Raw genomic sequence first — 60948 nt, 5'->3', positions numbered from 1 at the left:
GATGTACAAGTACCCGGCCACGTTCACTTGTATGGTTGTCCATCTGATGAGTTAAGCCTTTTCAACCGATTTTTATAGTTCGTTCTTATGTTTACTGTTATACCAATAATACATAAATGACAACAGACAACAGACTACTAGCAAAAAAACTTATTCTAACAGGTTACCTATTCAACACCGTAATAAGATCATTGAATATTGTTTTTATTGGAATAAATATTGATTTTGTTATCAGTAGATTAAAAGCTAACTAAATTTTACTAGTGTGTTATATATATACATATTCATGGATCTACAATCTGTCGATACCTGTAACTTGGCATTGCACAAGGTCATGTTTTTCTCTGGCTGTTTACGGTGTCTTTACACTAAATCCATTGGATGTTGGATGTGTACGGATTGATAGTTTAGTCTTAGATGCATGATTTTTTTATTAGTTGTTAGTGGCTTTGAATTAGCTGTCAGATAACTGCGAGTACTCTCAGATCTGTTCATTGTGTCTTTTTGTGTCGGGATGTATAAGTACCCGGCCACGTCCACTTATAGTTTTGTCCATCTGATGAGTTAAGCCTTTTTCAACTTTTTATAGTTCGTTCTTATGTTGTACTGTTATACCACTGTCCCAGGTTAGGGGAGGGTTGGGATCCCGCTAACATGTTTAACCCCGCCACATTATTTATGTATGTGCCTGTCCCAGGTCAGGAGCCTGTATATTCAGTAGTTGTCGTTTGTTTATGTGTTACATATTTGTTTTTCGTTCATTTTTTTTTACATAAATAAGGCCGATAGTTTTCTCATTTGAATTGTTTTACATTGTCATTTCGGGCCTTTTACAACCGACTATACGGTATGGACTTTGCTCATTGTTGAATGCCGTACGGTGACTTATAGTTATTCATTTCTGTGTCATGTTGGTCTCTTGTGGAGAGTTGTCTCATTGGCAATCATACCTCATCTTCTTTTCTTTATCAACATGAAAAGTATGAAATAATTCAATTGTGTAAACCAAGTGCCTAATTTATAACAAAACGACTTACGAAAAACAAATATGACAGACATGAACCAGCTAGGACTACTGAACTTCATGCTCCTGACTTGGAACAGACAAAAGAGATAAGTGGTGTTAAACATATTTGTGAGCACTAAATTATCTTCTAATCTAAGACAGTTGTGTAACAGTACAGTATATGAACCAAATATAAAAATCAGTTGAAAAAGGCTTAGCTCTTTAAATGGATATAAATGGAAATACATATAACACATACACAGAGTGGACGTAGATGGGTTTTTATACATCCCAAATCCATAAAGATACTAAGTACAGATCTGAGAGCACTCATAGTTACGGACAGCTAGTTCAAATTGCCAATAACGACTACTTAAAATAATCGTGTATCAAAGATTAAATTATCAGTCAGTAAACTTCCGATTAATTTAGTGTAAAAGCGAGTCATAAACAGTAAGAAAAAAAAACACGACCTTGTGCAATGCCAAACTATGGAAATTAGAACATTGGTTATTCATTTTTATCCATGTTACAATTAAATGTATCTTGTAGTTTAAAAATTGCGTACGACAAAAAAGTAAAATCACAAAAGTACTGAACTCCAAGGAAAATTCATCAAAACAAAAAGTTCCTAATCAAATGGCAAAATAAAATGATAAAACACATCAAACGAATGGACAGCAACTGTCATATGCCTGGCTTGGTACAGGCATTTTCAAATGCAGAAAATGGTGGATTGAACCTGGTTTTACAGCGCTAAACTTCTCCTTGTATGACAGCCGCATCAAATTTCATTATAATTAAAAGCACTATAGAAAGAGAAAATGTCGAGATCTACTTACTGTCAGCTGACTTCATATATGATTTATTGCCCTCAGTGAAAAAAAATGCATTTTTTTCTTCATTTTTGTCTCTCATTTTCAAAACTATTTTTAGGAGTTTTGCCTATTATCTTATTTACTATATTACATTGTATATAGATAGATGGACACTTTACAGGGCAAAAATTAATTAATAATCAAACTCGATATAGTCAAATGTCCAAAACCGTCAGACTTAATGGTGATCTTGTTCTTAAATGGCAATTTTTACCAACTATTTGTTTTTTTACTAATATCTTCAAAACTTTAAAGGTTGCACTTCAGTAATTACAGAAAAAGCAATTTCCAAAAGTAAATTCTATGGCTTTAAACGACTTAGACTACTCAGTGTTGAAGGCCTCTCTTTGACTGCTGAGATGGAGAACATCAATAAAAGCGTTTTTGTTTTTGTTTTTGGTATCTTTTTTTGTTTTGCAAGTTGTGTCATGGATGAGTAACGTATCAATAAAGAACAATCAGGTATTACGGTATTCTCATAGGATTTTAACAGGGCAAAGTAACCTAAAACGGAGTTCATCAAACACATCAAAGAGGTTTAAAGGGACACTAGCTACGAGATATATAACAAATCTGAAATAGTGAAATAATTATTCGCATTTAGCAGCCAGTATGGTTTAATTTTGTCAAAATAAACTAAGAAACATTGATGATAAATTATTCACTTGCAAGTGAAAAAGTCTACCGCATTGAATCGGTATCCGTGTGAACTTCAATTTAACCCATTAGCTAGAGAATGAAACGCATGAGATGTGCGTGTAAAGTTATTTTAAGGAAAAGAATGTCAACATTGAAAGTGAAACAAAGGTAAATCATTTGATTGACTGATTCGACTCACACAAAAAAATCATTCATATACAGGTAAAAACGATGATAAACATATTATACTTTTACTATATAATATTGAATTAAACAGACATAGACAAATCCAATTGCACGAGTTCGCTTAATCTATTTTTTATCTTCATTTATTTTTACATCGTTTATATGGTCATCGGAGGACTTCGGGGTCAACTCGATAGGTCATTAGACTATACTAAAATACACACGAAACGAAGTGACATATTATCGAGCTCATGTTAATTGTGAATTTTAGACTTAATCAAATATCAGAATTCGAGTAAAATCTGTGAGCATGAGTTTGACAGCTAGTGTCCCTTTAATAACAGCGAAGAGCAAATATAAAATAGATATTTGCATACAGGGCGTTATGTTTACTGTTACGTGGGAATTATTACTGAGACATCATATCTTAGGCCCAGGTTTTCTCAATCGTAATGAAATATTTGGGTGGATTTTATTGGAGATAATCCAGTTTTGGTAAATTCTTAATGTACATAATATTTCCCTTTTAAACAATACAATTTTGTAAAGGATCTCATTCACTGCTAAAACTGTGCCACTTTTACTATGTAGTTTCGTGAGAATTTTTTTTATATTAGAATGGGAAGACCACATGCACTACTTTATTTTAATAAGGTCAAACATAGAGTTGTGAGGCATATTTTCAAAATTTAGATGTCTCGAACTTCTGAGAGTTTAAAATTATGCCTTAACCTATAATCGTTTACTTTTATAAATTGTTATTTGGATGGAGAGTTGTCTCATTTGGCACTCATACCACATCTTCCTAAAAAAATGTATATCTATTTTAAATTACTATATTGTGTCACTATGAGATGAAACATGGATATAATATCTGTGATCCAGTAGAGAGAAAAATAAAATAGATGCATCCGATATTACTCATTTTTGAATTTCATGGGATGCCCTCAGTTTTGTTTCGACCTTGATTATCCCTTGAGGATGTAGTAAAGTGAGAAAAAAATTTAGCTAAAATATCACGGAGTTGTGGTTACCCTCGGGTACTAACAGTCTACCAACAGAGGTTTTGACACAGTGGTAGCAATACCATACACAGTACCACTTTACTGAACATTCAAGTACCGAATCACTGAGTTACTGAGCTGACCTGCTATAGTATTGACACGGCGGTTAAAAATGACAATAGAGGTGTGTCCGTTCGTTCGTCCATTCGTACGTCCGTCTGTCCCGCTTCAGGTTAAAGCTTTTGGTCAAGGTGGTTTTTGATGAAGTTGAAGTCCAATCAACTTGAAACTTGGTATACATGTTCCCTTTGATATGACCTTTCTAATTTAAATGTCAAATTAGATTTTTTACCCCAATTTCACGGTCCACTGAACATAGAAAATGATAGTGCGAGTGGGGCATCCGGGTACTATGAACACACAGTCATTCTTGTTGTTTTCTGTTTTGATTTTCAAAGTTCAATTTCCAAGAGAAAACATCAATACTGAATATGTTTTGGTGTAATTGAGTCAAAGAAAGTCTTTGGGGTTTGTTTATCTTTCAATATTCCAAGTACATGCAATACAATACAAGTGTTAAAGAAGTTAAATGATTTATTTTGAAAGCATTAGTCAAATATTTTATCGTGTTCGAAACATCTAGCATGAGTTGCAACTCTTCTTGCAGTTTTGAAGCATGAATCCAGGATTATTACTGCATTCACCCATGGATGCCCAACTCCGGCAATTTCTGTTGTTATCCTCGCAGTATGAGCCCCCTGAATGTAAAAAAAAAACGTAAAATAAATGCAGACAATTTACAAATAATATAAGTACAACATAATGACCCGGAGATAACCTGTCCATATAACCTATTTAAATATAACTAAGTAATGCAATGAAAAATGTCTGTCGTACAGTTGTAACATGTTATGAGACTTTAAACTCAAATTAGAATATTTAGACTGTACAGTAAAGTTGTTTACTTTCTTAAGTGTAACAAAAAGCTATCGACATCCGATAATCAGATATTATTGGATACGTGGACCATGATATATTATAATTTTTTCACAATAAAGATGAAAATAATTATTTATGTTTTAAAGACTTGTATCGTTATTGTTTCTTTCGGTTTTTTTTTTAAACAGACATTGATAAATGGTTCCATAAAAATACATTAAAAATGTTCATTACAAAGCGGAAATGATATTGTCTTGTTGTGTGCTAGATATGTTTTTTGACAATATTGTTAACTAGACATAATTCTTTTTTACTAATTCCCCTAACAAATACACCGAAAATGAAAATTCAGTCATCACACAGCTGGACTTTTGGTCGACAACATATTTGTTGAACTTTGTGGATTATATTGTAGCTTCCATTCGATTTTATAATAGGGATTCATTCCAAACTAATACCGGTCGGCTTGCAAAGTCTTTAAATTTCTATATTAGTTTGAAGGTGTTCTGTAACTCCATAACCCACATTTCAATCATTGCACATATCCCAGTAAACTTGAAATTGAGAATACTACTTGATCTTGTAATTGCCAAAGATGGACGAAATCAAACTAGAATTTATGACATACATGATGATTTCAATTTTCTACATCTGGCATTTTCCTTCTTCACGGCAGTACAATATTCTCTATCATTGTATGACGTCTATATGTTGAGCTAATTCGTTAACCCCGTAAATGTTCACTCTATACGGACTTTACACATTACATTTCTACTTATACAAAATCTGCTCCAACATAGTAAAGAGAAAGAACGACCGAAATCGACGAAATCTACAATACATATGTTTTACCATCGCCATCACGATTTGGTTCACAAATACAATGTGTCGGTATCCCACCTCTCTAGTAATTTGTTTTCGTTATCTAATGTAATTATATACCCGTATAGTCTGATCTGTGAATGTCACCGATTAAGACACTTTAACTGAGTAAATTCGCATTATGAGTATTCCATGCATAGCAAGAGATACTTGATCTGTGAATGTCACCGATTGAGACATTTTAACTGAGTAAATTCGCATGATGGGTATTCCATGCATAGCAAGAGATACTTAACCTGTCAACGCACTCAGTCTTACTCCTTTATGAGTTCATATATAATAAACTCATCATAGATACCCGGATTAAATTTTGTATTTACGCCAGACGCGCGTTCCGTCTACAAAAGACTCATCAGTGACGCTTGAATCCAAAAATGTTAAAAAGACCAAATAAAGTACGAAGTTGAAGAGCATTGATTCTCAGTTGCTGTTTGTTACCTTAATTTGTCTCTTCCTACTCAAAATAATAGATTTGAATATCGGTAAATTACTGTCGTCTTAGTTTTATGTAATAGTAAACATACCACTTCCGCCACATTTATTACAACTTTTCTTGCAGTTAACTAGCATATAACCAGGATTCCTGGAACATTCATTCCTTGCAGCCCAACTCTGACAACTCTGGTTGTTATCTGAACAGTCTGTAATATATTAGTATACAATACAATAGTATCTTTTTGTATATAACTTACAGTATATATACAAAATCTTAAACAATCATTGTTCATCCAATCTAATGTCAACGACACAACTTCACTGGTTTCATGAAATAAGTCGGTTAAAGGAAGTGAAACTAGATATACTACAAGTACTGTGTATTAGCGCACGCCAGAACATGTATTCCTCATTCTGTTATACAAACTGTTAAACAGCATGCAACAAGGCGAGGATGAACTATAGGAAAACTACACGACCTACAACCATGATGAGCAAATGAAAAAATACGAACATTAAACTATGACAGACTTTAATGATAAAATGTGAAGCGACTTTAAAGAAAAATTTGAACAAAGTTTTATGTCTTAATCATGACATTACCAAATGTCTGAGATTATATATATTATGTCATAGTTAGTGTAACCTCTACCTCCAGTGCCACCACCATTGCCGTTTCCACCCCCGGTCCCTCCACCACCTCCGGTGCCCCCTCCATTGCCATTCCCTCCACCAGTGCCTGTACCACCACCATTGCCGTTACCACCCCCGGTCACTGTTCCGCCGCCGTTACTGTCACAGTTTATTTTGAATTTCTGGGCCGCTTCAGAATCTGAAAATGAAAAAAAAACATTGATATACAGATTATTTATGCAATGACTTTATGTATTATTAGTGTTTACACATATTTATATAGTAGATTTAGAGATACAAATGTATTCAGCTAGTGTGACGGACCATGACACATGGTTTAAATGTGATTATCTCCCGTTTACCACAATATGTTTAACTTATAAAGTAAAATTACATTATGAAAGCATTTCATGTACATGTATGAGAAATGCACCAGATACCTCATTTGAAAGCAAACAAATGAGTCGCTTATGTTAATTTTATTTATTGAGAGGCAGTTTAGAAATAACAAATGCAAGGGTGTATACTTAACTAGTCAATGCAGAAAAACAAACACACAAAAATGCGCACAGTAAAACCCAGTTTAAAAGAAGCCCGTGTCCGATGTCAAAATGCATTGTAGGTAACAAAAGAAACAAAACAAAATGACAATAATACATAAATTAACAAAGGACTATTAGCAGTTACTGACATGCCAGCTCCAGACATCAATTAAACTGGTAGAAAGATTATATTATCATCATATCAATATCAAGCACAATCCCTCCCGTTAAGGGTTTAGTATCACATTTCTCAAAATAAACCTACAATATTCCGGGATTTAGGTATGAAATGTATCCATTATATATTTATAATATCAAGTCAATGTACCTCTACTTGAGCCACATCTCTTCAAATATGTATTTTTACAAGGAAACACTTCCTCTATTAGACCATACAAGACAGGATCATATGCTCTTAGTTTATCTCTTGTGTCAATAGTCCCATGGATACCATTCGGTGGATTGCTATAGTCGTTCGCATTGAAGAAACTCTGAACTCCCTCTGCCTGTGAAAAAAAATGATATACTCATCACAGGCACTTGTCTCAGAAAAAAAAATCCTATATACCTTAATATAACTATTAAGGTATATAGGAATAACTATTAAGGTATATAGGAATTATTATAAATTAAGGAATGTATCTCCCTCATGCAAAGCTCTGATTCCTTTCACGGATTTGGCTATACTTTTTGGACCTTTTGGATTATAGCTCTTCATCTTTTATATAAACTTTGGATTTCAAATATTTTGGCCACGAGCATCACTGAAGAGACATGTATTGTCGAAATGCGCATCTGGTGCAAGAAAATTGATACCGTTAATTTTATTAAGGTATATAGGAATTTTTTTCCCTGAGACAAGTGCCTGTGATACTCATGTATTATTGTTTTACGTCAATTGAATCAATATTAGATTTGTTGCTTATATATTGTAATACTATATACTTTCAGTGATTTAAATTTAACAATACTATCACAGGCACTTGTTTCAGAAAAAAAAATCCTATATACCTTGATTAAGGTATATAGGAAATTGTTTTCTGAGACAAGTGCCTGTGAATACTATGTACTCATGTAGGAGCTGGTTTTATTTTCATTTATTCATACTGAGTTGTTTTGTCACTCTGGCGTCATAAACAAGGACAATACGAAAATACAGATATATGGAGGAGTAAAGTATGGACAAGATTATTATCTACCACCAAAGTTCATATATCAGTACCCAAGTTTAGGTCACCACACGGCCTACAAAAAGAAACGCATACCGCATAGTCAGCTATAAAAATGCACCGACGTGGCAAGTTTATCTTATTGGCCTAATAAAAGCTATAATTGTACAAATAAACTGATTTTCTGGTCGATAAACTGTCTATATTTTGAACAATATTCTGAAACTTTTGCAATGTTAGTCAACCTGTATTTATTTGTCCTTTTGACTGCTTTGTTTCGAGCGCCCCTGGTAAGTTTCTTGTAGACAAAACGCATGTCTGGCCTTTAACAGCTTTGCTTTGTTATATGAAATATAAATCGTACTGTTTTACGCAGATATTAACTTACAAAATATTCCTCCACTGTACTCATGGAATACGTTCTAGCCCAAAGACCTCTGCGTTTAGCGTTTGCATATTGACTTATTAGTCTTTGATTCCATCCCCTTATTGCATACTTTGCACCTAAATTGTGAACGCCATGCGAAAACTCGTGCAAATATATATCTTCACTCCGGTATCGATCATTTTGATAACACAATAAATTCTCCTCTCCGCCAGTGGAAACTGGTGCGTAGTCTGTCGCTCCTAATCCACGTGCTCTTTGATTCCACCATGCAGGAAGAAAACTGTGCTCAGGGATGTTAGTCGTTCCTTCGCGTTGTCCTATGACAGCAGTCCTTCCTGATCTTTTGTAGAAAGAATTGCGCACAGCATAGTTATCAGCAAACACAAATCTGGTTATATAACAAGCACGTTTCAATGCGCCATCAGGAACATTCCGTGATGCTAGAAGAGATATATACATGTACGTGTATGTATAGAAATAAGAAGATATGGTATGAGTGCCAATGAGACAACTCTCCATCAAAGTCACAATATATAAAAAGTAAACATAGGCCGTAGTACGGCTTTACATACAGAGCCTTAACAAACACTTAAAATATAAATTGTTATATGAAAAGTGAAACATTATACAGATTTATAAGTATTTAGAATGTATACACAAAATAAACCTAATTTGTTTCAAACAAAAAATATACCAGTGGTTTATGAATAACATTATTGGACATGATCAACGGATAATTTTGGTTATTTTTTTCTAAAACCATGTTGTACATTTAAACCCTTTAACACCAGCTAGCTTTATCTAGACACGATGTCTTTATATTTTGTTTTTCAACATCCTGCTTTATAAACTTTTCGCTATAGTACAGAAAAAGTGGATACAAATAATCTTATTACAATGTATAATAGTCATTCGCCAAGTCTTTTCAGTGATACAAAAAGTAGCATCTAATTTTAGGTATTGCAAAAGTTTATAAAAAACAGTATTACCCTACCTAAAATAGGAATCCCGTATGCTTCAGTGTACTTTTGATAAAAATTTGAAAGTCCGTTTGGTTGTATGTTGGATGCTCTTCGGAGAGAATCTGGAACCCTTCTGACGTTGTCACAACTATGAGTTGATGTCGCTTGCCCTGGACGTAGACTACTGTAGCTTGAGGGGGAAGCTGAAGTATTTGATGGCATATTTTAAGAGTGACTTCAAATCAGCATAGGAGTTTTGAGTACGAATAACATTGATACGTTCTGTATAGGCATTCTCACTCTATTTGAGTTTCCAAATTCTACTTCTAATGCATTTTTCCTTCCGATTCATATTTTTGCTTTCGTGTCTTTATGAAAATTTAACTTTAAACGCAAGTAAAATTATAAACTAATAATTTTAGTTTTCGATATTTCTTTGTTTTATATTTTCCGCCAAATGTGTTGGTTTTTTTTCTCTTTGTTGTAGCGATTTATTTGATATTTACAAACTCTCTTCATTCTGACAAAATACATTTATTTCCATGTTTTCGTTGGTATTTTACATGTAAAATTAAACATACAGAACAGCACATAGGCGAATGCATTTTGTTTGTCTTATCATCCCAAAGAGTGCTGATAAAACTAGCGAGGACGTTAAGCAACCAACAATCAATCAATCAATCAATCAATAAAACTAGCGACATAACTAGTTTTTCGGTGAAAGGTTATTAAAATACTGGTTACTTGTTTCTACTTTAATCAATATTCTGAGAAATATTTCTTTTCCACAATATTTTTTTCAATATATTTTGTCTCAATACTAAAAGATACAAGTAATGTAAATAAAAATGCCATTCGCATAACACAGAAAATTGTTATAGGTAATAAGGACTCGTCTTGTACATATTTTGTTCCATTTATAAATTATTTTTCAATAAGTTGATTGTTTAATCAGTCTTGTTTTTTACAGTCTTACCATGTTCGTCGCTTGTAAGATTTAACGTTAAAGTATAGTAACTGGCTTCAGTATAAATTCCTTTGTTGTCAATAAATTCTATTCGAGGACTCCTCTGACTTCGTGAGAACTGTTTGGCTTCAGCTATCAAATGAAAATAAAAATAATTGATCAGACAGAACATTGTGTTTCTGTGTGCTTTAAAAAAATGAAAGTTCCCAAACAGCAATCTCCTGATAAACTTAATACCATTTACAAACAAATAGTCATCATGCATTTAGTAGATAATTCAACATGAAGATTGAGCCTATTAGAACTGATAATGAGTTCCACTGAATACTCATATTTAGAAAGTATACGAAGTAAATATATTATAGGAAAAATATAGACTAAACAGCTAAATGAAAGTTCAGCAAAAGTTAGAGAAAATGTCAATCCTTGTTGCTTCGAAAGTTTTCCTTTTAATATTTTTTTTTCCTATTTAAATTAATTTATGATATAGTTAATTGAATATTTTTAATTTAAATCATTATGATAATTGATGTTAAGAAAAACTGAGTTGACTAATATCTGCATATTTATACAGTATTCCCCAAAGACCAAATGACATACATGTACATAGAAGTTAGAACCTATAAGTCAACGTACAAACTTCAATAACTAAAAAAAACACAATACCGCATAACAAGCTTTAACATGTTAAAGTGATATAGATACATTTTTGTACAATGGATAAGCGTTGATTCATAAAAAACAAACCATTCGCCCATTCTTGAAAAAGAAACCATGAGCCAAGAGGGCGAATGGTTTGTTTTTCACGAATCAACGCTTATCCGTTGTATCTATAACTTAAACTATAGTGTTAATATCTTGTACAAATTAACGCCTATTCTTAATTAGAAGGTATTGTAAGTGAGTTTAAATAACCACTGGGGTAAAGCTGATGACCGTAACTGCATTCACGGTCATCCCAAGATGTCGGATGAAAAATTAGGTCAGTTTCTGTATTGTCTGTTAAGGTGTTTCTATATCATTTTCTTTACAAATCATACATTGAAACGATGTAAATTTATAAAAGAATCACTCGGAAATCACTAATTACTTCTGAGAAATGTGCATGAAACGGGAAATTCGATTTGAAAAAATCGCCAAGATGACCGTAAATCACAATCTAGATGACCGTAACAGAATTAGCGATTCATAACAAGGCTGACCGTAACTGCTTTTAAGATGACCGTAATTTGTAAATGATGACCGTAACTTTTAAAGGATGACCCTCAATTCTAAGAAATATCCGTATTTATATAACTATCTTTTTGTATAAAATGATTAATCGTGTTGGTATACACATATTAATATGAGAGTTTTATCTAAGTAGAAGAAAATAAGAAGTGCTTCAAATGAAAAGATTACCATATGTATTTTTTTTGTTTACAGTAGAGGGTTTAATTTTTAAAATGAATTTGCCAAAAGACATGCAAATGAACAGGAAGGGAAAACATGCTACAAAAGCTACAAAAGCGCGATAAAATGACACCTTACAAGCATAATGAAAAAAATGCGGTACACAGCCTTCAACTGCTCGACAAAAGATTTTTTGTGTGTTTCTGGGATCTCTTTTAATGACATATAATAAATACACATTTTTAAAAATGCCAAAAAATTGCATGTACACCCATTGATATTATATCGTCTTTCATTTTGTCGTGCAAATAAAATAACAGAAATATTTTGAAAATATCATTCAAATAAACTAGTTAAGGTGAGCTCCAGCAAAGTAGATCCTTAAAATAGTATTGTACGAAAAGCGTATCACAAGGCGGAACGTTGTCAATTTGTATATATACAGAAATGTTATTCATACAGTCAGGATTCTACTTCTTCAAAATTATCTCCCCATTACGCCAGTTCATGCTCACAATCGTAGAAATGGAAGCCATTGTAGGGATGACGCTCTGCCAATTTTGCTCTTGAAAAGTGATAAATTTATCCACATAGCACCATTACGATCGATAGTTATATGTCAGTTATATTTTAAAAGACAAATGTATCTACTAGCTAATGAGCATTAGTTAATGATCTTGTCTGCATTGATTCAACTTTCAAATATTCAAAAATATTGTCTGTTCGGATGTCAGATGGAATTTTTGAAAATAATTAAGCATTTAAAAAAATTCTAATTAAATATTTCGTGGAAGGGCAGACTACACATTTTCAGTGGTTGAAGATTTATAAACCCTAGTTATCACACACAAGAAAATCATATTAATTCGAAGATATCCATTTTCATCATCCAAATTAAAAGACTGTCGTCAAGTACTTTTAGAAAAAATAGCTATTCGAACACACCTACTCTGTTTTTGTGATTCATTAGATAGGTATTTCACTTGACCCATATATTTCATCTTTTCGTACTGTCATTTTGTTACGTTATAAAATCAACCTGTAGATTTGATATATAATAATGATAGAATCTGAAGCGAGATGCTATATAAAATACTCTTGCTTTGTACGTTTTAAAGACAAAATATACACCCCAAACATGCCCTAACATAAAAAGGTGCACTCGATTTTTCTCTTTTCGATACAATCGTTACCTGTTTTGGGGATTTTTTTCTAGATTCACATAATGGAAGGGCAGACACGAAAATTTCTGAACTAAAAGATTGATATGTTCTCCGTCCGTGATAAAAAAAAATCGGAGGTTATGCATTTTCTACATCCAACTTATAGATACTATATATAAAAAAGAAGATGTGGTATTATTGCCAATGAGACAACTATCCAGAAAAGACCAAAATGACACAAACATTAACAACTATAGGTAACCGTAAGGCCTTCAACAATGAGCAAAGCCTATACCGCATAGTCAGCTATAAAAGGCCCCGATAAGAACCATGTCGTCGACTTGATATCTTATTGTTTTGCATTACTATGTAATAGATACATTGAAAACTTATGCAAATGGTGTTTTTAAAATAAGAAAATTGTCGTTTTATTTGTTTCTATTAACTTTTTAAAATTTTGTTACTATATCAAACATTACAGTTAACATTTATCGCTTTCTCGATAAACACAGAGCTTCGATTCTTTTGTTCTATTTCATAAGTGTTTCCGCCTGCATATATCAAGACAAATTAAGATTTTAATCTGCTTCCTCTGGAACCATACACATGGGCTCGATTACCAAATATTCGTATTTATTATTAATGTTTTTAATGCTCCATTTATTGGCATTATGTTTTTCTGGTCTGTGCGTACGTTCGTCTGTTTGTTTGTCCGTTTGTCCAGCTTCAAGTTAAATAAAATTGAAACTTAGTACACATTTTCCCTATGGTATGATCTTTTTAATTCTAATGCCAAATTACAGTTTTATCCCATTTTCATAGTCCACTAAACATAGAAAATGATAGTGTAGATGAGGCATCCGTGTACTAGGGACACATTCATGTTTCTTCAAATTTTCGTCGTATCGCTGTCAATTTGTGTTAAAATACGGATATTTCTTAGAATTGATGGTCATCCTATAAAAGTTACGGTCGTCCTATATAAATTACAGTTAGTCTTTACAAATTACGGTCATCCTTTACAAGTTACGGTCATCTTTTTACCAATCACGGTCATCCTTGTTTTATGTTACGGTCATCTTGAAAATATTTTGATTATGATTTACGGTCATCTTAACGATTTTTTCAAATAGAATTTCCCGTTTCATGCACATTTCTCGGAAGTAATTAGTGATTTTCGAGTGATTCTTTTATAAATTTACATCGTTTCAATGTATGATTTGTAAAGAAAATGATATAGAAACACTTTAACAGACAATACAGAAACTGACCTAATTTTTCATCCGACATCTTGGGATGACCGTGAATGCAGTTACGGTCATCAGCTTTACCCCAGTGAATAACTGTTCCGGACCGTATGAATATTTGGACCATACGCATAATTCAAATATATTATAACACAACACGTCTGTCCTAATAGATCTTCATACTATCAGGCATCTGAATATTGTCTGTTTTTACAAAATAAGATATATTCGAACTTATTTCTATTAAAATTGTGAATGTGTCAAAGGGAATACAACCCGACAAAGAACATCTATATATATAGTGCATATAATAAGTGTGTTTCCGAAATTTCTAACAAATAGCCTAATTCTAGGCACCTTGGAATTTACGAATTAACAGTTAACAGATGAAATCATATTATATTAATTTATAAAACAAAAATGGACAAATCATGAGAATGTAATCATTTTTGCTTTAAACATGTAGAATAGCCAACAATGATCCAAAAATAACCGACCAAACTCGCTTTTATTACACAAATTATCCACAAATTATCAACAATAACATAGAAAACAAGAACAAAAACTGGAAAAGTAGAGAATAGGGACAACAAAGAGAATTCAGAGATTCGAACCTAAAAATACAAGTCCGTACGTTAAGCCCAAGTCTCACTAGACCACGATCGCACCACGCTCACCGCGATCTAAAATAAATTCAGATCGTCGTGAGGTCACGGTATGAGCGGCATGAAAATGAAAATTTCTGTTGGTTTCACGATGCTACTACTTCCCCATTAGTCTTCTACAACGATCCCGCTACGATTATACCACGTTCTCACCGCGCTTATTCTGCGACCCCACTACGCTTATCAAGATCTTTCAACGCTCACCACGTTCTCACTACGACCATATCACGAGTTATCGGATTGCAACACGATCTTACCACGCTTCTACTGCGATTATAGCACGTTCTTACCACGATTATACTACGTTCATACCGCGATCTTACTACGTTCTCAGCAAAAACGCTAACATCGTGTTCCATATCAATACAGTTCCATTCCTTCTATTTCTGGTCAATACGTAAATTTAGCAGAAACAATACCAACGGTCTAATCTATTTAAAAACGAGAAGTATTTTTGAGCCGTTAGAGAAAAGGGATAAGAAGTATAAGTACATACAGACGAACTAAACCTGGAGAGATTTAATATATTTTATGTGAAAATAACAATGAGATTAATGGTCGTAGTATGAACGTAATCAGTTCGTAAGAAGAGCGTAATGAGGACGGCAAGGGCGTGCTATAATCGTACTATGGTGTCAGCGTGGTGTAAACGTGGTTTAGTCGTAGTGGAAGCGTAGTTGGGTCGCGATGAGAACGTGATGATCGTAGTGAGGTCGTAATAACGTCGCTGTGAGATTTTACCGCAGTCTCTCCGAATAGAATCACGCTCTCGCTACGATGGTACAGTGACCTTCGCGATCTTACTACGACCTTACTGCGCTCTCACTACGCTTCTATTGCGACCTGATTTCGCCACGACCGCACCACGATTGTTTTGAACATGTTCAAAGTTGGCCACGCTCATCACTACATCATAAAAATTTTCATTTTTTTTCACAGGTCGTAGTGCGATCGTGGCCTAGTGAGACTGCGGTATTACACTCATTTATCTTAACCATGAAACCTCGTAGCTACCAATTCATACTATTCGTTTGGCTTTTACGTATATATAAAGGTAGAAGCCCTGTAGTTTAAACATATTTTATTGTTCAAAACAAATGGATTAGACACAACTTTTTCAACTCTTTTTCGTCTTCTCCATATCCAGATGCCATGTGTGTCTGTTGTACCGATGTATATCATATATTCATTTAAATATATGAAATAGACATTAAAATCGTAACCGATTGTTAGCCCAGAGGTTTCGTCGATATGTTGATGTCAGTAACATGTATCAGAATTCATGGATGGGTTCGAATCCCAGTGAAGGCATATAGAAATCACAGAAATTAAAGGCAAGTTTTTAAAACAATTTCATTAGTGAACAGAAATCATTTAATTCGTCAATTCAAACTTGAAATTAGACAAAAGAATCCAATATGGCGAGCCCATTTCAGCGACAGATTTAGGAAGCGTTGATTCTAGAAAATTATGCATGCAATTTGCTAATTTGCTAAATAAATTCCAAGTGTCGTGCATATTTAGTACATTTGACTATTAGCGAAATCTTACCATTCATAAAGATGTATAATACTACGAAAGCACAGTATGTAACATAACCATCCATGCTGATTGAATGTGTAGTTACATGTAAGTCCGAATATCATTTAATTTAATAATACATGTACATGTACAGTCACTGACAATTAAGGGATGTTCGATGTTTATCTGAAATGACCAGCTATCAATTAAAGTTCACCGTCAATGAGAAATATCCGTTTTTAAATATTGAACGCGTGACGAATAGTTTAAATACATAATTTTAATTGAGAACCTTCAAGGCCGTGTTAAAAGCCATGTTAAAACAATGGCAGGATCGAATCATTGGATGTTCCAATTTATGTAATTACTTATGTTATCATGGGGGCTTATTATCTTTGTAAGGGCCACCACACTTTATTATTCTATTAGTTATTAATTAAAGTAATTATTGATAATTTCTCTTCAATTTATAATATTTTATTCAACTAAAGTACCTTCCAAACGAGTCATGTAAAATTCTAAATGAATATTTTCTATTGACGCAAGCAATCATACAATATAAGAACCTGATCAAAAATAAAAAGAATGATGTTATTTTTCGCTAGTAACAGATGTTCGTTTTTTCTCATACGCTAATTATTTTTTTGACCAAAGGGTGTTTTTGTATTGTAAAATCGGTGGTTGTAAACTTATTTTTGTTAATCCTCTTTACGTTTGGAATGCAATTTTTTTCAGATACAGTTTTTTTTTGTAATTGTCGATTTATGACCCATACCTTAAATTTTAACACATTTCACAAAATCTAGGAAAAACTTTGCACATGTGAAAAAAACAGATGATCTGTACCTCAACTCTTCTTAGCTCCAAGAAAGAGGAACATATTTGGTTTAGAAAAAAAAACAAGGAAAGAACATATGTTTTTACCAAATCAAATATGAAACCAAAATGAATCTCAGGTTGTTTATTCTTTTCTTCATTTCACAAAACCGTCGCGATATAGCCTTTTTGTGCTCATGCGCCGTAAAGCAACCAACAATCAATCAATCACAAAACAGTTAGTATTTATTTTGTCCCAGAACTTCCTTTTTATTTTTTTATTTTATGTGCAGGTTATGTGCGTTTGTTTTGTTTGCAATTGTTTTTATGTTTTTATGTTTTTGGTTTTATTATTGTTCGGAGTGGGTGTCACTTTCTATTGAAAACAAAGTTCTTTTGTTAAGATGTAGAGTTTATTTTCTACGATTTACTTTAAGTAGATTACACGTTAGTATACTTTTACTCAAAGTGAACCAGCAGCCATCTAATGAGTTGATCAGGAACTTTACTTTCAGATAACCATGCAGGAGCCATCTTATGAGTTGATGAACCGGAACTACATAGTACTCAAACCTATTAAAGAGTCGTGTGATATTTTAATTCGACGTTATCTCTAACGGAAATAAAGTATTCATAAAATAAGTACAACCACTTGTTGAACAGGAATAGCCAGTATGTACAGTCATTTTCAACTTTAACAAGAAAATTATTCACGCTTAAAAAATACCGTGTTATTTACATATCATATATCATGCTCAAAATATTTGCGCACTGCGACAAATATTCCCCAATCCGAAATATCAAATATTTAAAACACATTAATTTATATAAATTGTAATAGATGATCACTATATAATAAAGACACAAACTCACGTGTTAAATGGAAATAAATAGAAATTCGTGTATGCTGAACATTCATGAATACATTTTTGCGCCTGTCCAAAGTCAGGAGTCTCTGGCCTTTGTTAGTCTTGTTTGATTTTTAATTTTAGTTTCTTGTGTATAATTCAGAGTTTAGTAAGTCGTCCATTATGACTGAACTCTAGTATAGATATTTGTAAAGGGGCCAGCTAAAGGACGCCTCCAGGTTCGGGAGTTTTTCGCAGTCTTAACGACCTATTGGTGACCTTCTGCTGTTGTCTGTTCTATGGTCGGGTTGTTGTCTCTTTAACACATTCCCCATTTCCATTCTCAATTTGATTTATATGAATTTATTAACGGACACTAGAATGACTTAGACTTAACTAATGTAAATGACATTATATGTGTTGGTATTAGGTATCGCCACTGTGCACTACATGTTGTACTTTAAATTAATTGTTAGATGTATATTTTCAGGTTTAATTCAGATAACTAGGCATTTGATAACTTGTAATTCTTTGTTAACAAAGAAAGTTCGTGTAGGAAATTAAATAATTGGAAGAAATTCCTGTTGTCTAAAATAGAAGTATGATTGCTAGGTACAGGGTTGTGTGTACTTGCTCACAAATTAAGGTCCTACTTTAAACATATAAATTGAATCATTAGAGCAATGATCAATTATGCATTCCATCAAAATCGAAATTAACACTTATAGGACTTATTATATTGAAGTTAATATAGCATGACATTTGTTTAATCATTGAAAAACATCATTATGAAAATGAAATGATAGTGATTGCATTTACCAAACGCGAATACAACATCGAATGTCATTGTATATTCAGATCTTTCTACCTTTTCATTTAATAGAAATTGTTTTGGTTATCATACCATTCATAACACTCTTCAAATGTAGACATTACTATTGTTTCACAGCATATCAAAACATATAAAAAAAATCAAACCTTCTTTCCATGAAAGTGCTAAGGCTTATACTTACATATATACATGACGTATGTGATGTGTTTCAACAGCGACCGAAGGTATGCTCCTTGTGTCTTATTTGAATTTTCTTATGTGATTATTATTTGTTTGTCATATTAACATTAATGGTATCGATTTTAAGGCACCGGATGCAGATTTAGGCAATTAATTGCTCTTCAGTGATGTTCGAGTTAAAAAAAATGTTAAAATCATCAATCTAATACAAACGTTAAAGATCTGATAAAACCGAAAGAGATCTAAAATTTGGACAGAAGCATTGCATGAGGGAGAAATACACATTAATTCCCTTATGCAATTAATCTAAAAAGGAAAACGGATATAGGTACATAATTTGATTGTTGCTTGCTTAACGCCAAGTGTCAAATTTTTCATTTATTTTCAATAGATAAAACTTTTTATCTGTAACAATACTAAATCGATATTACTGTCTGTAAATGGCATACCATGTCAATTTCATATAAGAAATTGGTTTCCATGCAATTCTTGTAAATAATTCCTACTTAGGAATTTCTACTCATGCTTTTATACTAGTCCACAATCAGACTGACATTGTCTCTGTAATGTTAAGTAAAAGCAATTTCTCTCTAAAATGGTCTGTTGTCGAATGAGAAGAGATGACTTGAGGATTTCACATTTGGACGAGTTTGTTGTAACAAAATTTATAAAAAAAAACTTTTTGTAGTTAACGACCTAATCATCAACTTTTTAAAATAGATAGCAAAACTAATACAAAAAGTTTTACATTAGTTCTTTCCATTTAAAACCTAATAGGTTTCCTTTCAGATTATTTAAGTAAAAATGAAATCTTAAAAGCAATCAGTGTACATTAGTGCGGCACTTTGATCAAATAAAAATCCATGAAATAGGAATAAGCATATGAAACTGTCAGTATTTTATTTCAAACATAGCTTTATATGGCATAGTACTCTCAGAAATTATGTTTTTAATTTTTCTACTAACCGAAAAAGTTGTAAAAATAAAAAAAAAATAAAAAACTTACCACAGAATCATGAGTTTGTATTATGTTTCAGTGGAACTAAAGTAATGAAAATAGGGAACCCTGTATTTTCTTACTTATCCTTCTCTCTACTGGCTATCCTTTTTAAATAAGAGTCCTTACAGGAAGCATGGTTTTATTGACGTGCCTAATGTTTTCGTAACCTATAGGTTGCATTTCTGTAAATATTGACAATGCAAATTTTCATAGGAACTCCTTTACGGCTAAAACTGTACCACTTTTACTATGAAGTTTTGAAAAAAAGCTTATCCTACAATTGAAAGTTCATAGGCACTACAATTTTTTTCAAAAGTCAAAATATAGGGCTGTGCGGCATATTTTCAACGTTTATATGCCCTGAACTTCTCCGAGTTTAAACTAACACTGACTTTCTTAACTACAACTACCTCAAATAAAAGGTTACCAAAGATTTCAATGTAAACAATATGCACATGTTTATTTACTGGTAACATTCCCAAGTTATGTCTCTGTGAGACGGAACACAGAGAGCATAACTGGGAACCACTATGTAAACAAAATTAATTTTCTATGAATATTAAAGATCTCCCCAAAAGAGGGGTGGTTTGGGAAACAGCTGTATTTACAAAGTGAAACCTGTAATAGGTCAAAGAAGTGCCTTGTAATCACTGTGAAACTACCTACTATATAAAAAGTGTGAAGATGCCAAGGGGCAGTAAAACCCATCTTGTCTAAAACCTGACAATTCCATGATTTAAAAGGAAAAATATCAAGAAAACAAAAAACATTCCCCAAATCACTGCAGATAATTATACTTAGACCATTATCATAACTAAGTACAAATTCATACGCTCTTAAACAGTCACCAGTTGCTGACAAAAAAAAACCAAGTGACATGATACAATCGTAGCTGGGTTCATTGCTCTAAACAATAAACATCAAACAACAATTCATGCATAACTCATTACAATCGGCATATGTAACTAATCTTACCCAAAAATTGACCGAATGCTAAAACTTTGAAATTTGAGTTTTAAAGACAAATGATTTAGACGACTGGATATCCCTTGTATAAACAGCAAACATATTGAATAAAAGATAAAACAAAATATCACACTGAAAAATAAGTAAAAGCATTAAAAATTCCTCGAATACAATACTTAGTCTAGTGCTACTAAATGACAAAAATACTGAACTGAACGTCCCTGAGAAAATAACGAAATCAAAAGCTGAAACACATCAATCGAATGGATAGCAACTGTCATATTTCTGACTTGGTACAGGCATTTTCTTACATAGCTAATGATGGATTAAAGCTAGCTAAACTACGGAAGAACTTAGATGCTCTGGAAGATTATGTAATCCCTGTCCCGGTAATGTAAGCCATCGTGAACTCCTTGCAAGAAGAAGTCGGTGAAAAGTTGATTCTGGTGAAAAAGAAGTATGCGTAGCGCAATTAAAAAGAACCAATTAACATTGTTCTAGATACGTTCATCAAACATCCTAGTAGTCTTTCGTGAATGTTTGAATCAGGACTAACCAACATCGAAAATTGAATAGAGCTGTTGAAGGACACACCATACAATACCAGTCAAGTCGTAAGGTTAATTTATCCGATCAACAGGTAAAGAAATGCATTTTGGACAAGACCTATTACAGATAAGTGAATATATTTACAATACATGTGATAGATAAGTGTATGTTCAAACTTTTGACCACGTTGTAAGTGGAACTTTAAATATGACCGGTGGATTTTGGTTTTCATTAATAGGTTCAATTATGCTATGCTTGCAAAGTGAGTAGTTCTTCTGTTTTTTTCTGCAACAGTAACATCTGTATTTTACACAGAAATAAAAATAAATCATCAAGATTGTACCATACTACAAAATGACAAACTGCTTAGCCAAATGGGAACAAACATGGGTATGCAATTTCACCAGAAAATTGCAACTCTCTCACTATAACAAAATCACAGTCACCATTCAAACATGTTATGTATTAAAAGGACACATTTTAGAATCCATCAACACTGCAAAATATTTTGGCATCAGCTCATCTAACAACATGTCTTGGGATACCCATATCAAATACATTACTGCAAAGGTAAATAAGATCTTGGGCTTTCTTAAAAGAAATTTAAAAGAAATCATGAAGAAAAAAACGTAGTGTGACTTCCATGATTGACCATCTTCAATGGTAGTCACTCGAAACTCACAGAAACATCAATCGAGAAACAATGATGTACAGAATCTCACATAAACTCATTGCAGTAGATCCAAACCTTTAACTTTTACCAAGGCTCGTCAAAAACACCAGATTCACCAATTCACTACAATACAAAACATTCAGCAATAGAACATTTGGAGTACAGCTTTTTCTATTCACAGTTGTACTGTGGAATTCACTTCATCAAAACGTCATCAATGTTAACTCCCTGGATCAGTTTACAATACTTATCAAAAGTCAGTATATTGAATATATCTAACCTGTTTGTAAATATGTAAACGTGTTTGTTTTTGCACAAAACTATCTTTGCGTTATTGCACTCATAAATTGTTAAATTATAGTGAGTGTCAGTTTGCGATGCGCCGACGTATAGTCATCAATGTGCTGATGGATCTTCGTAAGATGTAGATGAAGATGTAGATATATAGTTTAATAAAAAAAAAAGTAATTATGTGTCTTCTTCACACATGCAAATATTATAATATATTTTTTATATATCAGTAGAGGTGAATGGAAATGATTTGGATACTTTAGGAAAGGATTTTAAGATACAGTTTTATGATGCAGACGGTAATTACACGGACACTGGCTTTGTCGGATATTCAGACAACAGTTCACGTAAGTTTGAAAGAGAATCCCATAAAAAAAAACAAGCGATATCATTATCTTACAGGTTACACAGCACTTTCGTTAACGTAAAATAAAATATTAGGGATATACATTTGGACTCACTCCCTCATGGAACTGCTTTATATATAATACCGAAGATTGAACATTTTTATGTGTAACAATCCTTATATTATGTTTAGTTCATGCATCTAAAACATGTTTTTAGTACATCTTTTGAAAATGAAATGAATACAATTTTATTGTTCGTGAGTTTATTTGTATAGGGAAAGGAAAATATAACTATTATACATGCATATATATGGTGATGACGATGCACGAATATTTTTTCCTTAGATCTCTGCAGCACTCATAAATATTTTCTTTTATAAACTGATTGTTATTAGTGTTATGTTTCAAGGAGCTATTTTAAAGCTGTTATATGCTAAACACCTCTATCTATGTACATTACTACTTCTTCATTTTACGGCCATGCAAGGGACACATGTGCGACCAATATCTTGTTCCTTTGCAATCTTTTGTATTTAAATCTGAACATAACATAGTTAATAACGCTGCGAACAATCTTGAATATGTTTTGGAAGCCAAGTACTTCTTTTTGATTGTCAACCCGCTATTATATCATGTGCTTATGTTCAAGTTAAATAAACTATAATCAAAAATCATCAAGGGACTTGAGTACGGCCTCAGTTGGTGGTGGCTATTTCTAAGCCACTCGTTTGCTGCTGTTAAAAGTTTCCGAAATAAAACTTAGAAAATGTTATCTGTAAAGTTGATTCACACTCAGATAACAAATCAAATCCCATACTTCTAATATGGCATACCAGCACATAGTTTAGCTCTATCAACTGCATGCACACCTGATGTTAGGCATTGAGTTATATACATGTACTAGTTGACTTATGGATTACGACAACCAATCATGTGATTTTATTGATGATAACTATGCATATTTGTTGTTATTTTTTTATCTATTAAAAACACCCATACCTTTTCACTACCAGAAAAGAACAGAAGAGCAAGTTTAAGACCTGGAAAAGCAACTTCAACTGATAGTTGCGATCATGTGCGAGGAGTTCCGACTGAATTGAGAAGCTCGTCAGTTATGAAGCCGCATGGACTAGCAACATTTTACCAGAAATATACAGAAGCATATGGCATTCCGATTTTATGTAAGTCTTTTGTCTCAGAAATCATTCCTATATCATATTTACTTTATTCCAATAAATAAGCATGCCCAACTTTAGTTAATAGATTATTGTAATAGCTTGGAAAAAGTTATCTTAATTATGGTAAGATTTTTTGTTTGCTCATTATATTACAAATGTATCAAATACTTCGAAAAGGGTTTGCATAAAATGTAAAAACTCTTTAAAATTTATTTGATCCTTTCTTTCAATGAGGTTGGTGCCGTTATCGTCTTATTATATGTGTTTCATTGATGTCGAATTAGATGAGTCCTTTAATTTTAATTTAATACTTGCAACTTTAAAAGCTAGCCTCTACAATGAGACTTTCAAACCAGCACTGTTCTAAGTACTTGGCGGTTTGGTATTTTATTATTTATAGATTCAGTTTCATTGGTAATACTACGAACTTGATTAGAATATTAAATGTTATCTTAATATCTTAAGCTATGGTAGCTTCTACTCCAGTTTGCTGCTGATGATCCTTTTTTCGGTGTCTCTTTTTGTATTCTGCAAACAAACACCTTTTCCTCAAACGAGAATATCAAATAAAAATATCCACAAATTAATGTTTAATGTCGGTGATTGTTTGACTTCTAGTGACACTAGTATGAATTATAAACCGCATGGGTTTTAAAAAAGACATTGTGTACAATTAAATATATTGTAGCATCCTGGAATGTAAATGACGATGCCTTGAAGAGAGCTTGTTATATAACACGGTTTCTTTTTGCTGATAATTATGCCGTGCGGAACTCCTTTTACCAGAGATCTGGACGTTCAGCTGTAATAGGAGTACATGAAGGCACGACTAGTATTCCGGAACACAGTCACATGGATCCCTCTTTCTGGGACAATAGAGCACGCGGACTTGGGGCTACTGATTCTGCACCAGTTTCTACAGGTGGTGAAGAAAATTTGTTGTGTTTGCAAAATGATCGTTATCATAGTGAAGATATATATTTACATGAATTTGCTCATGGAGTGGCAAATCTTGGTGCTAGATATGGTATAAGTGGTTGGTTTCAAAGATTAGAAAATCAGTATAAAACAGCAAAGCAACAGGGTCTTTGGGCGCATACGTATTCTATGAGTAGTAGTGCTGAATATTTCGTAAGTATTGTTCTAGCTATATATTCAATATTTTTCTTCAACCGGTACGATTACGAGCTTGACGTGAATTATTGAAGACTGAATGTTAATCCCTGCCTGTCTCTCATTTCCCTATGTCGTTAAGTTGCTGTCTCATTAGCGTATTCCCCTCAAAAGATGTCAATAATAAGAAGGATTTTCTATCCACCCAATTGTGCTTCAATCAGCAAAATATTTCTTTCGGTTATTCACATTTCGAAAAGAGAAAGCCCATTTGATTCAGAGTACATTATGATAGGTCAAGGGTTAAGCTATGTTTGAATTATATTTTTCCTTTGAGATTCAAAATACACTGATACGCCTCAATGTTGCACTTACTACGAATCAATGTTACATTATTACCAATCAATCTAGTTGAACAAATAATGGTAAATCAATCGATCTCGGTCTCTATCGTAAAAATAAATTACATTGATGCAAACTACCGGACACTAAAATGTAATTTGAAGGACATCTGCTTCGTTCAGCTTTTTAGTTATCAGTCAGAAGATATTTAAATTAATGACTATGCATACAACTAGTTTTTCTTTATACATCAGAACAACATCTTGTTTATGGACCAGTATATTTATGTAACAGATAACCAAAAAAATAAATAAGCTCTACTTTGTTATCAAATAATTATAGATGTGTCATGATATATGACATACACATTCTTCTTGTATTTGATACTCTATACATGTGCCAGGCTGAAGGCGTGCAAAGCTACTTCAATGTAAATGACTACAGTGCAACACCAAATGGAATTCATGGTCCAATAAGCACAAGAGACAAGCTACGCACATATGATCCTTCTCTATATCAGCTGATTGAAGAAGTATGGCCCTGTCATAATACTTACCTCAAAAGATGTGTTACAAGCAGAGGTAATTAATGATATCTGCTTTACAGAAGAGTTTAAATCAATTGTATCCAGGGAGGCAAATCGCTTATCCAATGCCTTTGGATAGCTGTTACACATATAATATAATTGTCCTATATATACATGTATATAATATATAAACAAATTTAGAAGAGTACAACAAAAAAGAAAAATACAATAATGAACCAATGTGAAATATTTCGGATAACTTATATTTTTCATCAGTAAAATGACATATATAATAACAAGATATAACTCTGTACTGAAAATATGTAATTAATATTTGAATGCTTGTTGTTTTAATTTTATAGGGTTGTAAATCGTTCGCATATTTTATGAAAGTATGAAGCCATTGTCTTCATACAGAATGTGCTTGGGTCAAATCGTTTACACCACAATAAACATATCAAAATAAAAAGTATTATATTCTTAAATATATTTTTTTTAGTAATGCAAATCAGTATATGCAGTTATCACTTTTATTGGATAACGTTTTTAAACTTATACACATCTCATATTTCAGCCCAAGAACAACAACAGAATATACGTACAAACTGTGACGGTTCTACTAGCGGAGGGGGCGGTGGAGAAAGTATGTTCTTATTTGTAGATTTTCAATCACTTGTAACGTAGTAGCATATATAACCGTTACATGTTGGTACTAGGCTACATAAAGCGCAGAGAGTTCGAAAATGTAAGCTACCGTACACTATAGAAACTTCTCTTTGTGATTTACATAATGTCAAAGACACTAAATAATGAAATTATGGTCGTGTATTTAAAGTTGGTCATAATATTGAATAATAGGAAGAACTATTCAACCCCTAGAAGCTTTAAACCGGGACCTTGCTCATGTCTGAAGTAATCGATGCCTCTTTGTTTCTGGTACTAGATGGTAGCATTTATCTCCAAATTTGATTTATGCTGATGTCTAACATTCCGAAATGGTTTGCCTCGGAGTATTTTCGTGATTTTACTTTTTTTGGAGATCAGGTCAATTCCCAAAATATCATTATAAAAATCTTTAGACACATGCACTAACTGCAAACGCATAAACAATTGAACTCTTACCTGTGACTATAACATTTTACAACCCTTCTCGGTTTCAGCTACATGGAGTACCAATATCTGGTTCTCTCCAATACGGTGTGTATACATACAAGATAAATATCGGAATGACTTTTGACCTCTCCGCTGTACCCTTCTTATTAACTAAAATTGGTATCAGAGCATGCAGAAGGTACAAGCAGGCATGTATAAGTGGATTTCCAGTTCTACATTTTGAAAATAAATTATAGTACTACACGTACACTGTGGCCTGAATTTCTCTAAAAAGCAAAATGTGTCTCATGGACTCCTTTTAAAAACATTTGTGATTTGCTTCATTAAGGATTATGTTTTATATGTACCACATGTTTTCGAATTTACAAGTTACATTACACGCGTCTCAGGTACATACTTATTAACTTGGTATCTTTGATGAAGATTTTGCAACCAATGTGTTCTTGTATACATATTCTTAGTTTTTAATAAACATTTACTTCTAGGTTGTAAGGACAGTCATCTAAACTGTCATAGTTGGGCAACTAATGGAGAATGTTCAAGGAACCCAGGATATATGCTTGTAAACTGCAAACACAGTTGTAATACATGCAGTGGACAAGGTGTTGTATTCGTCAAAATATTTCTTTTTGAATGATCATTTGTATAACTTGTGTTTTAAAAGGAATGCAAGCAAATGTCACAATTGCTAATAATGTATTATAATTCATATGCCTTTTTTTAAAGATATTTCCAAAATCTGATTTAAATATAGAAAAAAAGCTTTTTAAATTTTAAATCGAAAATACAGAATGAAGTTGGCTGATACTTATAAGGGTAGGGCGATCTTGCTCCACTTCTACATTCAGTGATGCCGCCAGTGATTAATGAATCTTCGATCATATGCTGTTATAAGTATTTAATTATGTATATAACATAAAGAGATGCTGCATGATTGGCTATGAGACAACTACCCCTCAGAGTCAAAATGACGTGGATTCCAGTAACTATTATAATAGGTCAATGTGCCAATTTATCAGATATAAATTTTAAAAAGTACTTTGATAAATTGAAGATCAACTTGGTACAGCAATGAGACGACTGTTACTTGATCATACACTGGTAATGTTAATCCCTATATCAATATAACAAGAGGCTTTCCAAGAGCCTGAATCGCTCACCTGTTATTTAATGCTTCAATCTTTCATCAATGATTATTTTTTTATATATTAATGAGTGGCTTAAAAATGCCATCTAAATGTTCTTTGTACCTATATACTTTGTCATATATACTTTAAAAGTAGATAAATGCATTTTACCCATATGTTCCATTTTAGCCATAGTGGCTATGTTTCTTGTCATACAAGGAAATAAAATACAAAACTTATACTAGATTCATATGAGAAGTTAGAAAACTTAAAACAAATTGTGTAAAATTGTTCTTAAAGGACAATAACTCCTTATGGGGTCAATTGGCAATTTTGACCAAGTAGACTTATTTGTAGATCTTGCTTTGCTGAACAATTTTGCTGTTTGCAGTTTATCTTTATCTATTATAATATTCAAGATTATAACCAAAAACTTCAACATTTTCCCTAAAATTACCAATGTAGGGCAGCAACCCAACAACTGGTTGTCTGATGCGTCTGAAAATTTCAAGGCAAATATATCTTAACTTGATGAATATTTTACCGCTGTCAGATTTGCTCTAAATGCTTTAATTTTTGAGATATAAGTCAAAAACTGCATTTGACCCCTATGTTCTATTTTTTACCATGGCGGCCATGTTTGTTGATGAATAAAAATTCGGTTACTAGTCATAAACTTAATTCCTAATGGAATGTTCATTTAAAGTTTAGAAGTGTTAGGCACAGTTGTTTCAGAGTAGAAGATTTTTAAATGTAAACAAACATGAAGAACAAATTGTGTAAAATTGTCAAAGGGCCATAACTCCTAAAGGGGTTGATTGACAATTTGATCGTATAAACTCTTTTGTAGATCTTATTTTGGGGAACATTATTGTTTAATCAGTATATTTCTATCTATTATAATATTGGAGATATTAACAAAAAACTGCAAAATTTCCTTAAAATTAAATTAGTGGCAGCATTCCAACAATGGGTTGTTCAATCCGTCTAAAATTGTGAGGGCTGATATATGGCAGACCAATGGAAAATTGTTATCCCATGACAGATCTTCTCTAAATGCTTTTATCTTTGAGATGTAAGCCAAAAACTGCATTTGACCCCTATGTTCTTATTTTAGCCATGGCGGCCATGTGTGTTGATGGATACAATTTATAAACTAGATACCCTAAGAAACATTCAGTTAAAGTTTGAACGTTTTTAGCCCAGTAGTTTCAGAGAAGAAGATGTTTTAAATAGTTTACGGCGACAGATGACGGTGACGACGTACGCGAAGTCATTACATAAGTTCACATGGAGCCCTTCGTGCCCCGGTGAGCTAAAAATATGAAAAAAAAAAATAACGGCCTGATTGATGAACAAAACAATAAACGAAAAATAAATATAATATACAACAAACAATATAACAACAAACACCAACCACTGAATTCTATGCTCCTGACTTGACACAGAATATATATAGGTGTTTTGTTTTCTTACTCAGCTTTATGACTTTAATTTTCAGGTAGCACCTCATGTACAGACCACCATCAGTTTTGTCATGATTGGGCTGGAAGTGGAGAATGTAGTAGAAACCCAGCTTATATGAATGAAAATTGCAAAAAAAGCTGCAACCGTTGTTAAATACAATGTACTTACTAATAAATTACAAATATATTGCATGGTAATACTATGTTGAGTGTTCTAAGTTAACCGAGTTGTTCAGATCCTTACAGGACGATGCGCATGAATATTGAAAATGTTTGTAACTAGAAACTAGTTTGTTATAATAGTATGATTTTAATTTTCTCGAATGCATTTGGCTAAACTAATATTTGGCCTACGATGATTATAATAAAGGTTGTAATACTCTTAAAATGTCCGACTTGCAATTCCACTGTTATTTGTTGAAATGTTTACCGCAAAACTACAAATTGACCCCAACCCTTCCCTTGACCTCTTACCAATATAGAAAACAAACACGCAGCAAAACTCACAGTTAAACTAAGTTTAGGACAAGTGCACATCATTCTAGAATCATCATAACTGAGTACAAACTAATGCGCTTTCGAAGAGTGACCATTTCCTGCCTACAATACAAGTGATATTACAGTAGATTGGTAAATTCCTCTAAACATAAGACTTCAAACAATTCATACTTAAAACATTACAATATATATAATTTGTAAATTATCTAACTAATTAATTGACTGGATGCTAAAAGTTTGAAAATTGAGTTTTAAAACAAACGATTTACAAGGATGTCCATTAAAAACCAGCAACAAAAAAAGATTAAACGAAATATTACAAAAAGTAAAATCACTAAAATACTGAACTCAAATTTCAAAAAGGAAAGTCCCTTATCAAATGGAAAAATCAAATACATGGATAACAACTGTTATTTTCTTGGTACCGGAATTTTCTTATGAAGAAATCATTACATACCCTCCAAATACAAAAAGTCAAATAACAAAAATACCGAACTCTGAGGAAATTTCTAAATAGATATTCTCGACACAAATGGCAAAATCAAAAGCTCAAACACATTAAAACGAACGGATCACAACTACAATATTCCTGATTTGGTGTAGGCATTTTTTTATTTAGAAAATGGTAGATTCAATCTGGATGTAAAGCTACATAAAGCACGAATTAACTCAGGTGCTTTGGAAGATTCGTCATACTTGCTCCGCTCATTTCAGAAATGGTGAAGTTTTTGCAAGAATAAGTCGGTGATAAGTGGTGATTTTCTCTTGTTAACGCTAGGTATATTGTAGGAAGTTTCATGACCCGGTTTTGGTTTGCTGATAAATTAGATGTTAACAATTTGGAACAGGTTTTTGATAGAACTTTTTGCAAACCTAAAGTAAAGACACATGTACAATATATCAAGTAGACAGAAGGAACATCTAATATTGTTATCTAGAAATCATCTAAATACTAGCTGTTAAAAATTATAGAATCTAAGTAAATATACCCATCTTAGTGCAATTGTTAATCACCGTTAACTTTCCTTCTGGTTACAATAATATTATTAACAAAAAAGATATCGTGCTACCTAACGATATAATGATAAAAAATAAATTAAAAAAAAAATACTGAACTCCAAAGATGACTTAAAAAGGAAAGTCCCTAATCAAATTGCATAATCAAAAACTAAAACGCATCAAACGAACGGATGACAACTGTCCTGTTCCTGACTTGGTACAGGCATATTTTAAGTAGTTACCCATTTGTGGTTGTAAACCACTTTCATACAGAAAAGAATTCCCCTGAAACGGAGTTCATCAAAATGTTTCATTGTTTTAGTAGCAACTTAATGGTAGATTTGTAATTTTTCTTACATATAGGTGGCATTTTTGAAGTAGCCTTTTTTCTTGCATATGTTATGTATTTATACTCGAAGTCAGTGCGTCTACCAAAAAAAAAAGATTAATTCCAGGACCACGTATCATGCTTAATGAGAGGTATACATTACAATATTTGTAAACCAGAGTATGCACTTACTATAGCGATCATACTGTGAGAGCATGTCTTCTTGATTGCAAATTATTAAACCAACCACTGAATTACCGGCTCCTGACTCGGGAAAGGCATATACAGAATGTGAAGGGGTAAATCATGAGTTCAGGCGTCCTAACCCCTGACATAGGATAATAATAAATTAAGGGCACAACAAAAGATCAACCAATGCAAATCAGTTAAAACATACTTAAAATTCACTGCAACATTCGCAAAATTAACTTTTTGTTAGCATAGCTCTGATGACGCAGCCAAACGGTTTTACTCCGTTTAGAATTATACTCTTTCGGAAGTCTTATTCCTTTACATGTTTATTCATATTTGATGAACAATGCAATGATTAAAAACTAAAACATTGTTCTAGATACTTTCATCAAACATCCTAGGATTTTGTGAATGTTCCACACATAACTTGCCAACATAAAATATTGGATTTTCAAGTCATTAAATATTATAGCTGTTGAAAGAGACAACAGTAAAGTCGTTAGGTCAATTCACCAAATCAACAGGTAAAGGCATGTTGGTCAAGACCTACTAAAGATAAGTGAATATATATATAATACATGTAATTAAAGATAAGTGCATGTTCAAACTTTTGACCACTGTATAAGTTGAACTTTAAATATGACAGTTGGATTTTGGTTTTCATTAATAGGTTCAATTCTGCTATGCTTGCAAAGTGAGTAGGTCTTCTTTTTTTAAACAACCATTACATACTTTGTATAAGGGATGACACAAACACATACCGCAGGGAAATACTAAATTAATCCAATTCGCAGAACGTGCGAGACCCTCAACTACTTGTAATATCATTTTTAATCTAAAGTTACTGATACATATGATACAATGACCAGGTTATATTATACATTTACGTACAAGCCTGACTAAACCCACCTGCCGATGTCAAGCTATAATAGCAACTAAATATCACTAAAGTACAAAAAAAAACTTGTTATCAACAAAGCTACCTAGATTACTATTCTTTTCAACAGAAAAAAAAGGTAATTGTAAAAAATGAATAGTAATCCATGGATCCCCAAAGCTCATAAGTCAGAAAAATTAAGACTACTAGTAATAATTATCTTTTACCAGTTTTACATTGACACCATAATTATATGAGATCTTCCATTGTGCTCTTTTTCATATTTAGAGTTTCATTTTGAATTTTATTTACATTTTACATAAAATAAGTGGGTTTTTTTCTTTATTTTTTTGTGTTCAAATACATTAAATATATTTTGTAAGTATACTAGTCAACCAAAGTAACGATACACAAGTTTGGACCCCAATTTATCCTAAAATATATTAATTAGGAAAAACTGTCACTGATGAGTCTTATGTAGACGAAACGCATGTCTGGCGTATTAAATTATAATCCTGGTACCTTTGATAACTAATGAAATTATTCAATGATAAACATTAATTTGCAAAGCAAATGCATCAAATTAAAATAATCTGATCTAATTGGAAAGTGAGAAAAATAACGTTTTATTGAACACTGGGATCACATTTATTTTTCGCAAAATGATATAAAAAAGAATATGTGGTATGATTGTCAACGAGACAACTGTCCACAAGAGACCAAACTGACACAGACATTAACATCTATAGGTCACCGTACGGCCTTCAACAATGAGCAAGGCCATACCGCATAGTCAGCTATAAAAGGCCCCGATATGACAATGTAAAACAATTCAAACGAGAATACTAAAGGACTTATTTATAAAAAAAAATGAAAGAAAAATGAAAGAAAAACAAATATGTAACCAACGGAAATACAGGCTCCTGACTTGGGACAGGCACATACACAAAAAATGTGGCGGGGCTAAACATGTTAGCGGGATCCCAACCCTCCCCCTAACCTCGGACAGTGGTATAACAGTACAACATAAGAACGAACTATAAAAATCTGTTGAAAAAGGCTCAACTCATCAGATGGACAAAAATACAATTGGACGTGGCCGGGTACTTGTACATTCCAACAACAAAAAGACACTAGGAACAGATCTTAGAGTACTCGCAGTTATCTGACAGCTAGTTCAAAGCCATTAACAACTAATAAAAAAAAGCATGCATCTAAGACTAAACTATCAATCCGTACACATCAAACATCCAATGGATTTAGTGTAAAGACGTCATAAACAGTCGGAGAAAAACATGACCTTGTGCAATGCTAAGTTACAGGTATCGACAGGTTGTAGATCCATAAATATGTATATGTATATAACATATTAGTAATATTTAGTTTCCTTTTAATTTTCTGATAACAAAATCAATATTTTTAAGAATTGAATGCTTCTTTTTGTAAATTTATTGGGGTATAAAAGCGTTGACCGAAGTACATTTTGTATGAAGCTCTTCATTCTAAAAATGTACGCACGGTCAACGCTTTTACAACCCTATAAAGTTACAAAAAGAAGCATTCAATACTTATAATTACATTTTTTAGCTATGATCACGAAAACACGAATTTTATATATTTTATTATTTAATTCACCTGTGCACTTTATTGTTGGAGCACGTGTTATCATGAATGAAAAGTTATTGAGCATTACAACTGCTTACGGAATAACACGTGATGTGCAGTTAGCCAATCAGAATAAAATATTATAATGAAACATACATCTAATGTAATTATATACCAATAAAAACAATATTCAATGATCTTATTACAGTGTTTAATTGGTTACCTTTAAGAATAAGTTTATTTAAAGGAGCAATAAGTTTACAAGGATCATTTCTACATTTCCGGACACGGAGTCTTATGTAGACGAAACGCGCGTCTGGCGTACTAAATTATAATCCTGGTACCTTTGATAACTATTAACAACATTTCTGTAAAAATAAAGATGTGCTATCTCATTTGAAATAAGTTTTCTACAGGTACAACCAAACTTCAAAACCAAATCTTTATATCTATGGAAAAATTTAGTAAAGTCGACACTTAAATTCGTAAATGAGAATTGAGTATTCAAATATCTACGAAGACATTCAACATTTAAAGCAGATCATGTAGGTTAAAGTCTTCAGTTTTCATTTTTTGGATGAACATACGATTTTTGAAATAAAACTTGCCATAAGAACATTTAATTTTCGCGTTTTTGCCTGAAATCCATGGTTTTGAAGTGTAAAACCAATTTGGCAATTATTTACTTTGGTACAGTGTATCTGTTCCGGACCATATGAGTATTTGGACCATACGCGCATGGTCATGACCATATGCGTATACTCATATGGCCCGACCGTACGCGTATGGTCAAACCATATGAGTATATAATACTCGTTTGGTAATTAACGAGCCGGACCATATGAGTATTTGGACTATATAGAGTTTTTTTTTCAAATATACATTACAGATGTTTCAATTATACAATAAACTTTATCTAAACAAACCAAAGACGGTAACATGAAAATGTGATAAATTTATAATTCAAAGGCTACATATAAATTTAATATTGATGCCACAGTTAGGTGTCATCGCCAATTGCATGTAAGCTAAGGGTGAAATTTATTTCCACACGATACCATAGCTTTTTTTGCATTTGCACGTTTTGGTTGTGCACGATCCTTTTCGGTTTACCTTTTGTTTGCGAGTAAATAGCTAGACATCTTAGATGCTGTGATGCAGTGATATCGAAGTCATTCCGATGTATCTAGAAGCTCTAGATATCAAATATCGTTACATGACTGCAGTACACCATATTCACCAGACAACTTAAATAAAACATCACTGGGGTAAAGCTGATGACCGTAACTGCATTCACGGTCATCCCAAGATGTCGGATGAAAAATTAGGTCAGTTTCTGTATTGTCTGTTAAAGTGTTTCTATATCATTTTCTTTTACAAATCATACATTGAAACGATGTAAATTTATAAAAGAATCACTCGGAAATCACTAATTACTTCTGAGAAATGTGCATTAAACGGGAAATTCGATTTGAAAAAATCGTTAAGATGACCGTAAATCATAATCAAAATATTTTCAAGATGACCGTAACATAAAACAAGGATGACCGTGATTGGTAAAAAGATGACCGTAACGTGTAAAGGATGACCGTAATTTGTAAAGACTAACTGTAATTTATATAGGACGACCGTAACTTTTATAGGATGACCATCAATTCTAAGAAATATCCGTATTGTATTCAAAGCTTTTTTGTTGAGTTTGTCGATCTCAATAGGGGCTCGGTTAGCGTATATAAATATGTTTCATAAATTTCTTTTTTTAAACTATAATATAATTGGCCATATTTAGGATTTATAACAATGATAGTAAATTGCATATTTCTCGTAAACAATGAAATATTTATTGATATCGACTTTAAAATTTTAACACAAATTGACAGCGATACGACGAAAATTTGAAGAAACATGAATGTGTCCCTAGTACACGGATGCCTCGTCTACACTATCATTTTCTATGTTTAGTGAGCTACCATTTGATTTTTAGGGGGGGGGGGGGGGGGGGGGGGGGGGCTAGGATGAAATTTGAAAAAAAATAGGCAGGACAGGAGTTTTGAGTAAAAAAAAAGGCAGGATGAGATACTTTGCAAAAAAAAAAGGCAGGATGACAATTTAGGTAAAAAAAAGTCAGGATAAACTAATAAAAAAAAAGGCAGGACCGAATAGAGTGAAAAATAAAAAGGCAGGACAGAGATTACAACTAAAACAACTAGCCCCCCCCCCCCCCCCCATAAAAATCAAATGGTAGCTCCCTTAGTGGACTATGAAAATGGGATAAAACTGTAATTTGGCATTAGAATTAAAAAGATCATACCATAGGGAAAATGTGTACTAAGTTTCAATTTTATTTAACTTGAAGCTGGACAAACGGACAAACAAACAGACGAACGGACGAACGTACGCACAGACCAGAAAAACATAATGCCAATAAATGGAGCATTAAAAACATTAATAATACATACGAATATTTGGTAATCGAGCCCATGTGTATGGTTCCAGAGGAAGCAGATTAAAATCTTAATTTGTCTTGATATATGCAGGCGGAAACACTTATGAAATAGAACAAAATAATCGAAGCTCTGTGTTTATCGAGAAAGCGATAAATGTTAACTGTAATGTTTGATATAGTAACAAAATTTTAAAAAGTTAATAGAAACAAATAAAACGACAATTTTCTTATTTTAAAAACACCATTTGCATAAGTTTTCAATGTATCTATTACATAGTAATGCAAAACAATAAGATATCAAGTCGACGACATGGTTCTTATCGGGGCCTTTTATAGCTGACTATGCGGTATAGGCTTTGCTCATTGTTGAAGGCCTTACGGTTACCCATAGTTGTTAATGTTTGTGTCATTTTAGTCTTTTCTGGATAGTTGTCTCATTGGCAATAATACCACATCTTCTTTTTTATATATAGTATCTATAAGTTGGATGTAGAAAATGCATAACCTCCGATTTTTTTTTATCACGGACGGAGAACATATCAATCTTTTAGTTCAGAAATTTTTGTGTCTGCCCTTCCATTATGTGAATCAAGAAAAAAATCCCCAAAACAGGTAACGATTGTATCGAAAAGAGAAAAATCGAGTGCACCTTTTTATGTTAGGGCATGTTTGGGGTATATATTTTGTCTTTACAACGTACAAAGCAAGAGTATTTTATATAGCATCTCGCTTCAGATTCTATCATTATTATATATCAAAGCTACAGGTTGATTTTATAACGTAAAAAAATGACAGTACGAAAAGATGAAATATATGGGTCAAGTGAAATACCTATCTAATGAATCACAAAAACAGAGTAGGTGTGTTCGAATAGCTATTTTTTCTAAAAGTACTTGACGACAGTCTTTTAATTTGGATGATGAAAATGGATATCTTCGAAAAAATATGATTTTCTTGTGTGTGATAACTAGGGTTTATAAATCTTCAACCACTGAAAATGTTTAGTCTGCCCCTCCACGAAATATTTAATTAGAATTTTTTTAAATGCTTAATTATTTTCAAAAATTCCATCTGACATCCGAACAGACAATATTTTTGAATATTTAAAAGTTGAATCAATGCAGACAAGATCATTAACTAATGCTCATTAGCTAGTAGATACATTTGTCTTTTAAAATATAACTGACATATAACTATCGATCGTAATGGTGCTATGTGGATAAATTTATCACTTTTCAAGAGCAAAATTGGCAGAGCGTCATCCCTACAATGGCTTCCATTTCTACGATTGTGAGCATGAACTGGCGTAATGGGGAGATAATTTTGAAGAAGTAGAATCCTGACTGTATGAATAACATTTCTGTATATATACAAATTGACAACGTTCCGCCTTGTGATACGCTTTTCGTACAATACTATTTTAAGGATCTACTTTGCTGGAGCTCACCTTAACTAGTTTATTTGAATGATATTTTCAAAATATTTCTGTTATTTTATTTGCATGACAAAATGAAAGACGATATAATATCAATGGGTGTACATGCAATTTTTTGGCATTTTTAAAAATGTGTATTTATTATATGTCATTAAAAGGAATCCCAGAAACACACAAAAAATCTTTTGTCGAGCAGTTGAGGGCTGTGCACCGCATTTTTTTCATTATGCTTGTAAGGTGTCATTTTATCGCGCTTTTGTAGCATGTTTTCCCTTCCTGTTCATTTGCATGTCTTTTGGCAAATTCATTTTAAAAATTAAACCATCTACTGTAAACAAGATACATATGGTAATCTTTGCATTTGAAGCACTTCTTATTTTCTTCTACCTATAGGATAAAACTCTCATATTAATATGTGTATACCAACACGATTAATCATTTGATACAAAAAGATAGTTATATAAATACGGATATTTCTTAGAATTGAGGGTCATCCTTTAAAAGTTACGGTCATCATTTACAAATTACGGTCATCTTAAAAGCAGTTACGGTCAGCCTTGTTATGAATCGCTGATTCTGTTACGGTCATCTCGATTGTGATTTACGGTCATCTTGGCGATTTTTTCAAATCGAATTTCCCGTTTCATGCACATTTCTCAGAAGTAATTAGTGATTTCCGAGTGATTCTTTTATAAATTTACATCGTTTCAATGTATGATTTGTAAAGAAAATGAAATAGAAACACTTTAACAGACAATACAGAAACTGACCTAATTTTTCATCCGACATCTTGGGATGACCGTGAATGCAGTTACGGTCATCAGCTTTACCCCAGTGAAACATGGTCCTTGTCGGTGACGTACTATGTAACAGTTCATTACAGACATTTTTGGAAGTTATCTTTTAAAGTCGACATATTAATATTGCCTTTTACTCGATGTATAAAATTTGTTCATTGTTTTAATTAGTGAGTAAAATTAACTATGTGAAACTGCTAATTTTTTATTTAGTTAATATTTTTATTATAATATTACAATGAAATGACTATTATGATAGCGCATTTTTAATGACGTGACAACTATAACGGTCTTACCATATGAAGAGTTTAAAAGTATTAAAAGTAAACGTGTAACATACTGTTAATTACCCCGACTATACGTGTATGGTGGGACTATATGAGTATATACCCATATGGTCCAAATCCTCGTAGCGGCCGGAACATTATGATATTTGATACCCATATGGGCCGGAACAAATTAAAATTTAAAACTGCATATTAACCATGCTGATTTGCGCTGCTGGTGTAATTCTATTGATTTCTGCATTAATGTAGACAGTTAAACATCTTTATTGTTCACTATATTCAAAAGGGGCATTAGGTACGAGATAAAGGAAATTCAAATATTAAGATTTTTGTTTTTGCTCAACCATTTTTGAAAGTGATATAGTGAAATAATGAATTGCTTTTATCGGCCAATTTGGTTCATTTTTGTCAAAGTCAAGAAACACTGCCCATGAACCTCACTGAATCCATATGCATGCGACCTTCAATTTATCTCCTTTAGGATAATCGCTACTCTGTATGAAATAAAAAAAAAATAAAAGACCGTAATAAATTGACAATGGTGCGGGAATTTCTCGCTGCATTTAAGGCCTGTTGGTGACCTTCTGCTGTTGTCTGTTCTATGGTCTCTTTGACACATTCCCCATTTCATTCTCATTTTGTAATATATAAATATAAAGGAACCGAAAGAGCAGAAACAATATAACAGTCTGTGTGTTTGTTTTCAAGGTATGAGCCATTGAATATTTGGCGGGAAATAATTCTCTCTAGACTTTTCATACATTTCACATTGGCACCCTATTTCTTAAAAATCATTATTAAAAATAACAAGGATTTTAAAGCATTTTGAATTATGGCTTCTTGAACTATGTGATATAAATATGAAAAGAAAAGTAGGGGTTAGTAAAGATTTGTTTTTTAATGGCATTACATGAACAAAACAGAGGATTCCAAGTATCTTGCAAAGATTAAAAAAGACATGAAGAGGTGGAAACACCCTTAATTGGAAATGGGTTACGCATGGATTCGGCTATCAAACGAAAAATAATTTTAAAATGAAAGTGAACATACATGTACATTTATTGTAGATGAAACATTTGGTTGACTGACTCGATTCACAAAAAAATCTAGTCCAAATGATTATGACGTCTTAGAAGGCTATTTTACATTTTTGCTTTGACGCCTCCCTGCGACGTCATAATGCTGAAGCCACCATTTTCGGTTGGATGTTGAGAGCATATTTTGCTCTCAACTTTGAGACCCAATTTTAGCCATAAAAGTTTCATTGAAGGCTAAAATTTATTGCATATATAAAAATTCTAACCTATTATGTGTTTGTTTGTGCAAAATATTTCCAATTAATCCCAACAGTAATAATAAAATAAGTTAAAATTCCATCCGAGGCGGGAACTTGTCGACGGATTTTTTAAAATGTTTATCTGATTTCTTTTTAGAAGATTATAAAATAATTTTTGCACCAAACTCGGTCAAATTTGACAGACCCGAATTTCCGGAACCCTTGATTTATATTATCCGAAAAGTCAGGTCCGTAACATTTTACCGAGTTTGGTTCAAAAATATATTTTATACTCTCAAAATGAAGCATCTTTGGGATAAATCAGCAAATTCCCTCACAAAGTCCAACTGAAAATATGAGTTCGGCGTTATGAAGTCGATGTAAGGCGTTAAAGAAAAAAATATAATAGCCTTTCAAGATATCATAATTATTTGGACTAAAAAAATCATTCTTATACAGGTAAAAACGATGATAAACTTTCTTTTTCGTCCTAGAATATGAAATTGAACAGATCTAGAAAAAATTCAAATTGCACGTGATCGTTATTAGTTTATATTTGCTATGTTTATATCTGGGGATATCACCGTTTGCTGTCTTCGGAGGTCATCTCGACTGTTACCTATATAGCGTCCAGACTGAGATACACACGAAATGAAGATACATATTATCGAGTGCATGCATTGTTAATTGTTTGTTTTAAACTTTTTGTAAACTGGACATATGTTCAATATATAAAAAGAAGATGTGGTATGATTGCCAATGAGACAACCGTCCACAAGAGACCAAATGACACAAAAATTAAATATGTTATAAAATAAATATAAGAATTCGGGTCAGCTAATGACCCTTTAATGATATATATATATTGATTCTAGTTTCAGTGAATTAATGTCCAACCTTTGTTCAATATTTGTAGTATGTTTCTTATTTCCACAGTTCATATAATACTATATGTTTCTGTGTTTGAGATTCGACATACTCTAAAGACAGAATATCATTACCTGAAAGGTAGCTGAGTATGTTGTATGTTTTTGATAAATGGCATCATATGCATCTGCGAAGCATGTTTTATTCATAATTAGTAAATAAACATTGTCGGTTTGACATATTCCCCAATTCCAATCTCAATTTTACTAATTAACACCTTTTATGTAAACTATACATTATGGGTTTTGCTCATTGATTACGATCGTACGTTGACAAGTAACTTCTTGCATCTACGTCATTTGGAAAGTTAACTCATTGGTAATCATTGAAAATATTTAAATTTGATAATGATAATTATATTTGTTCTTGAGGTTTTGATTTCCAAATTTATAAAGTTTGTACAATGCAAATATTATAATAATCGAATTATTATGGTTTCAAGAAGGACAAACTAAGATGTAAATAGTCCATAGCTAAGAAACATCGATGGTCTTATCGTATCGAAACTTTTGCACACACCATCATGATTTGATTGATTATATTTTGTGATACATATCACATCATAATAATTTTCTTTTTGATAGGCACGATTTTCCTTTTCTCGCTTGCGAAAGCGCTTATTCGATTCTTTATAACAAATTTTAACTTGCCACATCCAACACAACTTGCGTCACTAGTTAAGCAAGAACGAATCAAAATTTATTTTTTTGAACAACTTTATCCGTTTTGTTAGATGTTTTTCCCCGTCGATCTTAGTTTTTCTGTGTTTGGTCGACTTATTGTTACGATCGTTCCTTTTTTCGATTCAACACTTGGATAAAAATCAAATTAAGAAATTCTTGGTTATTATTTAATTTGTCGACATCTTTAAAAAAGGAATCATTGAATATGTTCTGATTATGACTGCAATAGTATTCACTGTATTCAATCCCATTTTTATTTATAGGCAGTCTACTCATAGCTGTGTAAGTTGATAAAAAAACTAATTACATGTCTTTTATACATATAAATATTTTAATCAAATTTAATCGTTTTATATTAGTAGAGGTGAATGGAAATGGTTTGGATACTTTAGGAAAGGATTTTAAGATACAGTTTTATGATGCCGATGGTAATTACACTGATACTGGGTTTGTCGAATATTCAGACAACAGTTCGCGTAAGTTTTATTAAAAGAAAAATAGAGACATTATATTAGGTAACACAGCACTTTTGTTATGCAGTTTCGTTAATGTAACATAAAACATTGTGGATTTATTTTCTTTTCTTACATTTGGACGCCGACATTGAACCGCTTACACTACTGTAGGTTTTTTCAAGTTATCCTCCTTAGGTTATGTTTTATTCATACATCTAATAGAACGGACGTCTGATTATATAACTACATAGTTATAAATAATGTAAATTTAAGCTACATGTATGCACATATATCCCATATCCTTTGATTTTTCCTAATATATATATAAGAAGATATTGTATGAGTGCGAATGAGACGACTCTCCATCCAAGGGATAATTTGATACAGAAAAAAATATCAAAGTGAGGTCTGCAACATGGAGCCTTTGCTGAAACCGAACAGCAAGCTATTAAGCTACAATAATATAATAATAAGTAATTATTTATATAATTTAAGAACAACAACTAGTTTTTTTAAATGAAATGAATGCTTTTAATGTTCGTCGTGTATTCAATTCCTATAGGGAAAGGTTGAATATAAAGTATTTTACATGCATATATGATGTTGAAAATGTACGTACATGTTTTTCTTAACAACATTTATACTTTGTATCAGCTAGTTGAAAAGAGTAACAGTTATGTATCAAGTAGCCATTTGAAAGCTGCAATATATCAAAGAATTAACATTTGTAGGGCCATGTAAAGGAAAAAAATGTGCGACTAGTATCTAGATTGACTTACTTTGAATTGAATGCGAACAATCATGAATTTCTTTGTAAGAAAAGAAGCTCCTGTCGATTATCAACCGGTTGTACATGTACTATCATGTTCTTTGAGATCAAATTGAATTAAGTATAAGCAAACATCACAAACGGATTAGAGTCATGCTTTGGTCTACTTTCGATATTTTAAGTCACCCCTTGGCTGTTAAAATATCCCTAAATCGAACATAGAAAATGTTATCTGAAAGTTACAAAAAAATTGATTCACACTTAAATGAAAAAATCAAAATAAAATCCCCCCAAACCAATAACAAATAAGAAAGCTAAACTAACTGCAGACTTGCTATTATACATTTAGCTATATAAATGTAGTTAACTTATTGATTATGAAAAACAATTATATCTTTGCATTCATGGCAACTGTACGCACATTTGGTTTTTTATCTACTAACACAACCCTAACTTTTCACTATCAGAGAAGCACAGAAGAGCAAGTTTAAGGCCAGGAAACGCCACTTCAACTGATAGTTGTGATCATGTTCGAGGAGTTCCGAGGGAATTGAGAAGCTCGTCAGTTATGAAGCCGCACGGAATAGCGATATTTTACCAGAAATATACAGAAGCATATGGCATACCAATTTTATGTGAGTCTTTTTGAGACTGACTCAGTTTCTATATAGTGCGCTAAGTATATTTACATTGTTCAAATATGGCATGCACAACTTTATATAATATATCATTAGCTAAAAGAAAAGTTATCTGAATTCATTGTTTAAAACGTTGATTCACTGAAAAAAGATTTGTTTTATTTGCTCCTAATTTTACAAATACTAGTACTATTAACCCTTGTCATGCGAGGGTCGTAATATTACGGCAGTACCAAGACCACCGTTATTTGGTATCAATTGCGCTCTATACATTTGACGTCATCGTAATGCCATTTAATTCGTAGTATATGCATTTTTTCTCAATATGACACTTTTGATTGTTATATTTCTCAATTTTAATATTCATTTTGAGCTCAAATACGAACTTCAAAAATTGAAATTGGACAAAATTGGGTTTCTTTGAGGGGTTGGCTTACCTTCGAGGTCTGAAAAATGGAGTTATGAGGACGGAAACCTTGACAAATACTGTTAACCTAAAGGCATATAACAACTGATCGTGTTTATTATCAAAATACGCCAAGGAAACGACTACTTCCAGTTGCAAGTCCAGTTAAAGTGCAAAATCGGAAAAAAATCGGATTTTTTTAAAAGTCTTTAGACTGATGAACCAAGATCAGTTTCACTCCGACCTAACAACTGTTGTGATAAATGTGTTAACTGGGGTCCACTCTACATGTAAACTACAGTTGGATGCATTTATAAGCATCTCTTGGACTTTGAGGTCGAGAAAAAAACGTCAAAATTGACGCTCTTTTTCACAGAGGACTAACTAACAAATTCCCGCCCACCCTTGGTGCTATTATCGTCTAATTATTTCTGTTTCGTTAATGTCGTAGAATTAGATGAGTCCTTTAGTTTAAAGTTTTTGCATTAAATATACTTAAAACTTTAAAAGTTAGCATCTACAATGAGACTCTCAAACCATCACTGTTCTCTGTACTTGGCGCTATGGTATTTTATCATTTACAGATGCAGTTGCATTGACAATGTACTACGACAAATTTTGTTATGTTGTTTCATCAAATATTGAATGATTACTTAATGTAGCTCCTGCTTTAAGTTAAGCTGATCACCGATTTCTTTTTTTGTATTTTTTTCTCGGCAAAAGAGAACACATAAAAAGTATACACACATCAAAATAATGTCGGCGATTATTTTACGTCTTGTGACATTAAGGTGAATCGTAAACAATATTGGTCTTAAAAAACGAAATTATGTATAAACAAAGAAGATGTGGTATGATTGCCAATGAGACAACACTCTACAAGAGACCAAAATGACACAGCAATTAACAGTGTATCAATATAATATATTGCAGCATCCTGGAATGTAAATGACGATGCCTTGAGGAGAGCTTGTTATATAACACGGTTTCTTTTTGCTGATAATTATGCCGTGCGAAACTCCTTTTACCAGAGATCTGGACGTTCAGCTGTAATAGGAGTACATGAAGGTACAACTAGTATACCGGAATACAGTCATATGGATCCCTCTTTCTCGGACAATAGAGCACGCGGACTTGGGGCTACTGATTCTGCACCAGTTTCTACAGGTGCTGAAGAAAATTTGTTGTGTTTGCAAAATGATCGTTATAGTGAAGATATATATTTACACGAATTTGCTCATGGAGTGGCAAATCTTGGTGCTAGATATGGTATAAGTGGTTGGTTTCAAAGATTAGAAAATCAGTATAAAATTGCAAAACAACAGGGTCTTCTGGAGCATAATTATGCTATTAGTAGTAGTGTTGAGTATTTCGTAAGTATTGTTCTAGCTTTATATTCAACCTTTTTCCTCAACCGGTACGATTAAAAGCTTGTATATTGCTGAAGACAATTACTAGCTTCTAACTACCAATCCAGTTTCTTATGTCGGTATCTTGTTGTCTCTTTTGCGTTTTCCCCTCAAAATGTTTCATTAAGAAAGATTCTCTATCCATCCAAAACCCATTCCTTCAACAGAATTTCCGGTCGTTTTTCAGATTTCAGAGAGAGAAAACTTTAGTACAGAGTATCTTATGGGTTAATTAAGCAATGTTCGAACAATATGTTTGAGAGATTAAAATACACTTATGTTACACTAAATACGTATCAATTTTCAACTGAATACGAATCACTGCTACACAATTAACAATCAATCTAGTTGAACAAATAAGGGTAAATTAATGATTGATAATCAGTCTATATATCCTAAGAATATAAATTACATTGATGCAATTTACCAGGCACTAACATGTCATTTAAAGGACATCTTAAGCTTTCTATTAATCCTTTAGTTTAAGAAGATATTTATAAACCTATGCCATACAATCAGTTTTCTTCAAACATATATATATATATAAAAGCATCATCTTGTTCATGGACGAACATATTCATGTAAGAGATAGAGAACAGCAAAATAAGCTATACTTTGTTATCAATAATTTTTAGAAGTGTCTTATGATATACGACATACACATTCTTCTTGTATTTTTTCTCTATACACATGTTATTCTAATTAACCAGGCTGCAGGCGTGCAAAGCTACTTTAATGCAACTGACTACAGTACAACACCAAATGGGACGATAAGCACAAAAGACAAGCTACGAACATATGATCCTGCACTCTATCAGCTGATTGAAGAAGTCTGGCCCTGTCATAATATTTACCTCAAAAGATGTGTTGCAAGTAGAGGTAATTAATGATGTCTGCCTTACAGAAGATTTTTAATTATTCGTTTCCAAATAGTTAAACACTTATCTAATGCCTCTGGATAGCTTTGACAGATATAATATAATCTGTCCTATTAGTATTATATATAGGAAACACAATAATGTGCTTAGAAATGCGATTCATAATAATATCAAATGCATCGTTTTGAAGCTAGAAAATGCATTTAATTATGCGATAACCCTTTAATCATGAACATGAAACATATATTTTTTTTTGTGAAATTTGGGATCAGTCGAAGATGTGTTTTTTTTTTTACTTTCTCATGTCCATACAAAAGGGTGATAGACTATTAGTAAATACTTTATTTGTATTTTTTATTTTATTTCTAATATTAAGAATTGTCTACCTCAGGAAAGGGTACCTTAGCTGTATTTGCCAAAAAAAACTTTCGAAGTTTTTGGGTTTTCAATGCACTTCAACTTCGAAGTACTCAATCCGACCTTAAACTTTTATGATTAAAGCGTCGCTATTGGGTCAGACGAGTGTCTGGCATACATCATTTTATTTTAGAATCTCTGACGAGTATTTTTGATTTTGAGATAACACCTTTCAAACAATTTCTGAATGATGCAGGTTATCCCTTAAACAGTTTAAGTCAGTTCTAACATAGAATAAATGGCAAGCTCTTACCTAGTCCTCAATTCTCTTTAACTTTGTAATTGTTTGGCTTTATAACTTTTTTGATCTGATGGGTCTTTTGTAGACGAAACGAGCGTCTTGCGTATTAAATTATAATCCTTGTACCTTTGATAACTATTTACACCACTGGTTCGATGCCACTGCTGGTGGACTTTTCGTCCCCGCGGGTATCACCCGTGAGCCCATTAGTCACCACTGCTTCTGACAGTCTGTTCTCTATAACAGTTTTAGATCAAAGTTCTATCTTTTTAAATTAATTAATTTTCTCTTAATTTAAAACAAAAATGACTGGCTTTATTATTTCAAACAAATTTTTCTGTTAGTCTGTTATATTGATTTACTTTTCATGAATTTAGTGATATACTTTATATGATTTTCAATACTTGTTTTACGCTTTACTTTGTTACCAAATGTTTCTATTTTGTTTTCTTTCTGTAGAGGGGAATGTAAAAGATGTTATCCCAACTGCATAATAAATCCTGTAACGTTCAAGAAATCCGAGGTTGACTTTAGATTTGCATATTAACCATTCTTTACGGAGATTAAGAAAACAAGGAAAGACACGGAGCACAAAGACAACAACTCAACCGAAGGGCAGAAAAAGCCCAAGACATTTGTCAACGCAGCTAGACAATTCAACACTCAATGCCATAAACAATAATGAATACTAGCGCAACGAAATAAAAGCCACACTAAACTCCGTTATATACAAAGTCACAAAATTGAAAAACAAAACAAACAGGACATAACTAATAATATTAGTTGTCTTGGTGTAATCAGCGGTGTACAGAATTTTACACCGTTGTTGAAAATTCAGTCACCCTGAGGCGCAGGAATGAAAAATTTCAAGCGTAATATTTTTCAATGTCCATGTTGCTGCACATTGTCAAATACTTTTTTACTTTAATTTTAGAAAAATTCAGAAAATTTTTGTTCTTTTTTTAGTTTTCCCCTAAAAAAAAATTAATATCTGTAATAAAAAATTTTGATTTGTTTTTTCTTTTTTTTGAAGCATTTTGATATTATTATTATTATTATTATTTTATTTTTTTTAATTTAATTTTTTTTCTTTATTTTTGCAAAATTTATTTTTTTTAAATTTTTTGGCAAAATTTTATTTATCCCGTGGGGAACAAGGGAGGGCGGGTGTAGTCAACCAATCAGATTGCAGTATTTTTTTCTGCATAAGAAATAAAAATATTTATTTTCCTTTTTATGCCCAACTTACAATCCACCTTCGATATTAGAGGGGCATTATGTTTTCTGGTCTGTGCGTGTGTTCGTTCATTCGTCCGTTTGTCCCGCTTCAGGTTGAAGTTTTTGGTCAAGGTAGGTTTTGATGAAGTTGAAGTTCAATCAACTTGAACCTTCGTATACATGTTTCTTATGATATGATATTTCTAATTTTGAGTTAGAGTTTTTACCCAAATTGCACGATGCACTGAACATTGAAAATGATAGTGCGAGTGGGGCATCCGTATACTGGGGAAACATTCTTGTTTTAATGTTTAAACTGATTACCTGATGGGTATGTTGTCTTGGAATTTACCAGTCTTAAAAAAATATAAGATATTGTATTTTTAAGATCTAAATATTGAAAACAATGTATTGTATTTAAATTATATTTGGGGATTTTTCTGTTTTTCAATAACATATATACGTAAGTCTTAGAGAACCCAATCTTGTAAACATTAAATGAATGTCCTAGAAAAGACTATGCGTACGACCTTAAAAAAGTAACATAAACATAATCGTATTACATGTATGTTTCATTTATAAAAGAATAAAAATTACGAGGCATTCCTTAATTAGATTTTATTTCTCGGGTGCAATATTTATGACTGCACGTCCAGTGCTTTACATGACAACGCCACGACAATGTATAGGAAAACAATCGAACAGATTGATAAACACTTTGTAAATAGTCAAACATGTAATTATTAATTCAATACTTGTTATTTTTTTTAAAATTGTATAGGGCTGTAAAAGCGTCGATCGTTCGCAAATGTTTAACAGTTAAAAGCGCGTACGTTGTTGCTTCATACACAATGTGCCTCGGTCAAATATTTAGCACCACAATAAAATAATAAAAAAATGGCTTTCCATTCACTTCAGTAATGCAAATCACAATATGAAGTATTTACTTGGATATTTTTGTATTTCAACTTAAACTATTTACATCTCATTTTGCAGCACAAGAACAACAGCAGAATATACATACAAACTGTCAGGGTATGTTCAAATTAGAAGATTTTCAATCACTTGTAATGAGGAACGAAACCAAATATTGTCACTAGGCTAACGAAAGCGCAGATCGCTCAAAAATGCAAGCTACTGTACACTATAGAAACTTTCCCTTTGCGATTTACATAATTTCAAAAGACCAATATGAAAATTATTTCCATATGTATTTAAATCTGTAGAAGCTTCAAACTGAATACATTTCCTTTTCTGAAGTAATCGGTACCTCGATCTTTGTTTCTGATACTAGATGGTAGCATTTTATCTCCGACTTTAAAATACGCTGATGTCTAACATTCCTAAATGACATTTACCAAAATATCATTGCAAATTTGTAAGACACGGCTTCAGCTACGTGTAGTACCACTGTCAGATTTTGCTAAGATACGGTGTGCATATATTATAACTTTTATAATATCGAGATGAACATTTTCACCTCTCTGCTGCACAAGTCTCATTAACTAAAATCGGTATGATAGCATGATGAAGGTACAATGAGGCATGCATGGATTTCAAATTTTACATTAAAACAAAATAAAAACTCGTATGTACACTGTGGCCTGAGTACCTTTAAAAGGCAAAATGGGTCAAGGAATTCTTTTTAAAAATAATGATGATTTTCTTCATTTCTTATGATATTTTAAAAGCGTTATGATTTAAACACGAATTTTACAGAACTGGGTAAAAAAAATAATGATGTGCTACATTTTTAATGTATTTAATATGTTGCACCCTTCTCAGAATTTACTTATGAATTATGAATACTACTTTTTGTTAATTCATTGGAGTGTAAAAGCGTAAACCAGAGTACATTTTCCATAAAGCGCGGAAGTACTGCATTCTAAAAATGTGCGTACGATCAACCCCATGAAATTACTAAAAGAAGCATTTAATAATATTTCTTTTTGTACACTTTTTTTGTGATAGCATTTGTCATCTTGAATTATAAACTTCATTAGGCTATGAAGGTGAATTCTAGTATGACGAACAAGCGTTGTTATCCAATCAAGATAGCGGATTCTTCTGAAATATACATGTTATGTAGTTATAAGTAACATTACACTCGTCTGGCGTACCTAATTATTAAACTGGTAACTTTGATGAGGATTTTGTTTACATTTACTTCTAGGTTGTAAAGACAGTCATCCAAACTGTCATTTTTGGGCAACTACTGGAGAATGTTCAAAGAGCCGAGAATATATGCTTTTAAACTGCAAACACAGCTGTAATAAATGTAGCGAACAAGGTGCTATATTTTTCAACATATTACTTTTCAAATGCCTTGATAATTTTTATAACTTATGTATTATAGGAGTGTAAAAAATGTCTCAATCGTTTTTAATGTACTATAATCCGTGTGGATTTTAAAGAAATGATCGAACTCAAGTTTTCATAAAGAAAGAAAACCGCATTTAATGTTAAATAAAAAATGTAACATGTATCAAATAAGGAGATGTGGTATGTTTTGCTATGAGTAATCTATCCATCAGAGTCAACATGACGTGCATGTATGCAACTATAGGTAAATGTGTAAGTTTTTCAACTGCTGACGGAGGACATATTTTAAACTTTAGCTCTCGACAAATAAGTTGAAGATCTACTTGGTAAAGCAAAGACACGACTTACACTTTACCATTCCCTTGTAACCCTCTATAACAATCTGACCATGTGATAGGTTTGCCAATGCGATCACACTTCATCATACACCAAATAACGTTGAAATTAACAACTATCGGTCACCAAATGCCCTTCAACAATTAGAAAACCCCATGCTGCATAATAAAACAAAATCACAGATAAAATATTTTATTTAAAAACTTCGCGAAAGAAATATCAAGCACTGAAGTTAAAGGGCACAGGAGAGTAAATAAAAAATATGATAATTGCACGGTCGTTGCAAGTACAAACTGAATTAGTGTAAGCTACCTTCCTCTTGCCTTAATTACCTAATGTATGTAACAGTCACTTCATTTAATTTGTTAACATGCCTGAAAGTTATATTTATATTTGAGTCAAAATTTTACGAAGATTTTTACTTTTTTGGTTTTCAAAACTTACATTAGTAAATTTCAACAAAAATCATGGAAGAGGGTTTAAACCGCACGATTTCTTGTGGTTGTATATGTTGGTTTTTTTTTTGTAGTTTTATCAAAATGAATGAAAATTAGGATATGTTATCTCGAAATTTCAATGTCTAAGCTGTTACTTTTTTTCACTCTGCTTTATTGCTTTAATTTCAGGTGGCACTTTATGTACTGACAGCAATCTGCTTTGTCATGATTGGGCTGCACGTGGAGAATGTAATAGAAACCCAGCTTATATGCATGAATCTTGCAAAAAGAGCTGCAACCGTTGTTAAGTGAAATATAAATCTAATAAACTACAAATGTATTGCACTATCTTAATTTTTCTGAGTAAACTAAATATTGATCATGTTTGTAAAAAGAAGCTGGTTTGTCATAACAGTATCATTTGATTGTTTTCAAATCCATTTGGCTGACCAAATATTTGGTCCACGGTGATTATAATGTCAGAAATGTGACTTGAACATTGAAAGTTGTATAACTTTACGTTATATGTATCTTAAACTACAAAATTACAAAAAAGGAAAGAAATGAGGATTAATCATTTGAATAGCTGAAAATTAAAGTTTATCTTCGAAAATGAAGCCACATCAAATGCAATTGAAGTGTAAAAAAACAGGGATATTTTTCCGTGCGTTTAATAACATGAAATAATCGTCATTGATTGCATGTGCAAGGAGTGCATGTGCAAATACTCCATGATGATTATTTCATGTTTTATATATTTAAGACTAAAAGTTTGGAAACTAAAGATTTAAATAAAGACGACAGTAGTATACCGCTGTTCCATAGTAATAAATCGATAAAGCGAAAACTAATCCGGGTCACAAACAAAAACCGAGGAAAACATATGAACTACAAGAGGGGGACAATAGAAACACTGAACTTCACAAAATCGCCATACTATGTAGACATTGACTAACTGAAACAACTGCCATATTCCTGACTTGGTACAAGACTTTTTAAGAAAGAAATGGTCGTTTGCATCTGGTTTTATGGCTTGCCAGACGTTATATAACAATGTTAACGCTATTTATTTAACAAGAATTCAGTAAAAAATACACGCAAGAACACACAGGACAGCGAACTGCATAAAAAAATAATATAATAGTATATTTTAACATGTAAACCATTGTATGATAATGAACGCCTCCCATGTATTTACTACAGTATACCAGGACACGACACACGAATAATAAACTATGTCACACGAATGTATCAGCGCCACAAACAAGACGTATTTTTGTGACGTTTATATGATCACTCGTCAATTTCTAAAAATAGAATAGATTTGTTTAACTGTAGACCAATACAAGACTATAAAATTGAGATTGAGTTTGTAATAGTGTTATTTTATATGTATCTAACCATGACAGGAGTATTAAACGTTTATAAGCATTAATTAATACTACATGACATTTAAAAACTCTTAATATAACATTAATTTAAGTTTTGAATATATAATGATGCATGAATACAGCATTTGTTTCCTTTTCCTGTTCTGGTAATTCATGATATTAATTGGTTGAAATGCACTGAAATTTATAATTAAGGGTAGAAAACTTCATAATTTTCTATTGTAACCAACCTTTGTCCAATTACCAGACACGAAGAAACAAAAGACCTCCTATGTATAACTCAGGATGAGGATACCTTAAAATTGGGTGGGTAGGTCGGAGTTTTTTTTCGGGCTTGTTATAAATAAAGGCAACAGTAGTATACCGCTGTTCTAAATTCATAAATCGATAGAGAAAAAAGCGAATCCGGGTTATACACTTTCTGAGGGAATTGCATCAAATATAAGAGAACTACGACACAGCAGAAACACAACATTAAAATGTAACACACACAGAAACGAACTATAATATAACAATGGCCATTTTTCTGACTTGGTACAGGACATGTTTTAAAGAAACAAATGGTGATTTGAACCTGGTTTTGTGGCATGCCAGACCTCCTGCTTTAATGGCAATGTCAATTATAAAACTAAAAAGACAACATTACATGACAGGACTACAATACAAATAATGGGATAAAATTTCTCTAAAATGTCTGATACTTAAAAGACTAGCACATAAGTTCAAGATTGTTTTAGTATTATCTTAAATGTAATAAGGCCTTTTTTGTTCTAAAACAAACGTTTCAGTTAATAATTGGATTCAAGCTGTTTATTATCACTTCTGAAATACCAAAGACATTTAACTATCTATTTATGTTATGCACAACGCAATAAAATATATCAAATAGTCTGTCCTCCGAATTGAATGGGACGATCTGTCACTACATGATAGTACGGGTTGGTAAAGCCTTTCCTCATAGTGGGACAGTCTATCACTTCCAGACATTGCAGGGGTACAGCCCGACCTCCGAGTGGGACAGTCTGTTCTAACAACTTCCTATATAAGACCAATGTATAGCCCTTCTATGTAACTTATATTTAAGTAACATGCCTTTGCTTGTAAAATGGGACGCATGTAGAGATTTCTAAGGTGACAAATACGAAGAATCGTATTGTAACGATACATATTGAACGCGAGAAAGCGTTATACATATTCAGAAGTTTTTCGGGAAAGTTAGTGGTCGGGTCGAAGGTTGTAGGGTTGTTTGTTAGGGATTCTCATGTTGTGTAAGGGCAACATTTAGGGAACACCCCTATCTATTGTATTTTCCCTGTAGTATATAAGCGGATGAAAAATATCATTCGGGTTCTGTCAATGTTCTTACATTTAAAATTATAAAACAGAATCTATTTCGGTACAGAAGCTGGAATTTACTCAATTACACTATCAGCCATCCATACTGACCTTTTTCTCTCACGACGATCATTGCCCTCCTCTATCCTCACTGATGCACGCTGTCTTTTCGTTTGGGTTTCTTTCTTGCAAAATTATCGCAACAAGCGACATATGCTTTAACGTTGGATTGAAAACCAGGCAAATAGTAAGACTGACGTATAGTCTCTCCAGTTTCATGCACACCTAAGTGACCAGTATACTTTGTGTTATGACAGAATTGTAAAAACTGATTACGTTCTAACATTGGAAATTACCGCTTCTAATTTCACAACGTTCCGTTCAGTGTCATCGCAGCGTATAACTAATATATTCACTTGGAGCTCTTAACAATTAAACTGACCCCAGTACTACCTTATAAGAAATCCTTTACCGGATACTTCATTGTATATTGGCCTTTGAACATCTGTCAGCCATTGTCTAACTTGTTTAATGTCTGAGTCATTGATTGTAGTTCTGGTAGGGTCAAATATTTGCCATTGACTGGTTACGATTTTGACTCGACTATATTCTTTCTTAAAAATAACCAGATGTGGTATGATAGCTAAGTAGACAACTGTCCACCACAGACTAAATGACATAGAAGTTTATCTCTTTGCGAAAGTCGCAAAAATAAATCGCTTGCGAAAATAAGTTGGTTTACAGTAATAGCTATGAAAATGCCAGGACATGGCATACGAGATAACTACCGACCTGTAGTATGCTCAAAACTAAAAAAATGATATCAATTAATAAACGCCAACAACGGAAAGGCTTCTGACATGTGGCTGGCATATATAGCATATGGTGGGGTAACACATTTCTGCAAGCCTCATTCTATCCACTAACCTGTTACAGTGGTGTTAAAACACAACATATTAACAAATCATTAAAATCAATAAAAAAGCTCGTCAAATCGACATAAAACAAAACTTTTATGACTTTATAACAATTAACAAAAACAAAGCATGCATTCACTAATAACATTATCCCCAGGACACATCTAATTGATGTAGTATAAAGACATTGTGTTTACACTTTATCGTATGTACAACAAAGGTAGAATTGTAAAATATTAATAACCCTGACAAGGACCGTTTATAAGAGATGTCATCGGCAGTAGATGCAGTATGGCTCAATTTAGCAAAATAACATTGATTATGAATTATTCACTTGCAAGTAAATAATTCGACCTCATTGAATCCGTATGTGAACTTCATTTGAGATTGATAACACGTGAGTTGTATGTGTAAAGTTATTTAAAGGAAAAGAATGTCATTGAAAGTGAAACAAAGGTAAATGATTTGATTGGCTGATGCGATCCACCAAAAGTTCATTTTTATACAGGTAAAAACGATGATAAATATGAATTTTTCATCTATAATATGAAATTAAATAGACCTAAAAAAAATCCAATAGCACAAGTTTGCTTAATCTATTTATATTTATATTTACATCGCTTATATGGTCATCGGATGTCTTTAGAGGTAAACTCGATAGTTAATTAGATGGCGTCTAGATTAAAATACACACGAAACGAAGCTTTCCCAGAGCCCTGTTAATTGTTGTTATTTTAGACTTTTAAAAGTATGAATAAATGTTTTACATTGTTATAAATCAAATATGAAAATTTGATTAAAATAATGTCTGATGTCGCTTCTTCAGGAATATTTAATTCGATGTGTCCATTTACGTAATTGGTGCGCCCTCATAGGAAATAAGTTGACTAATTTCTGGTCGTTTTAAAGAATTTTTTATATCTTTTATATATACGTATAAGAAATATATAAAGTTATACCAATATAAAAAAATTCAATAAGTACAAGTATCAATAAGTCTGTTCATGTATGTTATAAATCTAGTCCAAATAATAATGGCGTCTTGAAAGGCTATATTTTTTTTTCTTATACGCCTTACATCGCAGGAAAGCGTCAAAGTAAAAATTTAATTTAAATAGCCTTCCAAGACGTCATAATTATTTGGACTAGTTATATATCCAGTTGTGTTATACATTTCTTTATAGTTTGTATAATTTAACTTACATTTCTTGTAAAATTAAACATTACCTTTTTTTTTAACGATTTCCGTTACACTATTTCGTATTACCCTTTTTTCCCACATAGTGCAGGTGAACTGCATGCGAATGATAAATAATATTTCAGTATACAAATATTTTTATAAATCTCTGTAGTAGGGAAAAGTGATCTTAATCGATAATATTGTACAGAAAAATGAAAAAATCACCTATTTTATCTGATCCCAAGTTGTTTGTTCTTGGTTTATGTTTTTCAATATACTTATTTAAACGAAAAGAATGTCAACATTGAAAGTGAAACAAAGGTAAATGATTTGATTGACTGATGCGATCCACCAAAAGTTTATTTTTATACAGGTAAAAACGACCATTTTGTTAAAGAACAAATTCCTGGATATTTTGACAATAGTGAGCTACCTCTTATTTGTTATATTTACAAGAAATCTACCCGGAAATTTGTGTTTAATTATAGTCAACTGTGTAAAGATGTTAATATCAGTGAAAATACACCTACTTCATGTAATTGTAGTACCTCCGAATATATTTATGGACCCATTTCCCATGTTATAACAGGAGATCTTGACATCGTTCAAGATCGAGAGTTAAAATCATTCATCAGTAAAGGACCTAAATATCGTCCTCCGTCAATTATTAATTGGAATGAGTGTCGTAATATCATCCACGACTCTTTCCATACTTACTGTATGAAATGGATAAAACGGAAAAAAGCTGACAAAAAATCTTTGGACTCTTTGATAAATTCAGTAATGAAGATAGTTGATATACGTATTCAACATTTTAAAGAACATTTTACTATTAACAATAACCACAATAAACCTATTTCTCATATCAAACATAAACTAAAAGAACTAGCCATGAAATTTGTTTTTGTCCCGGCCGATAAAGCTGCTAATAACTTTATTATTGTTTGACGTAAATTTTACATTGAGGTTCTGAAAAAAGAAATCACCAATTCACCAACATTCCAACTGACTCCATTTTCAGAAAACGACATCTGTAACAAATATAAACTTTTAGCTACCGCTTTACAAGCAGAGCCAAATACAATGAAAGTCCCAACTATGTACTGGCTTCCGAAGCTACGTACACAAAACACCTTACAAATACAGATTTATTTCGTCTTCAAACCATTGTTCCACTACTAAATTGTCTATTCTTCTTACCAGCACACTTGGTACAATTAAAAATCTGATAATAAATTGTTCAAATAAGGCCTTCGAAAATAGTGGAATTAATTACTTTTGGAGTGTCAAGAACTCGTTGGAAGTACTTGATAAATTGCATGCTTATATTGGTGATTTTGAATCTGTTCAAAGTTTAGATTTTTCTACCCTGTATACCACATTGCCTCACATTCTCATTAAGAAAAAATTCACACACCTAATTAAATGGGCATTTAAAAAGTCAGAATGTGAATATATATGTTCAAACTCTTTTAGGTTATTTTTTAGTAGCAATAAACAAAAAAACTATGTCAATTGGACATGCTTTGATACTATATATGCCCTTGAATTTTTACTAGATGACATTTTTTTGTTCGCTTTGGGAATTCCGTATATCGTCAGATTATCGGAATTCCAATGGGGACTAACTGTGCACCACTTATTGCGGGCCTATTTTTGTATTGCTATGAGTTACAATTTATGACAAAAGTAAGCAAAGACCCATCAAAACAACATCTGATAAACAAATTTAATAATACTTTTAGATATTTGGATGATATTTTGGCTCTCAATAATGACGACTTCAGTATGTATATTAAAGAAATTTATCCTGCTGAACTTACTTTAAATAAAGCTAATACTAACAATGACCACTGTCCTTTCCTTTCCTCGATCTTGATATCTATATCACTAACGGAAAGCTGAATACTAAAGTTTATGATAAAAGAGATGATTTTTCATTTCCTATCGTTAATTATCCATTTTTAGATGGTGACGTTCCCTTGTCACCATCTTACGGTGTTTATATATCTCAACTCGTACGATTCGCTCGTGTATGTAACAATGTGTTTTAACGAGAGAAATGTATGTATTACTGAAAAATTATTACACCAGGGTTTTCGATATCACAAACTAGTCAAAACATTTACTAAATTTTATCATCGGTATAAGGACATCATTCGTAAATATAGCTCAACATGCAGATTTCTTATACGTTCAGGTATTTCACATCCATTTTTTTATGGAAATATTCTTTATAAAGCACAAGGGTGTCAGTATTCACCTCAAAAACTAACAAAACCTTTGAATAGACTTATTAAGAATGGATATAGTTACGATACTGTTGTCAGGTCATTAAAGATTGCATATTTTGGCGTTAATATTGATTCACTTAAAGGGTGTTTGCATCGGAACTAAACTCATTTATTCAAAAACCAGTTGTTGGCATGACACGGGTTATGTTCTTCTCATATATGTTATGATGGTATGATACTAAACCCTTAACAGGAAGAATTGTGTCTGATGTTCATATGATGAAATCATAATCATCCAGTCAGTTTAATTGAAGTCTGGAGCTGGCATGTTAACTGCTAGTAGTCTGTTGTTATTTATGTATTATTGTCATTTTGTTTATTTTCTTTGGTTACATCTTCTGACATCAGACTCGGACTTCTCTTGGACTGAATTGTAATGTGCGTATTGTTATGCGTTTACTTTTCTACATTGGCTAAAGGTATAGGGGGAGGGTTGAGATCTCACAAACATGTTTAACCCCGCCGCATTTTTGCGCCTGTCCCAAGTCAGGAGCCTCTGGCCTTTGGTAGTCTTGTATTATTTTAATTTTAGTTTCTTGTGTACAATTTTGATATTAGTATGGACTTCATTATCACTGAACTAATATATAATTGATTAGGGGCCAGCTGAAGGACGCCTCCGGGTGAGGAAATTTCTCGCTACATTGAAGACCTGTTGGTGACCTTCTGCTGTTGTTTTTTTTTCTATGGTCGGGTTGTTGTCTCTTTGGCACATTCCCCATTTCCATTCTCAATTTTATTTAATGATCTCTGTTTTTGTTTCAAGTATGTACGTAGACCAGGAACACTCAGAAAGCTTTTTTTAAATGGAAAGGGACTGTTGAATTAATTATTATCTAAAGATAAGATCGAAGTAAAAATCACTACTAGTATTCAGTTCAACACTATAACTTGTAACATAACAGGATCCCAACACAGAACAAAACCGTACACCTCTCTGAAAGATAAATCCCACCGCTGCAAATTGAATGTTTTTATAGAAATCAATAGCATTTATATATAGACTAAATGTATGTGCCTTATACAACACTAATACATACTATAAAGGAGAAATCCATCAAAACAGTCATGACAATCTTGGTGTAGAATAGAAATACAACACATCGGTATAGACGATAATTGTTTACATAACCTCCATTTACACGTGTTTTATCTTTAGCTCTAACATAATAAAAAACATATTACATTTTTCCGATTTATATTTCAATTGTGTATAGTATTATAGACTTAAGCGAGAAACATTGCCTTGTTGCACGCAAACCGATGACATAATTACAAAATATAACCATTACGATAGTAATACGTTTGTTCGAAAGCATACTTGGTAAAAAAAATATGACAAGGCACTATCTTTTCAGTAGTTTTGAGTGATTTGTTAAAGACGATAGGGAATTGAAAGTAATTTGGTACTTGCAGTCATTGTAGGTCAAACTTTTGATGAAAGGTGTAAGTCACCTTACTTGTTTTAACACTGGATGTTATGCTCAATTCCTAATCATGCTAATAACGATCGCAAATTTTTTTAATTAAAGATCAGTTATTGAGTATTATGTAGAATCTCCGGTGCATTGACAAAAAAAACCCAATCCATTCAAAAAGACCTTAAGATAAAAAAAAACACAAATTCTTAACATTGTGTAAACCCCTTTTAAACAACAAGTTTTAAACTATATAGCTTTTAGCAAAAAAATGCATGTTTCTTGAAATTTTATCTTTATACATTTTGAATTGTATATCATATTTTTCATGTCGGGATCATTTATAGTCTCCTCTACGGTATGTTATTTTTTCTCATTGATAAAACTTTTTTCCACTTTAATTGAACTGTGGTGAGTAGTTGTCTCATAAACAATTATACCACATTTCTTTATTATTTTTCAAAATGTATGAACAGTTTAGCAACATTAAAACCATTTTGTCTGCTTTCCAAAGTATAAATTGCACACACTAAATTTTTTAAAGTAGACTTG

General features: G+C 32.4%; 3 protein-coding genes across 5 annotated transcripts; 2 read left to right on the top strand and 1 right to left on the bottom strand.

Annotated features, from left to right (window-relative positions):
• Nucleotides 1-4232: 4232 nt before the first annotated feature.
• Nucleotides 4233-16800, bottom strand: LOC139517673 (uncharacterized). The gene is made up of 8 exons (XM_071308959.1): nt 16649-16800; nt 10640-10762; nt 9696-9866; nt 8702-9141; nt 7473-7650; nt 6622-6801; nt 6059-6175; nt 4233-4471 (listed from the first exon to the last, which is right to left on the bottom strand). Exons 1-8 carry the CDS (start codon nt 16701-16703, stop codon nt 4353-4355), a joined length of 1383 nt encoding a protein of 460 aa, XP_071165060.1. The 5' UTR covers nt 16704-16800; the 3' UTR covers nt 4233-4352.
• Nucleotides 16801-21973: 5173 nt separating this feature from the next.
• LOC139514965 (uncharacterized) lies at nt 21974-30175 on the top strand. 2 transcript variants are annotated; one of them, XM_071304541.1, is made up of 8 exons: nt 21974-22071; nt 23004-23120; nt 24134-24301; nt 24987-25429; nt 26157-26334; nt 26854-26922; nt 27878-27994; nt 30021-30175. In XM_071304541.1, exons 1-8 carry the CDS (start codon nt 22017-22019, stop codon nt 30137-30139), a joined length of 1266 nt encoding a protein of 421 aa, XP_071160642.1. In that variant the 5' UTR covers nt 21974-22016; the 3' UTR covers nt 30140-30175. The 2 variants fall into 2 exon arrangements, with proteins under 2 accessions (XP_071160642.1, XP_071160643.1); XM_071304542.1 differs by having other exon boundaries at nt 21982-22071; nt 23007-23120.
• Nucleotides 30176-32605: 2430 nt separating this feature from the next.
• On the top strand, nt 32606-52204 carry LOC139514964 (uncharacterized). 2 transcript variants are annotated; one of them, XM_071304540.1, is made up of 8 exons: nt 32606-32696; nt 42698-42811; nt 44027-44194; nt 45537-45976; nt 46723-46891; nt 49763-49801; nt 50940-51056; nt 52051-52204. In XM_071304540.1, the coding sequence occupies exons 1-8, from the start codon at nt 32642-32644 to the stop codon at nt 52167-52169; spliced, it is 1221 nt and encodes a 406-aa protein (XP_071160641.1). In that variant the 5' UTR covers nt 32606-32641; the 3' UTR covers nt 52170-52204. The 2 variants fall into 2 exon arrangements, with proteins under 2 accessions (XP_071160641.1, XP_071160640.1); XM_071304539.1 differs by having other exon boundaries at nt 42695-42811.
• Nucleotides 52205-60948: the final 8744 nt, after the last annotated feature.

Source organism: Mytilus edulis, chromosome 3 (genome assembly GCF_963676685.1).
Source record: "Mytilus edulis chromosome 3, xbMytEdul2.2, whole genome shotgun sequence".
NCBI classification, from domain to species: Eukaryota; Metazoa; Mollusca; class Bivalvia; order Mytilida; family Mytilidae; genus Mytilus; species Mytilus edulis.
This window is presented reverse-complemented; position numbering and strand designations above follow the sequence as displayed.

Coding starts and splice junctions, on each gene's coding strand:
- LOC139517673 (XM_071308959.1), bottom strand. CDS start 16,703: ATGGATGGTTATGTTACATACTGTGCTTTCGTAGTATTATACATCTTT. Junction 10,763..16,648: donor ATTATACATCTTTATGAATG/GTAAGATTTCGC, acceptor TTCATTTGATAG/CTGAAGCCAAACAGTTCTCA. Junction 9,867..10,639: donor TCTTACAAGCGACGAACATG/GTAAGACTGTAA, acceptor CAAATACTTCAG/CTTCCCCCTCAAGCTACAGT.
- LOC139514964 (XM_071304539.1), top strand. CDS start 32,642: ATGACAGTTGGATTTTGGTTTTCATTAATAGGTTCAATTCTGCTATGC. Junction 32,697..42,694: donor AATTCTGCTATGCTTGCAAA/GTGAGTAGGTCT, acceptor GTTTTATATTAG/TAGAGGTGAATGGAAATGGT. Junction 49,802..50,939: donor TATACATACAAACTGTCAGG/GTATGTTCAAAT, acceptor ATTTACTTCTAG/GTTGTAAAGACAGTCATCCA.
- LOC139514965 (XM_071304541.1), top strand. CDS start 22,017: ATGACCGGTGGATTTTGGTTTTCATTAATAGGTTCAATTATGCTATGC. Junction 22,072..23,003: donor AATTATGCTATGCTTGCAAA/GTGAGTAGTTCT, acceptor TTTATATATCAG/TAGAGGTGAATGGAAATGAT. Junction 26,335..26,853: donor AAGATGTGTTACAAGCAGAG/GTAATTAATGAT, acceptor CTCATATTTCAG/CCCAAGAACAACAACAGAAT.